At 41.4% G+C, this 66,107-nt stretch overlaps 1 protein-coding gene across 1 annotated transcript; it reads right to left on the reverse strand.

Moving 5' to 3' along the window:
• Positions 1-4,028: 4,028 nt before the first annotated feature.
• LOC137298027 (alkylglycerol monooxygenase-like) lies at positions 4,029-40,355 on the reverse strand. Its single transcript, XM_067830062.1, has 10 exons — positions 40,055-40,355; positions 21,760-21,887; positions 20,858-21,009; positions 16,278-16,381; positions 14,721-14,816; positions 11,266-11,398; positions 9,526-9,740; positions 8,556-8,672; positions 6,609-6,691; positions 4,029-5,087 (listed from the first exon to the last, which is right to left on the reverse strand). The coding sequence occupies exons 1-10, from the start codon at positions 40,163-40,165 to the stop codon at positions 4,895-4,897; spliced, it is 1,332 nt and encodes a 443-aa protein (XP_067686163.1). The 5' UTR covers positions 40,166-40,355; the 3' UTR covers positions 4,029-4,894.
• Positions 40,356-66,107: the final 25,752 nt, after the last annotated feature.

A 66,107-nucleotide genomic window follows, 5' to 3' on the forward strand; every position in this document is an offset into this window, starting at 1 on the left:
CCAGTCATGCAGTACACACGCACAGGAGTCTGCTTTAAGTGATTTCAACCGATAAAAGGGGCGTCTGTTTTAGACAGAAGATGTAACAGAAAATTCTGGCAGAAGATGCAGAAATAGGTAAAATAGATGTCTAATACGTTAATCTGATTAAATTCGTTAAAAGATATGATGTCCGAATTGACAGGTATCCGGATTAGTCAGAGACTGGTATGGACAGATTTCATTGTAGATGAATGAAGCTCAGTGTGGGACTACTAGATGATTGTATTTTGTTACAGTGACTAATGTGCCGTGACAAAAGGTATAAGAAATCCCCTCAGAACCAGCAAAATATAACACCAGAGACCATATAATAGATATAATTATATGGTCTCTGATAACACTGAGAAGTCTGAAATTTTCAATAATTTGTATTCAGCAAACAGAACCAAGATGCAAACATTTCACGAGGGAAGTCATGTACAATACAACCGAGTCAAATCTAAAACAATGGGTCACAAAATATAATATCAACTCATCAAAGTCTTCGTTTTCAAGAGAGAGAGAGAAACAGTCTTACTGAATGCAACACAGCGAATGGTGAGGTAGCGGTTATGTAGGTCATGCGTTGACGGAGACAGGCAGATGTATAATACTAAAATTAATTTCTGTGTGTGTGGTCAACACGACAACCACCCTTTATATATACAGTCACCGATTCCTTAATGTTCCAGCGAAGCATGGAAAGTTCACTATGTTTCGCGATCGACACGTCAAAAAAACCCAAAGGGCTAACTCTAAAGTGCAACCTTAAAGTTGGTCATTTGTCAGTCTAAGTATACATTGCCTCAGTGTATGTTCCTTTCGTTTTGCTAATTGGAGCATGAAATGTTGTATTTTTAGGGTGGGATGTGGGATATGGACTTTCGTTTTAGCTACCTATGGCATTGTTTTACTGTTGTTTTAGCACAGTTTCTATTGTCTGTGCTGTAAAATGAAATGTATATCCACTTGTATCGTTCATTACACATTTATGAAATTTCTTCCTCCGACCTTTCAGATGTACAAATCAACACAGAATATATTCAGTTATCTTCTTTAACTGGTGGTTAAAGCATTTGCTTGTCACAGCAACGGTCTGATTCCCTACATGGGCATATAGGGTGAAGCGGCGTAAAACACAATTACCACTCACTGTTCTTTAAAGGACATTGTACTTACAGTTATCTCTTAGTATTAAGCTACAGATTAAAAAAAAGAATTATTTCGTTTAAAAATCTAGATCTATAAAAAAGCAAAGCATGCTTATGTATATGGTATCTATATACACGTGTAGAGCGAGATGACTATTCGCATGTTAGTTCATATGAATAAACTCGTATTCCAGCCAAGGCCTACATCGAGCACACCTTGGTATAGTGCGAAGTCGTCTAGTTACATGCTGGACTATTCGCATGTGGCTCACATGCAAGTCTGTCAACATGCCGTTAGGTGCCAGTTACAAACAAAAGATCAAAAGCAAAGAGATTACGAAAGGAGATGCAGTAGACGTTTGTTTGATGTTTGTTTGTCGGAGACAAACGCCGTAAATGATGCTTGGAGATATATGTTGTTGATGTTTGTGTGATGTTTGTTGATGTTTGTGTGATGTTAGTTTGTCGGTGACAAATGCTGAAGATGTTTGTGTAAAAGGAGATATATTATGACGCTGTGTCAGCATAGCGGTCAGTCCGTTATGCAACTACATGTATGTCAGTACTTATACTGACTTACAGGAATGGCCAACTCTTATTTCAACACGAGATCTTACGTGTGACTTTCAGGACAGCTTATAACGGAGTCTGTACTATGTAGTATTTACTATTTTATTATTGATATGTGCATAGGTGCGAGTTTGGAATTAATTCATGTAAATAAGTACTGGACGTGTTTCTTGATTCTGAATACTTCCATCGTGTATCAGGAGTGCAGCGGTAACACATATGGCCAGTGTACTAGATGGTCTAATGCCTATCCGATAACAACAGTAACTCACTCAATATTCGTCACAGAGATTAGCTATGCATACAATGTTCCATTTGGATGCACCCGTGTGCCATTACACGAATGGTGACATATTCATGTAAAGATTTGGATGCATTTTAACGTACATCATACAAATTTAGTTATGAATTTTATAGTGTGAGACCTTTCAGCCTATGGGCATTAAATTAACGTTTAGTCTGTGAAAATAAGGAATTTTGAAAGAAACAAACAACTCCATTAAACCGAAAGAAGTTTAAAATGAGCAGGTGGATTCAGACGTGGAAATCTACACCTGCTTCATTTTGGGTTACTATTTCGGCGGAAGGGAAAATGCCCGTCATGTGGTTCAGCTATTCCGGGAAAGACAAGGACACTTCCTTACAAAGACGTAGCTCAACACCGATATCACAACTCACACCTCTCAAGTTGCATAACTGACAATGGGCTACCATGAACTGACACAGCTCCAGACAATAAAAAGTGTGTGTGACCTTAGACCATACCTTAGACAATACACATTACGATATAGACACGTTCTGGAATATTGAAGGTTTCAAATATTTGGTTGTGGCGATATCGACACTTCAGGAGTATTGTAAGTTCAGGGTATTAGGTTGTGACAAACATTTTAAGGTGAAGATCTGTCGGAACGACGGCTGCGTCTATAACTATTTCGTTTTATGGTTTAATTGATATAACACAATTAATAACACGGTGCGGAATCAAACGATTTGGTATTCTACCATGCTGGGTCCATTGTTTTCATTATCACGTTTCTTAAACACATTTTATTGTCTCGGGTGAGCACAACCGAGTGAGTTTCGTTGAACGTCGCCTTTAGCACAATTCCACCAGAAATGGGCTTCACACACTGTACCCATGAGGGGAATCGAACCGTGAATTCCACGTGCCTAGTGAACGCTTTAACCATCAGGCTACCACACCGTGTACACAAAGATAAGATGAAAGGGGTCATGTCCATTTTACCTCAGAGTGGCATATTGTGAAGAGTGAAAATATTTAAGTTAATTTAAGCATTGAAACATGCCATGTCCAGTCCGATTAAAGCTTAAGGTGCATTAAAATAATTAAAACATATACACTGTATTTAACAAAAATCAGTGAATCAGGCTGGTTATACAACGATTGGGCACATTTTCCATCGCAGTCCTTATCCAAAACATATTAGCAAAAATGGAGTAGATTTTATTGTCCCTATGAATAACTCTTTGTAGACTTTGCTAAGGCCTTTGATACTCTAGGACACGATGTTCTTCTAACATCACTCCATGAAGCTAATAACAGAAGAAAATTCTTCACACTGTTAACATTTATGCAGATTACTTTATCAAGTAGTTTTTTTGTGTGAAATCGGTCCTCATCAAGGCTGTGCTCTGAGATATAAAGAAATAGGCACATATCAAAATAATTTAGCAAATATCCATCAATTATTATTTTATCATTTTTTCATTTATCTTCCGGTGTAAAATGTTAATACCATCAAGGGTGTATGAATATATGTAAGATAACTGATACCATTGTCACCAGATGTTGTTTTTAACGGTGCACATTAATAACACCTAAACCAGTAAGTTTGGTACTCAGTCAGCAAACCATCTCCATTGTTTCAGTAAATGCCTAACATGAGTGTCCTCCTGTAATAAAAACTTTTGCAGCAGCCAATTTGTCATTTACGACAGTTGCAAGCATAACTACTTTTTAGGCAGTCTGTGTGACGATCAGTCTAAGTAAACTTCATCTCAGTGTATTTCATTACACTCCACCACTGATGTGGAGTGTAACGAAAAGTACTGAGGATAAGTTTACTTAGACCGGTGTGATGATTTAATTTCGTCCGCGAAGACTCTCCCTCAGTCATCAACTTCTCCCTTGAATATCTGATGTTCATGAGTAACCTAATCAAACATGAAAAATTAACTGACTTGAATGAGTTTATGTGTATGTAAATAAACTTCTGTAAATACCTCCAGTCTCAGAACACACCTCCATAATATACAAACAACATGTACATAATATCTGTTTATTAACAGTTCCAAGACAAACATACAAAACATAAACCAAATGAAAGACTGTAGTTTATTATCAATAGACACTGCATTGGAATGTGCATGGCCAGGAGAATCATGAATATCCAGGAATTGTTTTTCAACAATCCATTCTTGTAAGAGGTAAATAACAGTTGGTTGCTGAGGCTTGCTGACTTGGTTGACACACTTTGTTGCATCCCTTTGTTGTATCCCGTATCCCGTTGTATCGTGTAAATCGATGCTCATGATGTTGATCACTGGAATGTTTGGTCCAGGCTTGATTATGTACTGATCACCTACATGTAGCTGGAATATTGCTCAGTGTTAGGTTAAACAACAACAACAAAAAAAACAAGCTTGACTTGGACATTCGAGTATATACATGCACAAGATTGTCAAATCATTCACACAGGTCCACCAGCTGTACCAAGTTTAAAAAACATCACTTTTGACATGTAGAACAGCTACACACACTAACAAGTGAGACAGACATACACACAAGTATAAACTGACATCATTCATAGATGACAATCAGCTATATATAAGAGGATTAAAAATATCTGAGCATTGAAATGACTAAAACTGTGTATTGTGCAGCTATCAGTTGTTAGGAGGGACATCATTATTAACATTTCATGGACAGGTATGGCAGAGATATCTGACAAAGGATATTATGGGATAAAATGCAGTATCGGGAAATTTCTGATTGCACTCCTTGAAATTGTAACAAATCTAAGTATTTTGAGAGAGCAGTTTGTCTTCTTATGAAACTCCCTGGACATGTCCTTAGCTGATTCACAAAGAATGTCAGTACTGTGTAAGGACAATGATAGTTTCATGATTCACTGCACATGTTCCTTGACGGTGAAGCGCCATTGTTGTAATATGAGGCCAGCCCACAGTAGCAATGACCCAAAGTACAAGACATATATAACAGACAGGGGAGACAACTCCAGATACTGTGGCATGTCCAGAACTTCACAAGCTATGATGAATGCTACACATCTGACCAGCTCCATGACTGGTGAGTGCCTCCTGGAACAGAGAAGCACACAGCCTTTACTTTAGCATATGTTATATTTGGGATTACTTTTTGTTAGTAAAGTACAAATGCTAGGACTTTTTTTAACCAAGTCACAAACCTGCACCCTCAGAGTCAGGCATCTAAGGCAGGTTATGGGACTTGATGGGACGCAACCAAAAAAAAAATACTAGAATATGTACTTCAAACAGAAAACGTTATCCCAAATAAAACATATGCTACATTTCACCAGTTTCTAAATGGCATTGTGTAAGCAGAACCTTCAGCAGCATGGAATATACAGGGAGGGGGTGCGTCCTTCTCACTGACTTGATGTTTGTTATCCTATTGCAGTTGCCCATTGTCTTGTCCAGACTCAATTATTAACTGACTACTAACCCACAGCTCTCACATTACTGAGGGCAGCATGTACATACAACCAATAAACAGTAATAGGAAGTCATGAGAGCATGTTATCATAGCACTGCTTTCATACCATGACATTTATAAGGAGTAACAATATGGGGATCTATTTGGGAATCTGTTAAAGTAACCATTATTTGTCATCCTAGATGGCAAGGCAACATTTGGGAATCCTTGTTGGGATAACTAACCATTGACATGTAGGGGTGTGTCATAAAAGTGAAATCCAAGTTAGTAGCTGTGTTATAACAATCATTTCCCCATTTACTGGTGCATGTGGTATAGCACTAAGTTCTCTTTGTATAGGTGGTGTACCCTTTAACATAGTTTCATTATATAGTTATAACACTGAGTTCTCTTTGTATAGGTGATGTACCCTTTAACATAGTTTCATTATATAGTTAAAACACTGAGTTCTCTTTGTATAGGTGATGTACCCTTTAACATAGTTTCATTATATAGTTATAACACTGAGTTCTCTTTGTATAGGTGATGTACCCTTTAACATAGTTTCATTATATAGTTATAACACTGAGTTCTCTTTGTATAGGTGATGTACCCTTTAACATAGTTTTATTATATAGTTATAACACTGAGTTCTCTTTGTATAGGTGATGTACCCTTTAACATAGTTTCATCATATAGTTACAACACTGAGTCCTTTTCAATGGGACATGTGTTACAACAGAGATCCTTCCTATTAGGTGAGTTATTGGTATTCTTTTAGTGGGTGTGTTTTTTGACTGAGTTCCTGTTTACCTGGTCAACTGCTACTTGCAGCAGAGGAGGACGGGGAAACCAGTTTCAATGTAATTCAAGGAGACAGTAGATAAGAACACAACATACAAAGACACAAAGTCATGAAGAAAACAAAATATAAACAGACTGTTGGCAAACAGTAGAGTGTACGGATTGCTGGTTGTGCTCTATGCAGTTATCACAGTAACCTGATACCTCTTATTTGAGTGGCAAGATAAAGTACTGACACACCAGTTGTCACTGCCTTGTTACCTCCCCTGATGGCAGATGAAATACTGGTGTTCCACTTCTTAGAACTTGTCACATCAGTTACCTCCCCTTACTGAGTGTCAACATATTATTCCTCTACTCACCAGTTGTCATACATGAGACCAAAGGTAGACAGTGAGAAGCATATGTACAGCACATTGGTCACCACCAACTCTGTTGTATAGTCCTGGAATACAAGAACCATATCATTGTATCTGGGTAGTAGGTGTGTGTAGTACTCTTGTCAACACAAGAACCATATCATTGTATGTGGGCAGTAGGTGTGTATAGTACTCTTGTCAACACAAGAACCACATCATTGTATGTGGGCAGTAGGTGTGTATAGCACTCTTGTCAACACAAGCACCATATCATTGTATGTGGGCAGTAGGTGTGTATAGCACTCTTGTCAACACAAGCACCATATCATTGTATGTGGGCAGTAGGTGTGTGTAGTACTCTTGTCAACACAAGAACCACATCATTGTATGTGATTAATAGGTGTGTATAGCACTCTTGTCAACACAAGCACCACACCACTGTATGTGGGCAGTAGGTGTGTATAGTACTCTTGTCAACACAAGAACCGTATCATTGTATGTGGGCAGTAGGTGTGTATAGCACTCTTGTCAACACAAGCACCACATCATTGTATGTGGGCAGTAGGTGTGTATAGCACTCTTGTCAACACAAGCACCACATCATTGTATGTGGGCAGTAGGTGTGTATAGTACTCTTGTCAACACAAGCACCACATCACTGTATGTGGGCAGTAGGTGTGTATAGTACTCTTGTCAACACAAGAACCACATCATTGTATGTGATTAATAGGTGTGTATAGCACTCTTGTCAACACAAGCACCACATCATTGTATGTGGGCAGTAGGTGTGTATAGCACTCTTGTCAACACAAGCACCATATCATTTTATGTAGCCAGTAGGTGTGTATAGTACTCTTGTCAACACAAGCACCATCACTGTATATGGTCAGATAGGGGTGTCTACTGCTCTGTTCAACACATTCACTATCACTGTGTATGGGCAAGTAGAGCTCAGCATTTTAGGTCCAGGTGACAGCTGGTACACACAGGGTAGCTGGCTGAGATACGAAGGCAGAGAGAGATAAGATGGTTGTCTGTACATTCCTGAGCCCAGATCTTGGTCGCACATTCTGTATAAAACCCATGAGTGTGTTGCGTGTACAAGTATGCAATGGAATTTTGTCATGGTTTTCACATACATCAATGCTACCTACTAACATTTAAGAAATGTATATTGGATGTATTCATGCAGAAAGCTGACATGCTATACATTTTCAAAACTTTACAATAAGAAGAATTTGTTCATTTCCAAATCCCTTTAAGAGGTCTTTGTAGAGTTTTCCTACAATTCAGTATTCATGCACACTGAGTGTGATATCTGATTCTACCAATACAGGCTAGCAGTCATATTCAAGCAGGGTATCTGACTTCAAAATGAGAAAGAAGTTGGACTCACTGTTTTGAAACTGCTGAATCCATCCACAGCATTAGAGTGAGTTAGTTAGTTAGTTAGTTAGTTAGTTAGTTAGTTAGTTAGTTAGTTAGTTAGTTAGTTAGTTAGTTAGTTTTATGCCGCACTAAGCAATATTCCAGCTATATGTGGCGGTCTGTAAATAATAGAGTTTGGACCAGACAATCCAGTGATCAACAACATGAGCATCGATCACTGGGGGTGTAAGACAGCGTCAACAGCTTTCTCCAGAAAAGCCAGATAAGACAGTTGTGACATGTTAATGAAAAACAGTTTTCAATTTTCCTGGGTTCCAGACTGGGTTTGTTTATTGTCACAGTGCGAGTCGAGCTTGAAGTGGGGTGGGTTGCTAACATGGCCGCCATCTTTAAATGATGATGCCAGCCTTAGCAACAGTTAGTACGCATGCGCAAGTGATGACTCATTACTCTCCTCGCCCTCAGCAGAAGGCAGACTAAAGAGGCTGCCTTGGCCAAATATAAACAGCTGTGAGATGTATAATACACTTGCCTATCCCACAAGGATGAGATTTCACGTACCTGTCTGTGTGTTGACAGGATGAGGTAGCCCACAAGGATGGCAGTGAAGTGGGTCCATATATAGACACTGAGGCTGACTGGCACACTGTGGTCATACTTCCTCACTGGGGATTCCACCTAACCACAGCACAAAGAAGATATCATGCTGATCCTGTCTAACTTGATGTTTGTTTCATTGAGAAAAATGGGCAATGTAAATACTGGGTCTTGCAAATGTAAATGTGCTTCTCAGAACAAAGAATCATTATTCCTTCTTTAAATGGCACTTTGAAGCTGGCATGGTGATGAGGATAATGATTTTCTGAAGGTGAACAATTTTCATGGATGCACTTATTGCAGTAAAGAAGTTGTTCATCCATAAAAAAAAAATGTTCCTCTTTAACACTACAGCAGTATTGAAATAGGCCCATCCGACCACCCGAGATGGGCAAGATTTCTGACAGATAATCTAAGCTTACAGCTAGCCAGTCCAACGGTCTGGTTAAGATATTTGATGTTCCCTTCATCTGGGTAAATTCACCACATCTGGTCTTGTTAAACATTTTGGGCTGGTAACATCTTGAAATTACCAGCCTGGTTGGGTTTTCATCGATTTCCTACACTGATTACACCTATACATGATAATTTCTTCCACCATATGTTTACTTGGTTTGCGTGTGTGATGGTCATGAACACAGGTGTGAATACTTCACAGACATCAATCTTCGCACATCATGGGGTTGTTGCCTTGAAGAAACCGTAGCAATGACACAATTTATACTCCCTACCATTCACCTGATGAAGGAGCAAGCACAGCTCTAAGACTCTGTGTTATTCACAATAAAGAAGTTGACATCCATAAATCTTGCTCTTTTTATGCATTCCACTTCTGATTTGAAACACAGCTGACGTTTAATACTAGTTCTAATGAAACAAACAGCTTTACTTTCTGTGTCATTGGCACTTCCACTAAAGCCATGTTTGAAATTACCTCCAGCAAATCTTCCTTAAATCCCAGGCGGGGCTTGCCAGGTTCCCATCCAGGACCTTTAAAGATGACAGAGAGCTTGTTGCCAACTCCCTCTGTGTTCTTTGCTGATGTAACTATGTGGTTCAGATGACACAACTGTGCTGTTACCGGCTCCCAGGTTGCCAGAGGATGGACAAGGCCATACACAACCCGTGCTTCTTCCTGCTGGAAGGTATCTGGAACATAACAGAACGTACTAGTCACACTAGAACATAGTCACACACTACAACATACAGTCACACACTACAACATACAGTCACACACTACAACATAGTCGCACACTACAACATACAGTCACACACTACAACATACAGTCACACACTACAACATAGTCGCACACTACAACATACAGTCACACACTACAACATACAGTCACACACTACAACATAGTCGCACACTACAACATACAGTCATGTCACATACTACAACATACAGTCACACACTACAACATAGTCGCACACTACAACATACAGTCACACTACAACATACAGTCACACACTACAACATAGTCGCACACTACAACATACAGTCACACACTACAACATACAGTCACACACTACAACATAGTCGCACACTACAACATACAGTCACACACTACACCATAGTCGCACACTAAACATACAGTCACGTCACATACTACAACATACAGTCACACACTACAACATAGTCGCACACTACACCATACAGTCTTACACTACGACATAGTCACACACTACAACATACAGTCACACACTACAACATAGTCGCACACTACAACATACAGTCACGTCACATACTACAACATACAGTCACACACTACAACATACAGTCACACACTACAACATACAGTCACACACTACAACATAGTCGCACACTACAACATAGTCACACACTACAACATACAATCGCACACTACAACATACAGTCACACACTACAACATAGTCACACACTACAACATACAGTCACACACTACAACATAGTCGCACACTACAACATACAGTCATGTCACATACTACAACATACAGTCACACACTACAACATAGTCACACACTACAACATACAGTCACACACTACAACATAGTCGCACACTACAACATACAGTCATGTCACATACTACAACATACAGTCACACACAACATAGTCACACACTACAACATACAGTCACGTCACATACTACAACATACAGTCACACACTACAACATAGTCACACACTACAACATACAGTCACGTCACATACTACAACATACAGTCACACACTACAACATACAGTCACACACTACAACATACAGTCATGTCACATACTACAACATAGTCACACACTACAACATAGTCACACACTACAACATTCAGTCACACACTACAACATACAGTCACGTCACATACTACAACATACAGTCACACACTACAACATACAGTCACACACTACACAGACACAGACCAGTGCCATCATTACATTGTTACACAATACAGTCACAGTCTAGGGCCATCATTACATTGTTACACAATACAGTCACAGACTAGGGCCATCATTACATTGCTACACAATACAGTTACAGACTAAGGCCATCATTACATTGTTACACAATACAGTTACAGACTAAGGCCATCATTACATTGTTACACAATACAGTCATTGACAACTCATTACCCCACTGTTCCACATATTTGTGAACACTGCCCTTTTGTGAACAGCATGTTATCACCAACAAAAGCTTCCTCACCAAACAGTATGTCCCAGATAATGAGAGTGCCACCAAAGTTCTTGTCGATGCAATAGGGGTTGCGGCCATGATGGACACGATGGTGGCTCGGGGTGTTGATAATATACTCTAAGGGGCCAAGCTTCTCTATTGTCTGGTAAAGCATGTCAAATAACGTTTCAAACAAACATTTTGTCAAACACTATGTCAGACAACATATAAAAGTAGCATCCTTTTGAATAAATAAAGCATGAAACAAACATTTTAATAAACAAACATCTGTTCAAATAAATAATAACACAAACAATATGTCAAACATCTTGCACTGATGACATTTTAAGAATTTGAGCATATAAGCCCCATGCATTGTTTGACAGTTTTATTTATAGGATATTAAACAAGCTTCCCCTTTCATATCAAGTTTATGTCCCTCGTGAAATAATTTTGGTTTGTCACGACACAAACTTGATATGAAATATAAAGCTCGTGACAAACCAAAATTATTTCACGAGGGACATAAACTTGATATGAAAGGGGAATGAGTTTTGTATCCTATTTATTTCCCACGTTCTAAAAAGTGAAAATATCGTTAAAATAATGCAATCTTTTGCTTTCCTATATAGAACCATGTAGCGCAGATTAATACATCACATTGGTGATTGGAATGTCAAGCGCTTCACTCCAGGAAAAAGTATGCTGCGTAGAGGCAATGTATTTCCTATACGGCGCCAAATTACGAGAAAATAAACAAATTAAGACACATTCAAGTCATAATGAGAATTCAATTCTTTTCAGTTGAGGATTTGTTTTCAAAAGCAATAATGTAATTCATCGAAACACTTGTGAAGTGTAAATATTTTGAACTTGACTACGTGACCTAAATTTTGCCTGAATGTCAGTCGGCCATCACTGTCGGGCTAGTCGTCATGTTGAGAAGTGTTCCCTAAGAAGAAGATTCTAGGGAGCATTTAATTAGGAGCGGCAAACTCAACAGCAAAGATGTATGTGAATAACAAGGAACTGTTTGTCTCAAATAGTTGAGCTTAATGTTCTTCATCGAAGGACGAGTTACTGTAAATAATTCGGCGACACTTTGCACAGGATGCCAGTGACGCCTTCTCATCTCGGCTTGGAATTCCCACTTGTCGAGATATGATGTTTATGTTGAAGACTACAACCTCGAACGAAGACAATTTCTAGCCTATTGTGTTCAGAGTCTGGGAAGTGCTTTTGACCCCTACATAAGAAACCACGGAGACATGGCAGTGACAATATATGTTTGTGCGGAGGATGCGACTGACAGTGACAGTGACAGTGATAGAGATACAAGAGCGCCGCTCGTCTTTTGATGTTGTGTGTTACTGTGCACTCCTGACAACTACTCGCAGAAGGTATTCAATCTCTTGATAACATTCACAACTCTTCCAACCAACTGTCCGTCAATTTTGACAAAATCAATAACTTTTATGGTTGACGCCATATTTGTTTACACTCATGAGAGGCCTACTAGACGTATTTGTTTACACTCATGAGAGGCCTACTAGACGTATTTGTTTACACTCATGAGAGGCCTACTAGACATATTTGTTTACACTCATGAAAGGCCTACTAGACATATTTGTTTACACTCATGAGAGGCCTACTAGACGTATTTGTTTACACTCATGAGAGGCCTACTAGACATATTTGTTTACACTCATGAGAGGCCTACTAGACATATTTGTTTACACTCATGAGAGGCCTACTAGACGTATTTGTTTACACTCATGAGAGGCCTACTAGACATATCTGTTTACACTCATGAGAGGCCTACTAGACGTATCTGTTTACACTCATGAGAGGCCTACTAGACGTATTTGTTTACACTCATGAGAGGCCTACTAGACATATTTGTTTACACTCATGAGAGGCCTACTAGACATATTTGTTTACACTCATGAGAGGCCTACTAGACGTATTTGTTTACACTCATGAGAGGCCTACTAGACGTATTTGTTTACACTCATGAGAGGCCTACTAGACATATTTGTTTACACTCATGAGAGGCCTACTAGACATATTTGTTTACACTCATGAGAGGCCTACTAGACGTATTTGTTTACACTCATGAGAGGCCTACTAGACATATTTGTTTACACTCATGAGAGGCCTACTAGACATATTTGTTTACACTCATGAGAGGCCTACTAGACATATTTGTTTACACTCATGAGAGGCCTACTAGACATATCTGTTTACACATTTTTATAGATTGTTTTATTTTCGTTTTTATTACAGAAACTTGAGTTATCATAGAATTGAAAATAATGCTAGTAACCACAATACATGAAATAAATTTTATTTAATTCCATAGAAGTGTTTTCGTTTCACGTGGTCTCAGGTGTGAAAACGTGAATGAAAATCATGAATGGAATGTGTGATGAAAGTAGTACCAGTAATGTCAAAGTTCACACATTAGCCAATCAAATCACTCGAAGGTGTTATGAAACACCTTTACTAAGTACCACGTGGGTAATAAAATGCATTACTAGCTACAGCATGTATCCAAGGTGATATTTGTCTACCTCAAGCTGACATAAGAAAAGTCTAAAAGATCAGTCAAATAATAAAGTTTGCTCTACTCCCACGTGCAACATATTAAAGAGAAAGTTCTGATCTGAATTACAGTCAATGGAGGTGGATGTTTGCAGGGTGTGAGATATGGCTGAAAACATCATCCTTATTTCCACATCACAATATTCAAATAATGTTTCGAAAAACTATTTCACTCATCAAAATAATTTAGTTTGATGTTTGCACTAGCATGACAACATTGAAAACATGTTGGTGGCAACGAATATGCAATATCACGGCAAAGGTAAACTGAAGTCATGTTAGCCCACAATGAAGAAATGCCATCCCCAAAGTGCTGGAAAGATTAGTTTCAAGGATCAAAAAAGGGTAGTTTTACCATAAAATTAGTAGTTAACTAAACAGATAAAAGCATGATGGATTCTGAAAAAGGTAATATTACACAAACTAAGACTGAAGCTTTAATTTCACATATCTCCCACGGCAGACTTCCAAATTATCTGCATTACATTTTTTCTTGTCGCTTTCTTTTTGGAGAAAAATATTTTTTCTGTCTGTATATCTGAACTGCAATGAATTTTTTTCAATGTTTTTAAAAACATTTCTAGTGCAATCTTATTGGCAAATTTTGAGGCTGAAATGGTAGAAATTTGCATCTCTACATAACGACATAACTAAATTGTACTTGTTGCAGGACAAGTAATATCAGCACATTTTATCCTTCAGCAATGCACCTTAAAATTCCTTGCACATGGCATGATATTATCACTCATCATCCACTTCTGAACAACAACACATACATGCCTCAGTGGTCAGCTTCTGACAACCTCCATCAAAATGGAAAACAATTCATTCATGTCTCTTAAAGTACCACTACACCTGCCAAACAACTTTTCAGGACTTACCTCTGTGTGTATCCAGAACTGGTAAAGGAGGTTGAACTGGTTGTGGACGCAGAAGATGGAGGGTGGAACACACAATGCCATTGGCATGTAGAAGACCTGGGGACAGAGTATGCCTGATAAAAGAGAGACACCATTAACATGTAACAGACCTGGGACAGAACATGATTGAAGAAAGGATGATGGCATGGGCATGCAGAAGACAGAACAAGGCTGACAAAAGGGTGATACCATTGGCATGTGGACGACCTGGGGACACAATATGCCTGATAAAAGAGAGACACCATTAACATGTAAAAGACTTGAGAAAGAACATGACTGATAAAAGGGTGATACCATTGGCATTAGAAGACCTGGAGACAGAACATGGATGAAAATTGTGATACCATTGTAATGTAGAAGACCTGGGGACAGAACATAGCTGGTAAATAGTCAGGTTGCACATTGAATGAAACACGGGATGACTGGCTGGATGCATCTTCAAAGAATGAAATGTGAGTGAGTGTGATCATATTCACACAAGGAGGGCAGCTGTGAGAGAATTAACGTGAAAATGTGAGATGGACACACTTGGACTCTTAACACACATCATTGGTAAAGTGGTTTAGATGAATTATTTTGCTGCGTAACCCCATTCAAGGAATGCATTGGAAGAGATACTGTTGACAGTAAAACTGCAGTTTTTGATAAACTGTACAAGGCATTAAAACCGAACAGTCTTTAATGTATGTAGGTTGTCATACTGCTATGCTGCACTGCGCTCATACCGCATGTGTAGTGAGTAGGTCTGCGGAGCCTGAAACAGTAAGCCTTCCTGGAGTATGAGGTCATGAGCAGTAATCTAATCTTGGTTGTGTACACAAACAAGTAAATAATCTATTTGTTACATAAAAGATATGTTGATGATGATAAGCAGACTCTGTCATAAAGAAAACTCAATGTCTGGTTTATTGACACCAATATGTCTGCCTGCCTGTCTGCTAATGAAAATATGCCATGCACAACTTCAATCACTGACCACATGTAAGTTGAAATAAACACCCATCAGGCTTATAAGCCATAAACAAAGAGCCGGTTAAGCATATCAGCAAATGAACCAGTGGCCAATGACGAGGCATCATTACACTTGAGTGCATACCCACCGGCTCTGACTGGGTTTGGTATCGCTGCTGCTTCATTTCAAGGGTGGTAAACCCAAGGTACAAAATACTGCACTTTTGGTTTGTGATTATATGCTTATGATTTTGTTTATTTGTTTTTTTTTCAATCACCAATGCATTTTATATGTCATGAACAAGTGATAACTGTGTTTTAATTATGCTTGATTTTTTGGTTGCATGTGAAAGTTGAAAATGCAACATATTTTTATAACTTAATCTATTATACCTGCAGGACCTCTTAAAAATGATGCTGAATGTTTATGCCTATGCTTCAGAAACCTAAAGTTCTGAGAACAGGCCAACATGGTTACCATGGTTCCACATGCTGTATTTCACAAAAAGCAATCACAACTGCGCAAGCGTACCTTGAGCAACCAATGTACAAGCTCTGTCAACTCACCCACGTGAAATATTTCAATATAGCTGACTGTCGGAGAGCTGTGGTCAAATTATAATCCTCTGAGCTGTGGTGGGCTTGGTGTCCTGCCCATAGCAGGTTGACCTCTAGAAAACAATTTAGAACTATACATACAATTTGTCTGTGAGATAACAAGCCATTTACAGCAACACACTCACTCATCATATAACAGTTACTGGTAACCTAGGCAAACATACACTGTTACTCAATAACAATTAAAATTCGATGGCCAAAATTGTATCCTATCCTAAAACTGGTTTCAATCCAACCAATGCATCCACACAAATCATTGAAGTAAAACTGTCAAGTTCCAGCATTCCCTGTCGTCAACGTGGGAAAGGCAGCATGTGAATAGACACCATAATTTACTGTTCACGTCCAGTCCTGGAGAATTGCCTGTTTTGCAATGTAGGCATGCATAACAAGACCAGAGTTATGTTCGGTGATACATAGGTATGTTTTATACAGATAGTCTTTAGGAAATGATTCCTTGAAATACATGTTGCATTCTTCAGGATCAAGTCCACCTGTCACCACATGTAAAAACCTTGGTGTCGACTTTGTGTGCAGACTCATTCAATTTTGTCACAACCCCTAGTGTACAGAACACGACCCTGTGTACTTAAAAGAACCCAGAAATCTGTTGGTGTATGACCAGATGGTGACTACAAGAATACTTATGTAATATGTAATTCCCCATTACATATGTATTCGTACCATAGGCCTGTGGCCTCTTCAGTATGAAATAACGCTTGATAGATTGGTGTAAAAAGGATGGGAAAGCCGCAGTACCTCGTGTGCGCCCAGTGGCTGCAAGAGTTGTATCCCAGCTAACATCACGTAACTGGACCAGTATTGCACGGCATTCCAGAACTGGGCCTGTACTATTTTGCACAAGATTGACCGTTCAACTAAAAGCAGGCAGGGGTAGTGGAGGCGAAGAATGATCTGAATACCACGAGTGGCACTTAAAATGTTGAATAAAACATGTTTCACATCAGTAATTATTAAATTTTTGGTAGGAAATCTGAGAGCACTACCAAATGAGGAAATGGGAGTGTACCTTTGATGGTGGTGACACTTTATTTTGAGATGAAAAATATTTTTCGATTAAAAGGGAAAGTACCTTGACAAGCTTTGATCACTTCGCTCGCATATATAAAGACTGGTCATTTTCACCATGTGCGCAACCCCATTTGCGCTACAGTTTGCCTGTGGTTGAACTGACCCAGTACTGGCAGAGAACTCTGGCCCAGTACACAGCCATAACTATTGCCTAATTGGCCCTTTACAGTTTGACCGCCACTTGCCTGGTTATAAGTTTAATACCGTTTCTACAGTTTACAACAAGCTGATACTACACAAAAATAATCTGAAGAAGAAAAACAAAACAAAACACAAGTTTACCCATATGAGTTAAATTCCCCCTGAATTGAATTGAACTAAAGACATGGCATATATGATAAATTGTTTAACATTTTCAAAATGCTCTTGTATCAGTAAAATTTGTACTGCATGTTATTATTCCAAATTTAGCTAAACACTTAATTTGTGTAGCAAATATGGTCTCTACAAGTTATTCAAAACAAAGATTGCTACTATTTAAAGTCATATTACATCAGTTTACACTCAGAAATATGGAAAGTGTCAACCTCTACCTTTTGGCCATCCCTCTAGAGCAGACGACATGGATAATCTCCAACAATTCCCCAAACAGGAAGTGCACTGCCTGTACTGGGCCAGTACAGCATTGTGGTGTATGATCCCCAGGGAGCTGAGATTGACAATACGATGTTACCACTGAGACTGATATCCAATGATCGAGGGACAAAATACACGTATTATGTACCAGTTGCGTGGGTATGTGTGCTATGTAAATATCCAGTAATAATAACATGTGAGACATACCCTGTCATAGTCCACACAACCTGCCGACAGTGATGCATCAATTGTGGATAATATCTACTCGCCATGCCGACAGTGATGCACCCAGTAACAGATGAATCTACACACCACAGCGGAGGATCCTTAAGTCTACTCACCATGCCGACAGTGATGCACCCAGTAACAGATGAATCTACACGCCACAGCGGAGGATCCTTAAGTCTACTCACCATGCCGACAGTGATGCACCCAGTAACAGATGAATCTACACGCCACAGCGGAGGATCCTTAAGTCTACTCACCATGCCGACAGTGATGCACCCAGTAACAGATGAATCTACACGCCACAGCGGAGGATCCTTAAGTCTACTCACCATGCCTACAGTGATGCACCCAGTAACAGATGAATCTACACGCCACAGCGGAGGATCCTTAAGTCTACTCACCATGCCGACAGTGATGCACCCAGTAACAGATGAATCTACACGCCACAGCGGAGGATCCTTAAGTCTACTCACCATGCCGACAGTGATGCACCCAGTAACAGATGAATTTACACGCCACAGCGGAGGATCCATAAGTCTACTCACCATGCCGACAGTGATGCACCCAGTAACAGATGAATTTACACGCCACAGCGGAGGATCCTTAAGTCTACTCACCATGCCGACAGTGATGCACCCAGTAACAGATGAATCTACACGCCACAGCGGAGGATCCTTAAGTCTACTCACCATGCCGACAGTGATGCACCCAGTAACAGATGAATCTACACGCCACAGCGGAGGATCCTTAAGTCTACTCACCATGCCGACAGTGATGCACCCAGTAACAGATGAATCTACACGCCACAGCGGAGGATCCATAAGTCTACTCACCATGCCGACAGTGATGCACCCAGTAACAGATGAATCTACACGCCACAGCGGAGGATCCTTAAGTCTACTCACCATGCCGACAGTGATGCACCCAGTAACAGATGAATCTACACGCCACAGCGGAGGATCCTTAAGTCTACTCACCATGCCGACAGTGATGCACCCAGTAACAGATGAATCTACACGCCACAGCGGAGGATCCTTAAGTCTACTCACCATGCCGACAGTGATGCACCCAGTAACAGATGAATCTACACGCCACAGCGGAGGATCCTTAAGTCTACTCACCATGCCGACAGTGATGCACCCAGTAACAGATGAATCTACACGCCACAGCGGAGGATCCTTAAGTCTACTCACCATGCCGACAGTGATGCACCCAGTAACAGATGAATCTACACGCCACAGCGGAGGATCCTTAAGTCTACTCACCATGCCGACAGTGATGCACCCAGTAACAGATGAATCTACACGCCACAGCGGAGGATCCTTAAGTCTACTCACCATGCCGACAGTGATGCACCCAGTAACAGATGAATCTACACGCCACAGCGGAGGATCCTTAAGTCTACTCACCATGCCGACAGTGATGCACCCAGTAACAGATGAATCTACACGCCACAGCGGAGGATCCTTAAGTCTACTCACCATGCCGACAGTGATGCACCCAGTAACAGATGAATCTACACGCCACAGCGGAGGATCCTTAAGTCTACTCACCATGCCGACAGTGATGCACCCAGTAACAGATGAATCTACACGCCACAGCGGAGGATCCTTAAGTCTACTCACCATGCCTACAGTGATGCACCCAGTAACAGATGAATCTACACGCCACAGCGGAGGATCCATAAGTCTACTCACCATGCCGACAGTGATGCACCCAGTAACAGATGAATCTACACGCCACAGTGGAGGATCCTTAAGTCTACTCACCATGCCGACAGTGATGCACCCAGTAACAGATGAATCTACACGCCACAGCGGAGGATCCTTAAGTCTACTCACCATGCCGACAGTGATGCACCCAGTAACAGATGAATCTACACGCCACAGCGGAGGATCCTTAAGTCTACTCACCATGCCGACAGTGATGCACCCAGTAACAGATGAATCTACACGCCACAGCGGAGGATCCTTAAGTCTACTCACCATGCCGACAGTGATGCACCCAGTAACAGATGAATCTACACGCCACAGTGGAGGATCCTTAAGTCTACTCACCATGCCGACAGTGATGCACCCAGTAACAGATGAATCTACACGCCACAGCGGAGGATCCATAAGTCTACTCACCATGCCGACAGTGATGCACCCAGTAACAGATGAATCTACACGCCACAGCGGAGGATCCATAAGTCTACTCACCATGCCGACAGTGATGCACCCAGTAACAGATGAATCTACACGCCACAGCGGAGGATCCATAAGTCTACTCACCATGCCGACAGTGATGCACCCAGTAACAGATGAATCTACACGCCACAGCGGAGGATCCATAAGTCTACTCACCATGCCGACAGTGATGCACCCAGTAACAGATGAATCTACACGCCACAGCGGAGGATCCATAAGTCTACTCACCATGCCGACAGTGATGCACCCAGTAACAGATGAATCTACACACCTCAGCGGAGGATCCATAAGTCTACTCACCATGCCGACAGTGATGCACCCAGTAACAGATGAATCTACACGCCACAGCGGAGGATCCTTAAGTCTACTCACCATGCCGACAGTGATGCAACCAGTAACAGATGAATCTACACGCCACAGCGGAGGATCCATAAGTCTACTCACCATGCCCACAACGATGTACCCAGTAGTAAGTGAAATCAACTCCAAGGAAGCCAAGAAGCCATGTCAATGAACAGTCCCAAGGCAGGGTGATGAAAGAGAAGTGTTCATACACCCAGATATAGCATGCCAACTCCACCGCTCGGAACAACAACCTGCAGCATAAAACATGCCATCAACATTACATTTTATTCTTCAGTTGAAAGCAGTTACAATAACTTGAACACCAGACAAGCTGTTTACTGTGTCCATTATAAGGTAGATAATATGCAAGAGTAGCATTTCTTGGTTTACTAAGCGAACATATGAATGGGAGCCATGCCCACGTTCGCAACTCAAGAAATTGTAGGAATGAGATTTGCAGTGACATCCAGAAATTGCATCCATATGCTAATGTTGTTTGTTTATTGTTTAATGCTGCACTCAGCAAAATCCCAGCTATATGGTGGCAGTCTGAAATTAATGGAGTCTAGACCAGACAATCAACAGCCTGAGCATCGATCTATTCAATGGTGTAAACTGACGTGGCAACCAAGTCAGCAAATCTTGCCACCCGATCCTGTTTGTCAGTTTTAATGATAAGTTCTTATAATCCCAGATCTTCACTGTTTACAAGCTTTGTGATATGTGGGGAAATAGGGTTTTCTGTGAAGGTGTCACAAACAAATCGATACCCATCATGCACAGGTACCAATACCAACATCAATATCTATTCTTGGTTCAGGTACAAGGTATTTCTAATAATGTTACTCTGTGTTAAGAGTTGTACAGTAAAACACTGATGTAGCAAACTAACCAACTTAACTACAGAAAAATAACTCAGCACAGTTGTCAAGTTCCAGCAATGAAATACAGAAATATTTCTTCCTGTATGTAACCATGGTAATACAATACTGATAACTCACCCATGAAGTAGTGACAGCAACCCTGCACTTATAGAGCTGAATGCATCATTGGCACGGGGGAGTTGCTTCCCTTGGGCTGACAGCACCACCACCTCCAGTCCCATCAAGAGCAGGAAGTAGGGAATAGCCTGGCAAAGCACAATAATACAACCACCTGTAAACCTACTGACCATGTGTCATGTTTCAGCTGAACCTTTTGTCAAGTACTGTAAAGAACAAAACAGCAGATAGGAGATGAGACTGGGTTAACAATGTATTCAAGGACAGCTAGTGCACCAATACTGTGAATCAAATGTAGGAAAGAAAGTCACAGGAAAAATATCACGGATAAAAGGTCACAGTTACAAAGTAACACTACAGTTATACGAATGCTGGTGATATTCTACATACAAGTGTAAAAGGCATCACTTGTTACAACAGCTTCTGTTGCTGACATGACAATATAATTAATGGAGTAACTGGGGTGTGAAACAAGGAGTGGAAGAAGTCTCTAATCATGCTAATCAGTCCCTCTGTTAATCAAGTAATGAGAGTTGTCTACTGTGAAAACCATGAGGTTGTGTACTTACTGTTAATCTTCATAGTTTATTACCGGTGGACTGCCATGTAGCTAGAATTTTACTGAGTGTGCTGTAAAACTAAACTTGCTTGCTATTACTGGAGGAGTATTTAAATGAAGTGTATATATTTCTGTTTCCTTCTCAAACTAACGTAAGGAAGAACCTTGATTCTCTGTGGTGAACTGTGATTAGTGACTGTGATTCATGATTGATTCTGTGATTAGTGACTGTGATTCATAATTGATTCTGTTATTAAACCTGTGATTTATGATTATAATTAAACACTTAAAACATATAATAAACATATACTGTGACATTTTTCCTCACCAAAATTGTGACTTTTTATCCATGACTTTTTCAGGGGTTCACCTGTGTCAGGGGTTCAACAAATTTATTAAAAGCAACTTGACTTGAAGAAAGTGACCTGTCCTCACTATTACTACTACTTTTCCACTTGCCCTGATATCATGACACAATGTTTGATGTTAATGTTTACTGGACTAATTATCAAAGAGTGCTAAATTTCAAAGAACGATAGCTCTAAATTACTAAACGTAATAGCTACATTATGAGCAGATAAATAAAATCCAAGTTTATTTGCAGTTTGAAACCATAAGTGGAAATCACCTAGTTGTCCACAGATAAGTATGATACCATTATGCAATTGCCCAAAATGAAAACTGACTTGTCCCTGGTGTCGGAAGATGGGATTTTTGAACCCATGTGTTTGTTGTTGTTAGCAATTATGGTGATAAGTCAGTGTTAAAGTGCTGGGTCCCAATCCACAAAGTATTTGTGACGTTCTGCTTTAAAGGTATTGCTTTATTGAGTTTTTTTAACCTGTTTACACAAGGGTTACTAAGCAATGTTGTGGTACATATATGAAATGAAACATGGGATTGCCTACAAGCCATTAAATTCCATTCAGTACATTTCCCTGTACTCTTATATTGCAAAAATAAGGCGAACGTCCTCTTAATGTTGAAAAGTATCTGAAGCCTTGCAGTTAATACTGTGTTTTTTCAGGGACTGTCCTGGGTGATGAAACAATGACATTCAAAAATACATCTTTGCTAAACAAATGTCAAATACATTTAAATGAAATCATGTCAGTTCTTTTCTCTAGATTGGTAGTTTGTTTTTTGTGGCAAATTACTATCAATTTCATCAAAGACTTTCGCTAATCATCCATTCTAGATTACCAGTACAAACAATGTTTAACCAGGGAGCCTATATAGAGAGGGAGAAGAAACTCCTTGAAAAGCCGTTGAATGTATGTCTCGCCTCATCACGCGACCAGTGTAGACAATATGGCGGCAGCTTAGTATTTAAGATTGAGTCTGGTTTATTTTCAACAGCTGAGTGTTGTAACAACTGAAAACCTATACGTAGAAGATAAGTTACCTATTTTGTCACTTCAGTTTAAGTCAAATAATTGTTAATAGTGTCAGTATTGGGACAGTAGATGTGTAGTTAAGTTTCAAGTTGGTATGTTATAGCTTACTGGCTTCCATTCTCGATTCACCACGGAGACAGACTAAATAAGAACAAACTTCTTTCACACATTTCTTTAACTTTTAGAAGGGTAACATAGCTTTAGTTTGAAGGTATTTTCAAGTACTAGCTATAGTTTTATGACTTAAAAAAAAGTAGTATAGAGAATGATAGTCCGAAAACACTTTTCAAAAACCCCTCTAAAAAGCCTCATTTACTAAATGAGGCTTTGGTGGGACCATTAGCTCTTGCTATTATTGCCCCTACTACAAAGCCACGCCATCACGTTTACCGTGACTTGGCAGGCGGTAACACTGTGCCGTACGGTACGATCAATAATTCTTCTCTTACAAACCCCCTACCAGGCCCACCCCTCAAGTAGTACAAGTTAGGTTCGTCGGCTTTCATATCCACTTTATCTATGTTGTAAGTTTTGACCGACCATATAGGATCGGTGGCTCGCTTACGGCTATCGCCCTCGTGTTCCCCCGGCTGGTATAGATACCTCACTAGGGCCCTATCCGGTATCTGTTTCTCCTTCCCACGCAATGGAGCGGCCGACTCTGCAACTATTGATTTTAGTTTGATAGCGTCTGCCGGTTTCTTACCAGTGAGCCGGGTTACTTCATGGTTGATTGCCGACACCACCTCGGGTAACCTCGCTACCCATTCGGTCGATCGTTTTCCAGTGGTTGTCATTTCCCTAGCATATTGATGACCGAACAAGCGCTCAGCCAAAGTCCTATTAAATCTCTCAACTATAGCTTGGCTGCGATGGGCTCCGGCCGTGCCACGTCTGACCTTTGTATCGTGTTTGGCTAGCAGTTGTGAAACGGCACCCATGAACTCCCGTCCGGGATCAACTTGCAGCTCTGTTGGCCAAGTCAGCGGGCTGCGTTTGTATATACGTTCTAATCCTTTGGCTACTTTGGCCGAATCTTTCGTGGTCAAGGGTTCGGCTTCCTTGTAACGACTGGCTACGTCCACTACGGTTAAGGTATACTTGTACCTCTTATCATGAGGTAGGAACAGTAGGTCTGCCTGGTGAATGCTATTAGGTATGTTAATTCCGAAACTCCTTCTAGGTACGTAGCGTGGCGCCGGCAAATAGATCTGCCACAGGGCTTGTTTTTCAAGCCACGCTTTGGCTTTCTCTGGTGATACTCGCGCCATTTTAGCTAGCTTATCTACTGCGCTAGCTCCTTTCCAATATCCACGCGGGCTGTAATAAATAGCCTCAAATTTTTTCATGTCCATACGCGTATGTGTTTATACCATCAATAGCTATCCAACGTTTCGTGTCCATAGGCGATAGGGACGTCTTGTTTATAGTCAGTCCGTATATCTTATGTCCATCACTTCTAAGCGTGTTCATCTTATGCCTAAAGGTACGGGTTTTGAACAGGGCCTCCTTGAATCTGGCGTGTTTGATGTGTTGTTTCACCACATACTTCTTAACCCCTTTAGCTTTTCGGATCTCACTATTGTCGGCTTTCAATATGGAATACATCTTAGGTCTCAAACCTATGTACTCAGCTATTGGTGTGCCAGCACACTCGTCCTTCATCTTACCTAGGACCTTTTTATTTACCGTGCTGTGTATAGTATGGGTCTTAGGATAGTCGCTGGTGTCGTATAAATCGATGTGTTTTTTCATGTCCTCGTACACATCCTCGGTTCGAATCTCCATCAGCAGGGAATCAGTGTCAGTGTACAACACTTCGCACCTGTCGCCGTACTGTTTCTTGAGCTCGTTGTAGTAAAAGTCGTACATCAGGTGTTTGGATAAATCGAGGATACTCATCCCAACGTAAACAGGTCGGTTGAATTTTATGTGACTTTTCTTCATGTGTATGGCAACTAGGTCGTCTGTGAATATTTTATTACGGTTGAATGCCGGACTGGCTATCAATTTCCTGAGCTTGTCTTCCTCACTAGATCTAACCAGTTTCACGGTTACGCGTTTCCTCAGGTTTTCCATAGTCTTACCAAACACCGAGTTGTTCATGAGCTTGTAGAGATTTTTCTCAAAATCACTGGTGGCTTTTTTTCGTAGGTCTGTGTTCATTCTGATGTAGGGCTCCATCCATGGGCTCTGGTCGAACATGAGCACCCTGTGTATTTTGGTCAGCCTCATACCCAATGATAGGTACAGCTGTAGGTTGCGATAGTGAACTATGTACTTGGTCTTATTCATTAAGTTAGGCACGAGTTTCTCAACGTCCGCCACACGACCACCTGACAAGTTATGTTGGTACTCAGACATCCAGTCTGTGTTAACCTTCATACGTTCGGGCGCAAGGGGATAGCTGTTGTGCGATGTGTGTAATTCCTTGGGATACTCTAAGTCAACTTCGAGGATATACCCTTTGTTAGAATCTGATGCAATGCTCATAACATCAACGTTTGGTACCCATTCGAATCCTCCTGTAGGTAGATACTGGCTCATGGCCCAGCCGTACAGGTTATTTGCGTCGAGGTAGAGAATGTGATTGGTTGGTTTGTTAGGATCGTAACCTTTCACGTATTGATTATTTGCTTTAGCGTATCGTTTGGATGCCATGGAAATCCCACCTCGCAAGCCTTTCTCAATGAATAGGTGCATGTCGTAATCTGTAAGCAATTCTAAATTAACTCCTGTCTTTTTAAGCAAGGCGTCCCACGACAGACCTGGGCTGGTGTAATACCATGCGGGGTCGAGTTTATACTGCTTGAAACATGTTTGCCGAAACGTCTCGAACACGTCGGCTAACAGCAGTACATCTGTCCTCAAGTACAGATCGTGATAATCGCCAAGGTTCTTACAACCCAGTTTATTCCATACGTTAATCGCGTGCGAGTAATCGTCTCGTGAGACGGACGCCTCATTCAGCTTGCTATAAAAGCAGTCGATAGGAGGTAGTCTGGTCTCTGTGAACTTAGCCCAACTATCCATGTACTCATATGGGTATACGCCCTTCCTCATGAGCAGGTGTCTAGTCTCGGCGTCTGTGTATCGATCGGTGATAGGGAAGGTATTGTTGGCCTTGACCAGACTGTCGAGTGACGACAGGAGGAATTGAAACGAGTCAATGAACCTAAGTCCGTTTAAGCTGAAGGAGATGTATCTCTCCATGTTGTTGGGGATGCACGTTATATTACCATCGATTTTCGCGATGGCCTGCATGATCAAGTGAGAGTCGTATCCTCTCAAGTTGTGAAAGACAACGGGAATGTTTATTGTCTTAGGATTGATTTTAAGCTTGAGGTTGCACGCGTTGTGAGCGGCGCCTCTATACTTACCAGTTATGTGGCAGTGATCTCTCACCGAATCACCGTTAAGTGGCGAGTCGCACACATGACAGTTAGTGCTACTGGTGTGAGCTATCTTGTCGGCTCTGGTCATACGCATTGGAGCGATTTTATACAATGCATTCCTAATAATTTTTTCTTCCTCCTGCAAGCACTTTAGAAACCTTTCAGCCGCGTCAGGACCCCTATACACTACCGGAGCTTTCGTTTCCCCGTCACAACGGACGACAATGTATCCAAACGAACAGGCTTTATGCTCTTGTGTTTTGTGTGTGAAACTCCCACTAGTGGATGATTCCCCTACAATTAAGGCTTCGAAGTCGGCGTATATGATATAAGGCACAGACATTTGATTCTTGTGATTGTCGAATTTTAGGATATTTTCACCTTCCTTAGGCATGTCGACTCGTATGGCCGTCTGCCCAACACCTTGGCAATCCTCCAGGTGGGATTCTAATAAATCAGCCCGACTGAAACAGTGTAGGCATCGTACACAAAAGTGTTTTTCCCCAACGTGTTTCGACTGGTCGTGCAACAACCGGCTGAGATGTTTTATCCACGTGTAGTGATACGTTTCACCTTTTTGAATCATGAATAAATTAATAACTTGACAATCCTTCACCGGGCTGACCCTGTGTATTATTGTTGTATTACCTTCGTGTCCAAAGACATTTATAGCCAGATTATTCTGTTTTTCTACTTTAGTGATCTGGGATATTGGGGTGGGTTCATCTATACCATCCCAGTTGAGCCCATCGTCCTGTGGATAATTAGAAGGCCTGTTCGGATTAGTGGCAGCTGGAAATAAGGCTGACCTGATAGATAACCTCAAGCAATCGTTTCCTCTATTCTTAACGTTTACTATGGCTTGTTTGTTCTTATAGTAGGGAGGCAAGGCTAGGTATGACCCACCTCTGAACGGCACGTATTTAGCTATATCTAGATAGACATTATCGATTTTATCTACAGCCCACCCGGACCCCATGTGTGTGTAGCGTTCTAGGTATTCTCGTATCTGCTGAAAACTATTATCGATTGATGTGTCAATGGTCTCTGCATGTGTGACGACCTCTTGTTTACCTCGGAAGTAAGGTTGAACATACTCAGTGGTACTCCCAACCTGCTTATCGAGCGACATTTTCACTGTGATCTGAAACTTGATACTTCCTAGGTTATTTAGTTCCTGGTTGACCTTATCAGCTATCAGAGGCTTGATATCTATAATGTCTATGTTTCTATCAATGTGCATGCGCCAACCTCTCAAATAATTGCCTACGGCGTGCTCAGTGCGCACGAACTGTAGGTCAATAGCTCTATTCTGTCGTAATAATTCTAAAAGCTGTGGTTTTCTCATACGAGAATACCCGCCTAAACCCAAATCGTGTGCCTCGGCTTTCAGTTGTTTTACAGTTGGACGTGCTACTGGGGCATGTGATAACAATGTGGTTAACCCGGCTTTCCCCAGTTTTGAATAACCCGTGTATCCAAGCTGTTTCGCTTGAGCTTTTAACTGTTTTACCGTAGGAGGGACTTCTAAACCTAGTAATCTCAACAATGCTGGCTTCCGCATTCTAGAATACCCGATAACACCTCTCTGCTTTGCGGCCCGCTTGAGCTCGCGCACAGTAGCCATAGTGTTTACACCTAAGAGAATCAATGTCTAATTGGTCGGCAGTAAAGGGGAGGTAACTCTTAAAAAATATTTTCTGGTGGCCGGGTACAATTCTAGACATTCTGTCAAATCGTCCCACGTACCTGGTAAAATATATAGTGTGGCTGTTTCAATCCAGTACTCGCCTTGGGTATAGTATTCCTTGTATTCACTTATACTCGAAAAACGTTCTATATGGTATTGAGACGCGATATCCCGCTCCCATTCGAAGGGGTGAGTATACTTAACACCCTCTTTAATCCATACCACGTCCACTATTATCTTAAATCTGAAGCTGTCCCATAAGGCCAGTTCATATTTGAATATGTTTTCCACAGACATAGCTATACGTAGGTGTGTATAATCTCTAATTGGAGTCTATCTTGAGCAGTCGCCTACGTTCTTTTATGTAGCCTTTTTTATTCTCGTATATGAGTTGATGTCTGACTACGTTCGCTCCGTGAGCTTTACATAAACAGTAGTGTCCTTTAACCCCGATACCACACACAGAACACGTGTAGTTAGGACTTCCCATATGGAAACAACAGAACCCCTGATTCCTGCATTTCCTACCACAGGCCTCGGTCTTCCCCATAAGTATATATTCACATCGGTATGGAGCGGGTCTCATGTTTACTTATATAGGTATTTTAGTTTAATTGCTTCGCAACCAACGCAGTAGCTGCTATACCCAACACTATGAAGCCCAGTTCACGATTCATTTGTCCCTTGGATGGTGTGTAGTACTGAGCGAGTGTGGGTTTATTGAGCGGTTCCAATTGTTTACCAGTTAGTAGATAGTATTCTTTCATTGCTTCATCAACATCGTTGAATGTTTGAACGGCATGGTTTTCACGCTGGAGTTGTTCGTTAATAAAATCGATCCTCTGGAGGCGTTTTTTAGCGTACTCGGCCTGTGCTCTTTGTAATTTCTCAGTAGCGAGATCGTGTCGCTTCCTTTCTTCCTGTATTTCAGCCGCGTGATCATCTCGTAGTTTCGAGAAGAGGTAATTACTCCCGGAAAATGCCAGGGCATTCACTAACGCCCCACCGACCATCATAGCTATCGTGGCCATCCTTATATTTATTTCATTATATTATCAGGTATGATCCCTTGTTTTACTAGGATGTCTTTTGTGGCCATCGCCATACCAAGGTTCATTATAAGCATACCCATATCCTGCAGGTTGAAATCTAGCTTGATAGTTGGTTGTTTAAGCACCATTTTAGTTAACCGAGCGTACCCTACTGCTAAACTAGCTACCACTGTGGCGTGGTATGCGTCGTTGACGAACGTTTTCCCCTCAGACATTATGTATATGATATAAAATATTAAAATTATAACATGATATGCGGATCAATAGTGGGGCCTGCCGGCGGCTTGGGGGTTACCTCACTGTTGGGTTGTGGCTCACTGTGGGAGGGTACCCCCACGTATAACCACGAGATAGCCAAGGCAGCAGTTACGCCTACAGCCAACAACAGTCGGGTTGGGTTGGTCACTTTATGTTGGTTACACCACCGTTTTTTACCGGCAGCTACTCTCTTAGGATTCTTCTGCCTGGTTACTGTTGGGGGTACCACCACTGGGGTCTCCACCGTCACTGGTTCCTGTGAATCCACTGGGGTTTCCTGTGCAGCATCCATCTATACTATTATTATTATTCTTTCTCTCAAATTGGCAATGTTTTGCCGTGATAATCGCCGCCGTCACTGGAGCCAACAACATACCATATTTGTGGTACAGCCCGCAGCTGATAGAGCTCACGGCGTGTTCGATAAAAGGGTCTTTATCTAGGTCCTCCCACAGGTAAAGTCGGCGCTCTGGTGGAATGGGAAGGAATTGTGATACAATACCGGTGTATATCTGGGTCATAGCCGATCCTATTGTCTTTGTCATTTCTGCTCCGAGCCGGGACTCGTATCTAGCGTACAGCTTATCGATTTCTTCGGCTGACATTTTGTGAATTTTATCCGGAGTGTAGTCTCCAAAGTAATGTTTGGCTTTGCCGCCAACAGCCAACGCCACCAGTTTCTCTCGCTTGGGGGAATCCCCAGTTGGGGAACCCTCCACAGACAATTGTTCGAGCAATTCCTCACACTCCATCTTATAATATAACAAATAAGATTTAGTTTTAACTATATAATACCCGATGCAGACAAAACACAGAGAAATGAAAGTTAAGTTGCACACGACAAATACTTCAAATATCATAGCTATGCTTAGCATTTGCTTAGCTTTGCTTAGCTTTGCTTAGCTTTTGCTTAGCTTTAGTATACTATATATGCTACTGGTTGGTTGGTCTTTAGAACGAGCTTAGCGTGTTTAGTTTCAGCGAGCTGTTTCTTCACCCGTTCCCGTTCTAATTTACTCATCACATCGTTCTCTCTCAAACACTCCTCGAACGAATCCCTGTCCTTGCAGTGAAATAAGGCCACCCATCGCGTCTGCTCCCTGAGGTCTTTCAACACCGAGTTGAACTTCTGCGTTAGCACCCAGACGCTGTGATTTGCATGCCGGCCGGAGAAGGCCAGGTACGATAGCATGTCTCTCTTTTTTGTTATCTCGCGATTAGCGCTGCAGTCGTCCAGTATAAACAGCGTCGGTTCCCCTTTAAATTTCTCGTGAAGAGCTTTCAACCAGTCCTGCAGGCGTGTTCCAGGGTCGATTTTGTGTACGTCCGGGTCCGTCATCACCCAAGGTCGCGCGTACGTTTTATTCATGCCTAGAGTAGGGCACATGATAACGATGTTATCGAACACATCCTTGTAGTAACCCTCCAACATATCCAACACGAAAACGGTCTTCCCACAACCAGTCTGCCCGCATATGATAGCGCAGTGTGGGTCAGTGGGTAACCCCAGGGGGTCTCCCCCACTAGTAGATGGCTTGCACGAATCTCCCATTGTCTATATTAAGTTGCGCGTCCATAATTACGTACAGATATAATTTCAACTTACCAGCGGTTTGAGCCTTCTTAGTAATCTGGATGGTTATCCCTTCGCTGCCGTTATCTATACGGCGCCCGCTACCGTGCAGTTTATCATCATCCGTGGATCGCATGTCCAACCATAAGGCGTACTTGGTGGTCAGGTATTCACCGATCTGCACGGAGCCTAGGTCCAGGTCCTTTGTTATGTAGTCCCCCACTGGTAGCTTTTTTATCTCATCCCACTGCTGGTGTGGTCTCATACCATGACTGAACAGCTGGTTGGGCACGCCCTCGATGGTAACTTCCACCTTTTCAATCTCGGGGTTGAAAAACTTCTCGCTGTCCCTCCGGAATGGATCGTAATCCTCCACGGGGACGACCAGGATACCTTTCATCGATCGCGCCGGCACGTTCAGGTTGATATTCCACACAGTGTCGCTCTTGTCTCGCACGACTGATCTATGCCTCAGTACGCGATCGTATAGGATAGCCATCTTCCCAGAGTACTGGCTTCGAACCTGCCTGGCCAGCTCCGGGCTAGTGACCATGTCGAACTCCAGAGAGATGTTGTCTATGGCATAACTGGCCTCATCACCGTTCGGCGTACGCACTACTTTGCTATAGTCGTTAAACGTGAGCTCGTATTCTAGCCTATCACCCAGTGCGGCCTGGTAAAACGGCGCGTGTCCCGTGAGCAACTCGAAGTCGAGCGGCACGCAGAATCGATTCCCGTATGCTAGAGCGATAGCCTTTTCACCGTCCGATAGCTTGTCTTGCTGGTCTGCCGTGAAGACGTATCCTATGCGCGCCCGGGTTGATTTGCTGATACCCTGGTACACATCATTGACTCGTTCTCTCTCGCTTTTCCAGAGATCCTTGTAGCAGTGAAACACGTCGCTGTCGTCGATGCTCAGCACCTCGTTACCGCTGATCTTGACGGTCGTTTTCTTGATGATAGCTCGCCCCACGTTCCGCACTAGCTCGCGTTTGTCGTTGTCGGAGGTCAACGTGATATTGAACGCCAGTCGAACAGTGCCTGGTACAATGAGGTCATTCTCACCAAGGTTTGGAAATCTAACCAGCAGAGTTTGGTTCTGGTCTATCTTACTGGGATTATTGGTGATGGTCACCGACTGTCGCACGGCTCTGGCACCTAATGGCTCTCTCAATTTTCTGAAAGGATCTAATTTTCTACCGTACATTGTTATATATAAATAAAATATATTTAAATACTAATGGATGAAGACATACCTATGGATGATATGCGGGGCGCTAGTGCCCAGGCATCTGATGAGCAGGAGACCTCATTTACTAGTTTGCCATTGAGCCAACAACTTTTAGAAACAACGGTAAATGATTATTACGAAAGTTTAAAAAGTGATAAAAACTACGTTGAACCAAATGGTATATACCATAAGAATTTTTTTGTTGATACAAAGGGTGTTCTACGTCTTAAGTCTGCCCCAGGGGTTGACCTCTTTAACAAGATCACTAAAAAACCACTGGCCTTGTCAACTCTAGCCAGCCGCAATGGTGGTGCTAAATTTATCATTGAACATCTAAACATGCCTGATTACGGTGGTGCAATACCTAAGACCGTTAAAGAAGATCTGCAAGCTACCAGATCCCACCTCACCACTATAGATGAAATGACGCCAGAGCGTGCTACAGAAGCCTCGGACAGCATAGAAAAACTGTTGAGCACCTACTGGGACAAACCGTTACCGGGGTTTGACTTTCCGGTAAGGGAACTGTACGGCTTAGACGAAGCCGTGAAACGCGTGCGTGGAGAACTCGTGAACAACATGGGGAAACTGAACGAAATCGACGAGCACATCGCTAGGGAAAAAACCAAACTCACCGAAACTGACGACGATGATATGAAGAATCGTATCAATGAACGACTACGCGATTTAGAAGACGAGAGACGTACACGATTGGAAGCCGCTTCCTCGAATCGTGAACATCTTCGATCCCAGATCAGTCGCATTCGGGAAACAATCGATAGAATACTGAACGAAGATACAACTTTAGCCAACAGGATTCGGATATTATTCCGGGAGCAAGGGATCACCATCGCCAGCATTCTGACTGCATTGGGTTTAATCATATCAACCCTGGTGGTGTCACTGGTGGGAGGAACCCCTGTGGGGCCTGCCGGCGGCGGTGGAACTCCAGGCGGTGGTGGTGGTGTTAAAGACTGGATCAAAAAACTCGGGGAAGGCCTAGCTAAACTGGCTGGTAAAGCCGCCGAAGCCCTTCCCGGCATACTGGGTAGCATCGTCTCGTGGTTGTTGAGCGCTCTGTCTAAAACTGCCATGTGGCTCAGTCAAAACCTGTGGGCAGCCATCGTCGCCGTGGCGGGTCTGGTGTACGTAGCGGCTAAGAAATCTTTAACCAAATAAGTCCCAAAGTTACCCCACCAATCACTAAGGCTGTTTTATTATCAATATGCTGTTGATAGGTGGTGGAAACCCCCACACCCCCAGGGGGTACCTCCACATGAATTTTAGGCTCCGGAGGTGGCGCCACTATACCCTTTTCACGTGGTGGGATGTGTGGGATATGTGGGGTGTTAATATCGGGGTTGATACCCAATTTTTGGTCCGCCGTGGCTATAACTATTTTGTTGTTATAACCCACCACTTTTTTTATTCTCAGTTGCATATCACTCGGAGCCATGTACAACCCCACGCCGAACACGTAATTGACTTTCGATCTGGCGTATTCTAACACGTTTTGGTAACGGTCGATGGCCCTCGGGAGATCAACTGGAGAATTGATAGCATCCTCAACGTTGGAAACGAATTGTGTCTGAGCGTCGTAAGCAGTTCCCTTACCGAGGATGTTAGAACGCGTCATCGACTGCGCACCCAACAGCGCCCACACGTACGTTCGAATCGAATCGTTCAAGCGTATTGTACCAGCACGAGTGAATCCTTTCGATGTTTTTGAGATCATTTTAGTCCAGGCTGTGGCTGCATCAGGACTGGTTTGCTTTATACAGCTGACATGGATCTTTTCATTCGTTGTGGGGCCTGTAAATGTATGCCGGTTTGGGTTGTATGAACCATCTTTAGAACCGGCATAATATTTTCCGGACCTGTAGAAGTACACGAGAACTATACCGAGACCATGGTTCACACCAGGAAGGCGAAAGTCTTTATTCGTTGGAATCTCAAACTCCCCACAAATACGTTCATAAGCGCGTCTATCATAGGGGTTATTCGTCATACTCCACGCTTTATCTTGGGGAAGAGGAGCACTTATTTCCTTCAATATTCGTCTCGTTTGATAATAAATATGAAACAAAATAACCGCCTTACTCAGTTCGTCTATACCATAGTCTGGTTTCACACCCGACCCTGTTGTCACACACCACACAGCAAAGTTGAGTTGGTTCTGCCAAAACTGCATTGGGTTTTGATTCCAGTTTACCACCGCCTGCGCGTTATTAACGGACACGACATACTTTTCAAAGATATCAATAAAGGTTGTTTTAAACCCCGTACCATCTGCATTCACCACGATTTTCAAGTGTGCTAAATCCATATTATATTATATAATTTATATATTATAATATGTACATAACACTTCCAGGAATAACTAGCGGTGAGGCCGTTCAGCTGACGCACGCGATCGATAACACGTCAGGTCAACTCGAAGTCGCACTCTGCGATATCACCTACCTACCGCAATGGACTAATATTAATATCAGCAACAATAAGCTGTTCGTCAGTGGAACTCGCAGTCAAATAACTGACGGCTACTACAGCGTGTGCTCGCTAAACGACGAGGTCTTCAAACCCCTTGGAGCCGAACTCAAGATGAACGACTCAAACGGCACAGTGGTGTTAATCAACAACGGAAGAACCTCCTTGAGGCTCGGCCGACCATTAGCGAGGATACTCGGTATGTCTCCTGACGAGATAAAACCAACAACAACCGTCACAGGCACGAAGTTACCCGAACTAGTACCGTACCGAGAGCTATACATTCATCTCAGTCAGGTGAGCACAACGTATAACATTCAAGGAGGCCACCCTTCCACTATACTGAGAGCAGTGCCGGTGAAAACTGAGAAATTCAACGACGGTAGAACCGAGTCATTTTCACCACGGCAGTATAAGAGATTAACCCAGGGTAACATACCTGAGCTGACAATATCGGTGTTAGATATAAATCATAATCCTGTAAATATAGGATACCTCAGCTTAACGCTTCACGTAACATGACCAGCGCACAAGGGCCCGGAGTGAAAAAATGCGTCAATATCGGGATCTCCGACCTCGGAGACACACGCGGTTTCGACGCTCCCGGAGTAGATGGTAAATCGTATGCCTTGCAACTGAAAAACAACATTTACAAACGCGTTGAAATCCCCTCCGGTGGAGCCCTAAGTGATATGATAGATACCACAGGAGCAACAGCCAACACTAAGTACGCCCTCGTCAACACCGGTGATGACAACTGGAGAATATACCCATCATTCGGAGGTAAACTGTTCGACTTAGACGATGTTGAGAGCACTACCGTCATCAAAAACAAACCATATATGCTCGTCTTCACCGAAGATGACAAGTGGGTGTTGTTACCTGATAACAAATGGTTTCTCAATATTAGACTCGTCTCCCCTTACGTGTTCACGGATAACAAAGACAACCACCTAAACAAAGTCGTAAACAATGGAACCCTGCTCGTGGCTTACGTCCCAACTCAGAGACGTAGCATAGTCGTCAGCCCAGTCAACACTATAGCAGCCCACATGCTATCGAGTAAACCAGCCATACAAAACGTGAAATTGCAGTTGGTGTCTGAATTCGAAGGCGTGGTCAAGATACTAGAGAGTCTACCGGCAAACTCAACACTATTCATCAAAGTCTACCTAGGGGAACCATCGGTGAATGATGTCGAGATCGTGAAGGGGATCAAACTCGGGTGGGTGAAACGACACCAGTATCAAGTTTGCAACGTTTACGTGCGGGTGGGTGTCGACTCCAAGACCAGTCTGCAGGGGGTCAACGTGATCGTAGAAAACAAGATATCACTAATCAATATCTTCCTGCCTGACAACATACACTTCATGGGTATTAAGTTAACCCCTGAATTATTATCAGAAAACCAGTTGGAAATTATATCATAATAGTATAATAATGACCAGTCATCATCCCAATACTACACTTAACGACCTGGGAGATACAGAGGGGTTCGATCAGCCTGGTGAGGAAGATGAATTATACATCCTGCACTTCAAAGACAACGTGTACAGACCGGTGCCGTTACCAGATTTTAAAAAACCTAAATGGCTGATCAACTTAACACCCACCTCACCTTATATCACAATAGACGAAAATAATTGGGTCACTAAGATTAGGAACAACGGTATCTGGGCCGGGGATTTCATTCCGGAGAGGGGATTATCACACAGACAATCTGATGGTTACGACAAAAAAGGGTTATCAACTTACTTCGAAAATAAATTAACATTTAGTAATCCTGAAATAATAACCCCCCCTTTCACACTCATCATAGAAGTCTTCTTTACGGATTCATTCGATGAAGACCCCCCAATAGTACACCAAATTTTACCCGGGGTGTCAATACGCTGGTCTTACAGAGACCAATATTGTCGTATTGTTATACAACAGGATACCACGGGTCCTATAAACCACTTAATAAACCCCAGTGGGGTTTTTATTAGAATAGGATATTTTATTAGCCTCTCACCTATTACCCTGACTAGTAGTCTAGAACTTATAGGCTTCAAATACATTGATAGATTTTTAACTGAACCCCAATTAAAATATCTTTCAAAATATATATTATAGGATGGGTCTGTACCCAGTCGTAGAGGAAGTAGCTAAGACGTTAGAAACCGTAGATGGGTTCCGCTTGAGGCAGTTATGTGATGTAAAACGTCAACTAGAACAAGACCGTGACACGCGGAAAGCACTATGTAAAAAATATAATAGAGCTTTCAATATCGTGGATGGGGCTGACACTACCCTTATGGCAACCAGTATGGGACTAGGGGCGGCAGGCGTTGGATTGTTAACCACCATCGTGGCTGCACCTATAGTGCTAGGTATTGAAATAACGGCTGGGGTGACAGGGTTGGTAGGGTTGGCGCTTAAGTTAGTATCACGCAGACTTAATCGTAAGGCATTGAAACACGACGAGATCAGGGTTCTGGCCGAAGCAAAGCTGAACACAGTGTGTGAGCGAATTTCCACGGCACTCTCTGACAGTAAGATCTCCGAAGAGGAGTTTAGTTCAATCCTCTCTGAACTCAAAAAATATAACGGAATGAAACAAGATATTCGATCCAAGTCTCGTAAGTCTGCTCTCAGCGAGGATGAGAAAAAAAAGTACATAGCACAGGGAATACAAAAAGCCCAGCAAGCCTTTATTATGAACACCAAAGAGATCGTAGGCGGTTCACATTAAACTGTTTCATTGATATAAACATAACATAGCCGTAAGCGAGCCACCGATCCTATATGGTCAGTCAAAACTTACAACATAGATAAAGTGGATATGAAAGCCGGCGAACCTAACTTGTACTACTTGAAGGATGGGCCTGGTAGGGGTTTTGTAAGAGAAGAATTATTGATCGTACCGTACGACACAGTGTTACCGCCTGCCAAGTCACGGTAAACGTGATGGCGTGGCTTTGTAGTAGGGGCAATAATAGCAAGAGCTAATAGTCCCACCAAAGCCTCATTTAGTAAATGAGGCTTTTTAGAGGGGTTTTTGAAAAGTGTTTTCGGACTATCATTCTCTATACTACTAAAAAATGGTTACGGTGTATTTGATGTGTGTGAAAAATATGACATATCGCCGATCTGTTCTGATCCGCCATTGAATTACTACACAACGTTGTCTGAGTGTTCCTAGTCATTGCTTCAAAAACATTTTTCACATACACTTATAATTCCTATGAGGGGAATATACTATCAGGTGAAATGTGTTTGCAAGTAATAGTGATAGTTTCATCAGCTAAAAAATATATGTTATCGTGTATTTGAGGTGTGTGAAAAATCAGTGATTTGATCTCATCAGCCATTGAAAGGTAATTCATTAGTTCGCTTATGCGTTGTTCTTAGTTATTGCTTCAAAAACATTTTTCACATACACCTTTCATTCTTATGAGGGGAATATACTATTAGGTGAAATGTGTTTGCAAGTTTTATCATCTAAAAAATCATATTAGGGTGTATTTGAGGTGTGTGAAAAATGTGACATATCGCTGATTTGATATGATCAGCCATGGAAATACTATACTGCATTGTTTAAGTGTTTCATACACTTTCACATACACCTTTAATTTTTATGAGGGGAATATACCATAGGGTGAAAGGTGTTTGCAAGTAATAGTGATAGTTTTATGGTTTTAGAAAAATTGTTTGGGTGTATGTGATGTGTGTGAAAAACATGACGATCTAATCTGATCTGCCATTGATGCTGGTGATGCTTGAGGGTTTTAGTTTTGTAACTTCTTTCTTTGTTGTTAATCTTAATATTTTTTGTTGATCTTATTATATGACAAAACTTGCAAGGTGTTTGTAATGCTTTGTGATAATTTTAAACTTTCTGTTTTTGAGTGGTGTGTGACAGTGTCAGTTACCATTTTGTCAATGTCCATGCCATTCCCCACATGCAGTAAAATATCTGAATTAATTATTAATGTAAACAAAAAATGTCTCAAAGTAGATTTTTTAAATAGGACAGCTGATGTTAACATGTGTAACTTTTGAAATACTTTTCTTGCATTCTTAAACATGTTTTGGAAGGAATGGCCGTAGCGTATCATTTATTCTTTCATTCATTCACATATGTACTTTTTTCTCTCTATTTCTTTCATTCATTTACTGATAATTCTTGTTTTTAATTCTTAGTATAATTCATTAATTCATTGTAAAATTCCGACTGATACAATAAAGTGGCTGAAGTTCTGAAGCTGAAGTTGCGGTGGGAACGAGCAACGTCACTGTGACACACGTTAATTAGTACAAATTACAGGGGCTTGTATTGCTGAAAATAATACGTCCTGGGTCCAACAAGCATACGCTGATATCCATACACATATAAACTCTTTCTTTATATGTGTATGGATATCAGTGTAGGCTTGTTGGACCCAGGACGTATTAATTTCAGCAATACCAGTAATACTAGTAATTTCACGAACGCAACTGGGCATTTCTCAAAATAGCAGTACTAGATAGCATCTTGATATGCTATGCTAGCAGTCTTCCAAAAGGACTTCCAAATAACAATACCGTGTCAGTAAAGTCATGGTCAGCTGACAATATAGCATGTCATCACATCATGTCACAGTCCGTGTCTAACTCGACCAGCCTACCTACCTCTGTCACATATTCGGGCACTTCTGCCACCGTCTCATAAGATGTCTCATTCGGCGTGCTGAGATACAACAGTCTCCTCGATCTCTCTGTGATCTTCAGTGCGAACTCCATGTTACCAAACTACAGGTGTGAATGTACACATTAAACAGTCCAAAGTGCAGCAGTCCTAAACAACAACAAATACACGTGACATCACCGGATATGTCAAAGGCTTCGATGACGCATGCGCAAAAAGGTGCTGTAAAGTTGACTGGGCTCCCGTATATTCCAGCGATAAATTTGCATCGCCATCGACAGAAAACTGAAACCAAACGGTTTATCATTTTCACAGATCTCCGGAATAGAAATTAGGAGTGCATGATAGGGCCTATTTTCCTTTGTTATTGCTTTAGCAGACAACTGTCTACGACAATAAATAATCCCGTTATATAGTTAATTACTTCGTTATTCTACTTCACTAAAGAAAAGAAGCGAGCTCATGAACTACCTTCATACGTTAGTACCTAATTTATAATATATCATCCAGTGAGATCAATGTTAAATTAACGAAATCACCACCTGTATGAATTTGTTTTATTCCTTAACCAACGAAGAGACAACTGCGAAAGTTTCACCTAGGTTATAAGTATAACATTTCCATTTGTTAACAATAACGGTTCTATCCTGCGTTATATGTAGGATTACACTGTCTTGGTAAAGTACAAGTTCTAGTACCTTAAATTTGGAGTGGAGTCCCATCAGTGATTCGAACGCACACTCTCAGAGTCAGGCACCTAACCCGCTCAGCCACCCCGACTTCCACAAAAATGAAACAGGACAACTAGTAGCTTTGAGTACCCCTCTGATAAGTATCAAACGGCACGGCTCCCCGGCCGAGAGCTGTGATTACACAATGACATTTAGGAAGTGGTCAGATGTAATATATGCTCTATCTGGGATGACGGGTTTGTCCACAGGAACTTATTACATATTGCTCAGTTAATGAAACGGTATGCGGAAAGTGGTATACAATATTACTGACCAAAATCGAGTTCCTGTTTTTCAAATGTGGTGTATTGGTTTCCTCGAGATTTGATGTATTCCGATATTACGACGCTCGATCCATGTCCTCGATCCAAATGTGTCGTAGCTCCAAACGGGGCCTTTGCTCCAGTGACAAAACGGCGAAACCGTGCAGAGATGGCCAACACCTAGTCTCTGAAAGAAACATATTTTACTGAACAAATTGTTTCTGAAATAATCTTAATAAAGCATAATGCAAATAACGGCAGATACTTTCGTCACATTCAAAATTTTTGATAATCTAAATTTGCTACACACAGAGTAGTCTTGCACTGGGTATATTTGTTATGTATATGACAGACTATGTTAAGAGTATCCTAGCTCGGGGGTAGCTTAGCACATGACTCTCTTTGTTTAACACTTTCCAGTGATTTAAGGAGACACACAACCTAAAAAAACCCTCAACATACTTTAATCTTTGCATGCTCCCACACATCTTACGTTTTACGGATATTTTCCACAGAATAGATATCAAGGAAACTGCGAAAACGATTTACGTGTGTATGTGCGTGTATATTTACCTACTTACTAATACGTGAAACGAAACAATCCCAACATGGCATCGAATGGCTGAACATCCGTTGAGACGCTTAAGAGACACTTACATGCGCTTCGCCCATTCTCTCCTGGTGTTCATAAAGCGATCGTAGTAGACCTAGCCAAGTACAGAACCGTTGGTGGAGTTGTACATACAACCTACATTATTGAAAGTCGAGTTGTCTACCCAAGATAACGTTGTTAATATGATGGAATGTAACGCATTGTAAGTCAACTACATGGACAACGCTTATCATCTTGCACTTGTGACAGTGTCTCATCTCAACACCACACACACACACACACACACACACACACACGTTACAGTCATGTGCCCATGCGTTAGAACAGATTGTTAAAACTGATCGATGTGCTCGTAAAATCCCCACTACCTGGAGCTTTGATTGTTGACCGACGAAGAAATTATGCTCGTCTAACCTTTTGAATTAGGTTGACAGAATTCCTTTGAAGTTATAGATTGTCTTATCTTTCAAAGAAGACATAAGCTACTGTTCATCCGGAATGGGACCCTGTTTTCTTCATTACTTGAACAATTTAGCATATGTTTCCGTTAAACATACACAGGCCTGTATACGTTGTTGCTCATGCTGAGTGTTACTAACTCCGGGGTTGTCCTGCTAATGCAGAAGGTACGGTGCAAAGATAATTTTGTCATTAATGAGGTTAGGTTCAAAAGAATGTTCTTTACTGACCATGCTATTCTTGCCATTTATAGACCTGTATTTTCATTGTTCGCTACAATATTCATATTAAACAAGCTATCTCCTCTCTGATATACGTGTTTACGGTAAATCAATACAAACAGCATCAACTAATCAACCAAATGTGTTCACAGTCCTTTTAAGTTCCCGTCTGATCATCAACTGTCGAAATACTGTAAATTTAAGGTGCAAACCACAACTGTGATGACTATATGAAATTTCAGTACCATCGAACAACTATCAAACATTACTACAGTTCACAACACAATGTACTACTCACCACTCAGGACTACAGTTCAAACACAAACAGCCTTCCTGTCAAACACTGCTACAGATCGCCCACACACTGCAATGCCCTCTCATCACACACCACTACAGTTCATCCACATACTAAAGTGCCTTCTCGTCACACATTACTACAGTTCATCCCCATGCTAAAGTGCTTTCTTAGAACACATTACTACAGTTCATCCACATGCTAAAGTGCTTTCTTATCACACATTACTACATTTCACAAACACGCTACAGTGCCTTCTTATCATACAATACCACATTTCAACCAAGAAACTACGGTGTCTTCTTATCACACATTACAACAGTTCACCCACACACCACAATACCTTTTCCATCACAAATTATCACCACTGCATTAACTTCCCATCACACTTTACTAGTTTGCCCCCACACTGCAATATCTTTCTATCACAAATTACTACAGTTCGTCCGCAAAAGGCAATTCATTCCCATTACTCATTACTACAATTCAAACACACTGCAACAGCCCTCAGCACATTGCTACTGTTACCCAAACACTGCAGTACCTTCTTATCACACATTACCACAGTGAACCCACAAACTTCAATACACTCCAATCACACAATAATACAGTTCACGCACAAACTGTAATGCCTTCTTATCGCACATTACTACAGGTGAAACGCACTGTGATACCTGCCTATCACTCGTTACCACAGTTCACCCAAACATTGTGCAATACCATCCTATCACACATTAACAGAATTCACCCTCAGTCTGCAATACCATCATTTCAGACATTGCTACAGTTCACCCACATATTGATATATATTCCTATTGTAAATTACTACAGTTCATCCACACATGCCATCGCCTACTTATCACACGTTACTACAGTTCACAAACACACTAGAACACCTTCTCATAACTCACAGTTCAGTCACACTGCAATAGTCTCCAAAAATCTGAAAGATCTTGTCCTTTATGCAATTCTTCAGTTGAAGATGAAGTACATTTCACCCTCGACTTAAGATTTACGTTACAAGTATATCCCAGAATATTATCTATCGAAACCATCACTGATGTCTTCTACTAGTATACTAGCCACTAATAATGAATCCACCCTTTGTAACCTAGCTCTCTCAGTTAAATATTCATTTATTCGTCGTAACGGGCACTTCCAATTAATCATGTCGTAATGTATATCCCTACGACATGTACCCGTGAAGGTCCCGGGGTAGAATAGGCCTTCAGCAACCCATGCTTGCCATAAAAGGTGACTATGCTTGTCGTAAGAGGCGACTAACGGGATCGGGTGGTCAGACTAGCTGACTTGGTTGACACATGTCATCGGTTCCCCATTGAGCAGATCGATGCTCATGTTGTTGATCACTGGATTGTCTGGTCCAGACTCGATTATTTACAGACCGTCGCCATATAGCTGGAATATTGCTAAGTGCGAAGTAAAACTAAACTCACTCACTCACTCACTCCCTACAACATGTATCACAACCCTGTATGTAACGCTCTTGTAAAGGGCCAGTGGCCTAAAATAAAATAAACGATTGTCTTTTCTTGTCACAGATTACTGCATTTCACCCAAACACTGCAGTGCCTTCGTATCACACATTACTGCAGTTCAAGTCCACACGGCAATGCCTTTTCCATCACACATTACTAAAGTTTGCCCACAAACTGCAGTAAGGCCCCATCATACATTACTACAGTTCTCCCAAACGTCGCAATACTTTCCCATCACACATTACATCACACCCCTACACTTCAAATGTCTTAACGTCACGCATTACTACAGTTCGCCCACATACTGCAATATCTTCCCAATATTTATTAGTGTAGTACACCTACACACTTTTATACCTTCTCCATCACAAATTACATGTACTAGAGTTCGCAAAAAAGCACTGCAATACCTTCCTATCACACATTGCTACAGTTCACCCCCACTCTCCAATATCTTCCTGACACACACTAGTGCGGTTCACGCAAATACTAAAATACTTTTCCATCACTCATTACTACAGTTCACCCAAACACTGCAATGCCTTCTTACCACACATTACGACAGTTCGATAAAGCAATGCACTGTACTACTCATCAGATTGCTTCAGTTCACCCTTTCAAGGGATACTTAAATTGTCAGAGGTGTCAGGAGAACCCCCGCAGGACCTATAGCGGGTAGGTTGACAATACTAGTACATCAATGGGTAGGGTGAGAATGCAGGAACAGTAACGGGTAGTCTAACAATCGAGGAACAGTAACAGGTAGGCTGACAATAATGGTACAGTATCAAGTACAGTAGCGGGTAGACTGGCAGCACGGATATAGTAGCGCGTAGGCCGTTAAGAACGATTACATTGGGGAGTGGTCCGATCTGATGGGTGTAGGAAGACAGGCATATAGATAGACGGTGTTTCTGTTAAACATGCAAAGTTTTTAGGCGGTCATTAAATGTGTACTCATAGCTGAAGAGGCTAACCCAGACTGACAGGGAAAAGGTGTCATCCACTGGATCCATTGATACGGAATATTAAGACAGACACGGTTTGCAATTAACAATCATAGTTTTTAGCTACACAGTTTGTGAGGCATATCCAGCTTTGGATTTTGCAAGAAATACTGAACGTATATGCGAGGGTCGGTGAGGTAGTATAATGGGTAAAGCGTTCGCTCGTCACACCGAAGGTCCAGGTTCGATTCCTACAATGTATAACGTCCTTTCTTGCGCTCCCCAGCTGTGATTTGCTTGAATATTGCTAAAAGCGGCGTGAAGCCATACTCATTCACCAATGTATGCGAGAAACGTGAGCTAAATGCAGATACTTAAACAGGATACAGAGTTTAGGGAAGGGTATTTCACCTGAGTCTTAAACATCTACGGCAGCATGTCCATGACGATTATACACAGGCCCTCGTACATAACCCACATTACTATCGCCAGTGGGTTAAACACTTTATCTGTCACCCGACACCATACAGGGTAAGTCTTATCTTCGTAGCACAATTAGCTCAAATGCATATCAATGACGACTCGAGAATTTTCATCTTCCTCCATTTTCCTTCCTGAGAAACAAAATATGACATTAGCTGGCCAGAGTACGTCATCAGACAATGTTAGTTTCCGATAACACGACCTGATGGTCAATCCCGCCCTGCCGAGTAACGCAGTCAGATCATGTTCTCAGTGTAACAGCATTAAGCAGTGTTTCCTACAAATATTAACCACTAAGCGCATATGGGCTTTTAAACTAATTTGATAAATGCACCGAAGGCCGGATGATATTGCCTTTACTAAAACATTTATAAAGATAGCTGTTCCCTTTATTGGCTATTCTTGGTTTAATTGACACTGACAAACTCCGGTCGGTCTCCGTGATTCCAGCGTATCAGTTGGAGAAATTGGTTATACTGGCAATAAAAAGCTAGGGACATCCCTATTATGGCGCTATAACATCTTTAAGTGTTTGTCACAAATTCTCATTTACAAAGAGCACGTGTTGTTCGCCTAGCGACACCTATTAGGAATTTAGATAATTTATTTTGTCAGATGCTTGAAAACACTGACAGTCTGACAGAAGGCCAGAGCTGGATGTCAAGCAGGGTTCATATTCCACAAAAGAGCAGTTTGCTCCACTTGACCACTGTTTTGCTCTCTTAATAAACTACCATTTCGCACAAGTGTCCGGAGACAGCATTTTTTCAAATAACGGGCCCGTAGGGCACTAACTGCAAACACTCTCCATTAATAAGTCAGCGCTCATTCAGGGAGAATGTATCCACGTGTCTGACGTCATCAGTTTATACGAGACGCAAGGAATCAGCTTATGAGAGCGGCGTACTCAAAGGAGTGAGTAATATTGTACAAGCTTTTGGTCACAGAATGATGTTGGATGACATGGCATCAGTCAGGAAATGAGTCCATCTCCACAAGGCATAAATTGATGTGAATATTGACTTTTATATCTAGTGCACTTCTGGCAGACAGAAACAGATTATATGTATGATCATGCCTGTTACATCAATTACTGATTTGGCATTTCTTTTCTCTATTTGTAACGTGAGATGGGTCATGTATTCATGTGAGGTTTGCTATTCCGAACGTTGTTAACACATTTAACAGTTTCGTTTTTCTCTGATTCATTGCCGGTAACAGACTCCATACGGCGTTGGCATGCGATTGCAGCAGTGAAGACTTAAGCGTGGTCTTGGCTTCAAGACAACAGGTAAGAGTGGGGACGTTTGATCAACTCGCACACCTGAGGATGTGGACGGCTTATCAAGACGTGTCGAGCAGACTGAACAGAAGGAAAAACACTGACATTGCACAGTGGATATTAATCATGGTTTAAGAGCACGACTTTAATAAGATCTTATCTCACTGATAGGCAAACGGAGAAATAATTGCAAAGCGTTGCCAACGGGTGGATTGTAATTACCCACAGCTTAACAAATTGGTCTTGAAAAGGACTTTAATTGTTGGGAAATGACCGATAAGTCCCAGTGCGTTTGATAACAGATTTACTCCGACTTGTTGCTCGGATTACACAGAATTTCTTTTCTATTTTCAGACGGTGTTACCGAGTGAGCTACAGTGGACTTCTGCTACTGACGACATGGATTATCGTTCATAAAGAGATTAAATTTCATCATGGTTAATAAACCCACTTTATTAGATATTTACGTGCAATTAGGCGCCATTCGTTACCGATTGCAAAGTAAACTGAAAGCGACTGGCGCCATTACGCTAAATATTAGATCTGAGGACCGGTCGTGCTGATAAAGTACAGAATAATGCCATATTTACCCGCCTGGTAATCGTCAAATGATTAGCTTCTTTCACCTTTTCCTTGATTATAGAAGAATTTCTGTGTGTTTTGTACATTTCTACTCATTAATAATCTCAGTTGTAACGTATTCGGGAAATGTGCACATCTAGTTTCCTTGTTTCCTTTCCTTACATCCACTGTAGCCTGTTGCTCTGATGTAGCTGATATATACCTCTGGCAATAGACAGGCCAGTTCTTGTAGGCACGGCTAATAAAGTTCCTTTACCGGTTATAACATTCACTACACTTGGCTCATAACAATAAACGTAATAGGGAAAGGCGTGTAAGCACTTACCGACTTTCTTTTCGGGTAAACGATGCAGACGTGACCTGCTACACATTTTCTGTTTCATAGCCTACTTTGAGAAACGACATCAAAACTATGCAGGGTGTACATACTGTCATTTGCTGTAACGTAACACTTACGTTACATTTCTGTTCCTACTGGTAGGGTATTCACATATCAACAGTTAACACGTGTCTCCTAATTAATAGGAGGCTCGTGTTTAAGGAGTTTCTCATGATAGGGGGTCACGTGTAAGCAGTTTCCTCATGCCCCTATTGATAGGGGGTCCACGAGTAAGCATTTTTTACATGTCCCTATTAAAAGGACGTTCATAGGCAAGGAGTTTTTTACATGTCGCTATTAATAGGTGGTTCACATGTAAGAAGTTTTCATATGTCCCTATGAATAGTAGGTTGACATGTAAGCAGTATTTTAAATGTCCTCATTAATAGAAGGTTCACAAGTAAGTACTTTTATATATCCCTTTTAATATGTGGTTCACGTGACAGCAGTTTGGGTATGTCCCTATTAATAGGAGGTTCACGTGTGAGCAGCTTTTCACATGTCCCTACAAATAGGAGGTCCGTGTATAAGCATTTTTTCACATTTCTCTATTTATAGGAGATGCACAAGTAAGCAGTATTTTACATGTCCCTATTAACAAGAGTTTCACGTGTAAACAGTATTGTACATATCCTTATTAACAGGAGGTTCAAATGTAAGCCTTTTATACGTCCTTATTAATAGGTGGTTCACGTGTAAGCAGTTTTCAAATGTCCCCTGTTAGTATGAAGTAATAATTCATTCGTCTATCCTTTGTACTACTGAACGTCTTATTCTCCTTTTGATCTTTTTATCCCTTTACATAAATAATAGTTTGTTTCACTTTTGTATGTAAACACTAAGTAGGATAGAGTTTCACTGAGTTATAATAACTTGTACCCAATCCATTATATAGGAAATATAGGAAATTCACATGTAAGCATTTTCCTCATGTCCTTACTAATAGCTGGTTCACATGCCAACAGTTTTCATATATCGCGCAAAATAATAGGAAGTTCTCGTGTAAGCAGTCTTCACGTATCCCCAGTAATAGGAGGGTCACAAATAAGCAACTGTACGCCCCTACTGAAGAGATCCAACATACAACACATATTTTCATAATATAGTGCAAGTGAAATAAATAAAATATAAAGTACTTTCTCCTTTATTCACAATGTATCGACTGTCTTTTGCTTTAAATTACCATCTACATTCACACTACTACACAGTGTGCCAACTGTGTTTTGTTTTAGATTGCCATCTATAATAAATATTTTACAATTCCACACAATGTGTCAACTGTGTTTTGTTTTAGATTTTACTATTTACATTTACAATACTACACAATGTGTCAACTGTGTTTGGCTTTAACGTCACCATCTATTGTAACGTCATTACAAAATGACTTCTCGTCTCTACATTATCTTCACTGTACCGTCATATGGTATGTCAGTTACACAGCTCTGCATTATGGTGACATATATCCGGGTATGTTCTAATGTAACCACTCGCCACTTGAGATGCGTGAGACTAATATTTCTACTATTGGTCTAAATACATCCGGTTGGAATACAATTGTGTTACAGGCCCATGAATGTGTTAGGTCTGAGCAAAAACAGCAATACCCTTTCCAGAGAAAACGTTATACTCTTGTGCTTTAGAGAGGCTGCATAAGAATTGCGTGTGTGGGCAAAGACGATCTATCATTTTCATCCACGAACCATTAAATTCTCAACCGACGTCTAAATACAATGTGTACAAACTGTTATCTGATTGCACGTAATAACTGTAACATAAAATTTTAATCATGCTTTGAAATAAATTGATACTAACCTTTCCTCACATGGAGATTAGTATTGAGAACACAGCGTTCACCCCAGTATTATGTCAGATGACCCCTCAAGCTGGTACAATTACGCTTGGGTGTGCGTCTGGACCGACGTTAGACTCGATACACTGCAACGTTACGGCTCTCCCTACTCAGGGATTCTTCCCCCTTCACCCGCTTCAATGGACTGACTTGCAGGTCGCATGCGGCACAATAGACGGGAGTCTCTCTATTACTCCATAAAGTTTAATTCAATTACCAATTTTCTGGTGAATATTTTTCACAAGTAGGACTCACGACTTAACGTTAGTAAGACGTTCCTCTCAACGGCAGTTATCTCCCTTGTGTCTACATATCAAGACGTAGGTGTTTTGTTGACTAGCGATGACCCACACGCTGCGTGTCATTTCTTCATTTCTTCATTCTTTCCTTCATTTATTATTGTAGCACTAACTGACATTACATTTTAGATGTGTAAGACTGACTAGTGATGCTAAGTCTATTCATAATGAGACTAACTTGTAATGCGTCATGTTTGAAACAGCTGATACGTCTGTGCTGGGACAATTTAAATGACATTTTGTCCCCCAAGAAACTTTAACACTACATTCTATATTTTCGCGACATCCAAAACTTTCAGATTTCACAATCAACTCACTTTTGTGTGTATATTACACAACTTCGACATACATTATCCAAGCTATGTTGGGCCAGATGGCTTGAAAGAATGTTCTGCTCATCAGAAATTCATTACTTTGAATCTTTTGTATCCGTGCGCGTTGTGGTCTGGTCCCCTCTCTCGGCCGCCTCACCGATCTAGTGTCTAACGGGCCGTGTCCCTCGGCGAGCCGACAAATAGTGCTCCGCGCTTAAGTCTCCTCACAAAGAAAACCGGCAAGATGAATTAAAACAGCACGGCTCATTGGGACCAACACGTGAGGAGACGGTAATTAAACAAGATGATACTTTGTGGAAGGCACCAATTAATAACCCCTGATTGTGTTAAACTCAAGACGAGAAGCTTGGTGCGAGTGGAAACCTCTTTGATTTAAAATATGATGGAAGATTGGTGTTCTTTGGCTCTGTCCCTTGTGATAGGATTCCTAAATGTGATCGCTTGACCTTTCTCTCGCCCATTTGGCCGCCGGTTTCCTGGATGCAGGGGTTACACGAGTCATTTTAGAAATGAACGCAAAGGGAACAATATGAAACAGTTTTACACTTTGATGAGTCCGCAAGCGGTATTCTCTCCTAATATCCACTGCACAGCATATGATACTTCCAATCTTCCAAAGCATGTCATTAAACATTGCATTACTGTACTTATTCAACTTTAAAACTGGGTCTGAATAACATTATGCACCTGACAGTCTGTGCAAACTTGCAAATAACAGTTTCAGCCACGATACATTCAATGAACAACCGCTTCAATTATACTCACAGTGAATCAACACGTAACACACGCTTCAACTATGACGTAGTTTCAACTACCGGTACATCACGGTGAATCAATACGTACCACTCGCTTCAACGATGTCACAGTTAAACAACACGTAAGGCTTGCTTCAACCATGTCACAGTGAGTCAACACATAACACTCGCTTCAGCTATATTACAGTGAATCAATATGTACCACGAGCTTCACGACGTAACACTCGCTTCAACTACGTCACAGTGATTCACCACGTAACACTCGCTTCAACTACGTCACAGTGATTCACCTCGTAACACTCGCTTAGGCTTTCACAGCCTATCCAGCCGGGGCCGAATGTGTTCTTTAGCACACACCTCAAATGAATTCCTTTGCCACAGCTTATACTACAAACCCCGAACACAACACAACATTGTTCAGTGACAGCGTGGTCTTAAACATGCGCGAAACAAAGTACCATGCACAGCAACGAAGAAAGAGCGTTGGTCACACAGATTAAACGATATTAGTTATTCAAATGCCCTGTTTTTCTCGCTCTAAAATGGAAACATATATTTTGATCTGTGCCTGATTGCCATTGGAGTTTGTATCAAGCACGAGATATTTGAAACTGGAAACTATTTGTACACAGGAACAGAAGAAACTTTGGGTTTGGTTTTCATCAGGTCACCATTCCAAATGTTATTTGGAAACAACGTTGTTCAAACAATACATGAGCGTTTAGGTCAGGAAAGGAAATCTTTTGTAAGTATGTTTTGAATGAATGAGTGAGTGAATTTGTTTGAAGCCTATATGACATATTGTTTAGTCATGTCATGGCGCGGTATATGGGTGTGGGCGGTAAGACAGAACTGAAGCAGGCTAAAAACACTTACCACTTTGACGGAACCGGTTACAAACTAAAAACATAATCGGGGTGCACTGGGAGTCATATTGTATAATTATGTATCCGGTGTGCAAAAGGACGCATCTCCACACATCGGTTTTGACGACTGGTCTATGTGACAAAATACAAAATACATTCCTGTAAAATTGTGGATACATCTATTGATGTAGAAAGCCAATATCATTTTACATTTTGTCATTTTTTACAGTTATACTCATTTCTGTGTTCTATTTACAACAGAAATATTGTTTTTATTGGGCTTTTACTTTTCTTCCTTTTTGCAGAACTGTATTTGGGAGTATAGAAGAATGGATTGCCCACATACGTATTTACTTACTAGCTATTATGAGAGTCGTTATGAGGGTTTTACGAAGATCTGTTTACAAAATGTCACCCCCATTGAGTCCCTACAGATGCAGTGACTTAACCAGATACAGTGGACTTTGATATTTTGTAAAACTATTATTAGGTACGACATACATAAATAAGAAATGTTGGGGTAACTGTTTGTTTATGTATATGTTTAGGTAGTACTCGTCGGCTGGGGGTATTTCACCACTGTCATTAGTGGAGAGCAGCATGGAAAGGCGGTTATAAACCTGTCCACAACATTTCAAGTAACGATCTATCTTTCATCGAAACGACATTTACTAAAGCGGTGTTTGCATTATCCCGGCAGCCAGTAGTCGCCAGACGTGCCGAAACCAAGATCCTCCAACCATAAGTTTACAATTTCGACCATTAATCGTCCGCCATCTTGATCCTGTGTGTGCAGACGACAGGACAAGCAGTCGATGAACGTGATGAAAACAAAGATGGCCACAACTTTCGCTCTGCTCTTCTAACTATACAACATGATCGCGCCAGTAATTCCAGCAAATTGTTTACTGACACTTCTTTTACAACACAGTTTACAAATCAATTATTATTTCTGAACAGCGGTAAAGCCTCGTGTCTCTATCAAGTGGCGCTTCAACTAACCGGAAGTGGAGTAGAGCACGTGACATGAGCACGCTCAGTGCGCACTGAGCCATGATATCACGTTCAAGACACAATCCTTACCGTTTTGAAACCCTGGAGGGTTTATGTTCGAGGCGGATTTGAGAACGATAATGTTCTTATGTGGCAAAAGCCATGTACCCAAGTTTCGAAGCATGTTGAAGTATGAACGAGAATCGAAGACAATCTCCAGCGATATTTATAGCGCCATTGAAGTCCCTCATATATTTTCGCATCTACTTCTGATTGTACCCATTTAACCTTTAGGTATGTTCAATTCAGTTGCTTCAAGACAATCTTTTCATACCATGTGCATGTAAGAATTGTTATAGGTAGTCAGATCACGAGTATATTTATTCGTTCCTTGGATTCTGGCCATACGATCAAATCCCACAGTCTATGGCCTCAAGTGTGATTAGCCGTTGGTGCGCAGCGCGCCTGTGTTCTTGGCTTCCACCACAAGGTGTTACATGTCTACGTTACCTGTCGCTTTCACGCCACTATTATCCTGACCAACAGGGACGCGAATAAAACATGTTCTAGGTGTCAGCAAAATCACTCAATGACGAAACGTACTTTTATGTGAGTATTAACACCGCTGCCGTAAATAGTGTAATAGTTGAAAAGGACATGTGAGGACAGGCTGAAGTGATGCCGGTCTCAAGTGATTTTTTGGTAAAGACCTTTTAGCAACCCAGGTCTTTGAATACTACATGCATGTACGTCCATCCAAGTCCAAACCTTTTACTCACTTTTCTCCCTTTGTAATACCCGTTGCCTAACAGGGCCAGTTGTCCCAATGTGCCACATGTCAAAGGGAGTATGCCTGCTTCAAGCCTATGCTGATGGTCAGTTGTTGGTCTGTGCTATCAGTCACTGCATGACATATAGAAGAGCAGTTTACCTGTGGTTACACTTGTACTGATCAGCCAGCTAATACCTGTGTCGGCGTCTGTGATGTAGATGTCGGTGTGGGTGGTGTAGCTGCTGCTGTTTTAATGTCTAAGCCTCCCATGTCGCCATGCTGTAGGGTTAGTGATGAAGGATTACAATAAACATCCCCGATTCAAACTCTTCTTCATCTTAACTAGAGGGTTTGTAACTGACGCCTTGGAAAACATCAACTCTTTACTTCTTATCTTGTTTACATAAACATGGTGTGGAATTACAAGGGAAGATTATATAACACCTGGTCATTCCATAACAGAGGATTAATTTGTGATTCGTAATGAAACAACGCCTAACATTGTATGTTATGTAATAATATTTTAATAACAATATATGGATTGTTCCTAAGCTCATGTTCATTTGATAACAGAAAACTTAAACAGAATATCAAGCATGCCCATTCAGCGTTCGAAATGTCTTAGGTCCGAAGCCGAATGAAAACCTTTCGCACCCACAGGTTTTGCTTTCTGCAAGTCGTTATGTCCGACAGTTGTGTTATCCCCAATAACTAAGAGTGTCAGTTCCATGTTGAAATATAGGGTCTACCGATTCTGATCAGGACCCACAACCTTACATGATGCTGAATCCTTAGGATGCAGCGTTTCAAGAATAAGGACAAACACTGCCCATCATTTCTCAGTCTGAAGAAAATTCAATGATCTTTTCAAGTTTCTTTAGGATGTTCGCTACAGTTGTCTGTGTGAAAATATAACAGTAGCGATATCGGTAGTTTAGCGGTAATAACATAACCATAATGCCCCTATCAGAAACATTATCGGAAATACTGGAAACACGCTCGGCTCCGTTCCATGATTTGTCGGTTGCGTCCGGAAAGTCACATATCAAAACATGGCGTCACTGGAAGGAGTACCCGTCTCAATGAGTTTTGTTTTTAGTTCCTACTATTTCATTTTTATAATTATCCATCTTGGACTTCCAGTGACACCATGTTTTGATATGTGAGTTTCCGTACGCGACCTACAAATCACGAAACGGAGCCGAGAAATCTCCGAAGATAGCCGAGCGTGTTTCCAGTATTACCGACAATGTTTCCGATAGGGGCGTTGTGTTTATGTTATAACTGCTAAACTACCTATATCGTTGCCGCATTTTGTGGAACGTTTTGATGCCCTCAGTGATCACACTGGTGCGATATGTCGAAATATCGTTTCAAGTCTGTTCTAACCCAGAAAGTGTTAATTCATTTGGTTACACAAATCTATGATAATTTACTTTAAATAAAAATGCCGAAAATAATTTATTGCAACAAATAACATGTAGATATTCACTTTTTGTGTCTGAAAATATGAGCTAAAGGCAGGAATATGAAATTTCTATGGAGGAAATCAGAATTTTTATCCAGAAGATTAAATATTAAAATGAGATTTTCGTGTTATTTGACAGCCTCCGCGTCATACATTGCTATAACAACACGATTGACGACTGTTCGGTATGCTGTAATCTGGGACGACTACAATTTCAAGGTTTGACATGTGTGCGAGCTGATTTAGATATGGACTGAGCTTCAAGCCAGAACAGCGACATTTTTCATTGCGGATGATCCAAAACTTCATGACTGGTTACCAAATATTTTAGATGATGATCTCTTGTCAAACAATTGGAAAGTAAATCATACCATACACACATTGCTCCTCGGTTCTGTTTTCAGGGAGGCAGCAGGGTAGCCTGGAGGTAAAAGCGATCACTGAAGGCTCGGATTCGATTTTCCACATGGGTAAAACGTGTGAAACCCATTTCCAGCGTCAACCGCCGTGATTGTGCTGGAAGATTGATGAAATAGTGCTCACTCTATACTTTCAGGTTGCTCCCGAACGATTCCTAGTACAGACAGTATATGGGAAAAAAGACATGAAGATTTCCATGTACGTGTACAATTACATACACGCCTGTGCACAGGGTTTGCAGAAACATGCACATTTTCAACGAGATTAGATGTTTCTCTATCATGACGATGTAAAACTGATGTATGATAGTTGGGTGTTGAGGTTTCTTTTGCATGCTTGTGTTTGTTTTGACTTTTGGCTGATGTTCTGTGGAAGGGGTGGGGTGGTAGGCGAACGGCATTGTTGTATACAGAGTGGATATACCTTACAGCGAAAGGTTCGTGAGTTACAGTAACCTTCCACGAGGATACCTGAAGTTCCACTGTGGTTATAACTACATTCAATCTAGCAAAACGGCCTCCTGCTTTATGTGGCCAATAAAGGGAAACCGGAAAGTATCCATAATATTATTAAGAATATAAAGAGAATTTCACTTTACCAAATGTGCCTGAATACCTAAAGGCAGAGCGGGGGCTCTAGGACCAATTTAGACCATTAAACTATCTCACCTTAAAACACCCAGCTATAACTTTAATACTAAACATTGAGGCAGTGCTAACAATAGAGAGAGTGCAGACTTGTGCTCAAGCATGCGAGTTGTATCTGCATTAAACATGTCAAAGTTTTATATTTGTCAAGCAATATTTTTGCACATCGACCCTTCCAATTCAATTATATTATCTTTTTATGTCTTTAGAAAGCTACCAAGCCGTTGCAATCTTTCTTAATGACGTCATAAAGGAAATAGAGGGCGCTGTGAGCCATGTTGGGATGCGTCTCTCCTAGTGGAGCTCTGAGCAGGGTATGTTCGCAGCTAGCTGGGTGACGTGATGTATGGAGCTCGACATGAGTGATGGGCAGACGCGGCTCGGCAGAACTACTCACTTATTACTAATTTGGCCATCAGCAAAACATAACAGCCCGTCCAAAGCCACGATTGAGCTGACACCGTCCCGAGTCAATACGGGGATCCAACCGAGCTAAAAGCGCGCCGTTTTTGGCCGGTTAGTCGACGCCATATCAATTTAGGGCCATTTTGTAAAATTTACACCATTCATGTGAAGAAAATTAATCAGGAAAATGCACATCAAGTCTTCGCCCTATCGTGTTCTGTCGGCAATGATGAAGTGGTACACTTTGGTCCGCACAAGGAAATAGGGATATGGCTATTTTCTATGGCCGACTTTGTGTAGACATATCCAATTATCGACTATCAAAACTACATGGTTAGGAATTGCTGCATTAAAGGAGATGGGTTTGCGAGGAGGGTGCTGAGGCGGGACCCCCTTTCTCTGACCAGTCTGATAATGGTTAACCTTCCATCTCAGACGGCATCACTCTGACATGAGATCCGCTAGCACCACCGGCTCCAACTTTCAGACACAAATATTTCCACAAAGTATACCAGACAATGGGAATTATCTTGAAAAAAGCTTGTCCTTTTAGCATTATAGTATATATCTTGCAAATATCCGACTGAACTGAAACTTGAAGGATCCCGCTTAGCACGTATAAATAATAGATATAGGATATGTTGGAATGTAGATGTTCTGCTCAATACTGATGATTGAATCAACATTCCTTAAGTACATCAATGGAATTGCACTACCGCAAGGTTGGAGATTAGGTTGTGTCGCTCGATTTCACAATAAATCACAGTGCTGACTTATGTCTTTGTTGGCTGTTTTACCGCCACATTCCGGGTAAGTTGCGTATTCGTAACCCATGTGGAATACCATGGATATACCTAGGAATTCTTTCCTGGCATTTGATATGCATCAAATGACATCTACCTGTTCAAGTCTTTGTATTTTGTGAATGGGGTGGGTTGGGTTGGGGTGGTACTGTTGAAAGCGACCTTTGTGACAAACGTACACAGTCTTGGTTTGTAAGTCATCAACTGAGTGAGTATGGCAGATGCAATTTAGCACGTTGTAAAAGATGTGTGAGGAGCAAATACAGCAAGCACTAGGCTATCCCTTGTCATTTGATACAGACGGCAACAGTAACCACACAGGTGCTGTAGATGTTTGAGTGTAGGCAACCCATGGTCGCCACCATGCGGGGGGTAAGCCCTGTCATACATTCTCCCACCTAGGGCATGAGGAGTTCTGTTGTCAACAGACTGGAAATAATGTAGTCAGAGAAAAAACCCAGAGAATGAGAGTGTGTCGGTGATACGCAGTGAACCAAGCCATCTGGTCTGACCACCAATCGCCGATGTCGGTTACATGTACAGGTTGTAGGTTACAGTATTAGATTGCTACAGACATGCATAGGTTCCTGTCTTGGACATGCATGGATGCCTGTGCAATGCAAATTGCTGGTTAACATCGTAGCTACAGATTGTTGGAGACATGTTATGTCTTGTACAGATGTTCCTGCAGACATGAACAAGCTGATGTTACATCCCGGAACAGTGCAAGTTATTGTAAGATGTTGTTACATCCCGGAACAGTGTAAGTTATTGTAAGATGGTGTTACATCCAGGACCAATGTAAATTATTGTAAGAACAGTTGTATGATGGTGTTACATCGTGGACCAGTGTAGGTTATTGTAAAATGGTGTTACACTACGGACCAGTGTAGGGTATTGTAAGATGGTGTTACATCCAGGACCAGTGCAGTCTAAGTAAACTTAGTCTCAGTGTATATCGTTACACTCCACCGCTGAGTCTAACAAAACCTAGTAGAAGGTCGTGTCAGGTAACCTTTGAGCTACTTGTAACCGTCCAATCAAACGCGAGACGGTTAAATAGATTTAACCAATCAAACAACGGCTACTATTTAGGGATCGGAGGGACTTTCAAAGAATTTAGGTCACTGACACAGAACTCTCCACAAACAAAAATCCGCATATAACACGATTATTTGGCCTGCAGTATATACGCTTTGGGGTTTCTGTTGACATGGTTACCATTAGCTAATATTTCCGCAAGATGACATCCTTGAATATTGCCAAAAACACCATTTTCAGCGACTGTTTACTCACCGTTGTCATGGTTGTAGTAAGCCGTGTGCATCACCCGGAAGCTAAATACCATTCGGAATCGTTCGTGTACCAACCATTTCGAGATAAAAATTTCAAAAGGTATATGCAAATGTCCACTTTCGCGATTTGGTAAGCTGTGTTCTGATTGGTCAGTCTCAAAGGTTACCTGACGCGACCTCCCATAAGGTTTTGTTAGACTCAGTAGTGGAGTGTAACGAAAAGTACTGAGATTAAGTCTACTTAGACTGAGGACCAGTGCAGGTTATTGTAACATGGTTTTACATCCAGGACCAGTGTAAGTTATTGTAAGATGGTGTTACATTCTGGACCAGTGCAAGTTATTGTAAGATGTTGTTACATCCTGGACCAGTGTAAGTTATTGTATGATGTTGTTACATCCTGGACCAGTGTAAGTTATTGTAAGATGTTGTTACATTCTGGACCAGTGTAAGTTATTGTAAGATGTTGTTGCATATTGGACAGTGTAAGTTATTGTAAGATGTTGTTACATTCTGGACCAGTGTAAGTTATTGTAAGATGTTGTTACATTCTGGACCAGTGCAAGTTATTGTAAGATGTTGTTACATCTCGGAACAGTGCAAATTATTGAAAGAAGGTGTTACATCCTGGAACAGTGCAAGTTATTGTAAGATGTTGTTACATCCTGGACCAGTGTAAGTTATTGTAAGATGTTGTTACATCCTGGACCAGTGTAAGTTATTGTAAGATGTTGTTACATTCTGGACCAGTGTAAGTTATTGTAAGATGTTGTTACATTCTGGACCAGTGCAAGTTATTGTAAGATGTTGTTACATCTCGGAACAGTGCAAATTATTGAAAGAAGGTGTTACATCCCGGAACAGTGCAAGTTATTGTAAGATGTTGTTACATCCTGGACCAGTGCAAGTTATTGTAAGATGTTGTTACATCCTGGACCAGTGTAAGTTATTGTAAGATGTTGTTACATTCTGGACCAGTGTAAGTTATTGTAAGATGTTGTTACATCCTGGACCAGTGTAAGTTACTGTAAGATGTTGTTACATCCTGGACCAGTGTAAGTTATTGTAAGGAGGTGTTATATCCCGGAACAGTGCAAGTTATTGTAAGATGTTGTTACATTCTGGACCAGTGTAAGTTATTGTAAGATGTTGTTACATCCCGGACCAGTGTAAGTTATTGTAAGAAGGTGTTACATCCTGGAACAGTGCAAATTATTGAAAGAAGGTGTTACATCCCGGAACAGTGCAAGTTATTGTAAGATGTTGTTACATACTGGACCAGTGTAAGTTATTGTAAGATGTTGTTACATCGCGGACCAGTGTAAGTTATTCTAAGATGTTGTTACATACTGGACCAGTGTAAGTTATTGTAAGATGTTGTTACATTCTGGACCAGTGTAAGTTATTGTAAGATGTTGTTGCATACTGGACCAGTGTAAGTTATTGTAGGAAGGTGTTACATCCTGGACCAGTGTAAGTTATTGTAAGATGTTGTTACATCCCGGACCAGTGTAAGTTATTGTAAGATGTTGTTACATCCTGGACCAGTGCAAGTTATTGTAAGATGTTGTTACATCCCGGATCAGTGCAAGTTATTGTAAGATGTTGTTACATCCTGGACCAGTGCAAGTTATTGTAAGAAGATGTTACATCCTGGACCAATGCAAGTTATTGTGAGAAGGTGTTACATCCCGGAACAGTGCAAGTTATTGTAAGAAGGTGTTACATCCCGTACCAGTTCCAGTTATTGTAAGATGTTGTTACATCCCGGAACAGTGTAAGTTATTGTAAGAAGGTGTTACATCCCGGACCAGTGTAAGTTATTGTAAGATGTTGTTACATACTGGACCAGTGTAAGTTATTGTAAGATGTTGTTACATCCCGGACCAGTGCAAGTTATTGTAAGATGTTGTTACATACTGGACCAGTGTAAGTTATTGTAAGATGTTGTTGCATACTGGACCAGTGCAAGTTATTGTAGGAAGGTGTTACATCCTGGACCAGTGTAAGTTATTGTAAGATGTTGTTACATCCCGGACCAGTGTAAGTTATTGTAAGATGTTGTTGCATCCTGGACCAGTGCAAGTTATTGTAAGATGGTGTTACATCCCGGACCAGTGCAAGTTATTGTAAGATGTTGTTACATCCTGGACCAGTGCAAGTTATTGTAAGAAGGTGTTACATCCTGGACCAATGCAAGTTATTGTAAGAAGGTGTTACATCCCGGAACAGTGCAAGTTGTTGTAGGATGTTGTTACATCCCGTACCAGTTCCAGTTTTTGTAAGATGTTGTTACATCCCGGAACAGTGTAAGTTATTGTAAGAAGGTGTTACATCCCGGACCAGTGTAAGTTATTGTAAGATGTTGTTACATACTGGACCAGTGTAAGTTATTGTAAGATGGTGTTACATCCTGGACCAGTGTAAGTTATTGTAAGATGTTATTACATCCCGGACCAGTGCAAGTTATTGTAAGATGTTGTTACATACTGGACCAGTGTAAGTTATTGTAAGATGTTGTTACATCGCGGACCAGTGTAAGTTATTCTAAGATGTTGTTACATCCTGGACCAGTGCAAGTTATTGTAAGATGGTTTTACATACTGGACCAGTGTAAGTTATTGGAAGATGTTGTTACATTCTGGACCAGTGTAAGTTATTGTAAGATGTTGTTACATCCTGGACCAGTGCAAGTTATTGTAAGAAGGTGTTACATCCTGGACCAGTGTAAGTTATTGTAAGATGTTGTTACATGCAGGACCAGTGTAAATTATTGTAAGATGTTGTTACATACCGGACCAGTGTAAATTGTTGTAAGATAGTGTTACATCCTGTACCAGTTCCAGTTATTGTAAGATGTTGTTACATACCGGACCAGTGTAAGTTATTGTAAGATGGTGTTACATTCTGGAGCATCGTCAGTTATTGTAAGACAGTGTTATAATTACATGACATTGTTTCTGTTGTATAAAGGGCAATTCTGTTACAATATTTAGACTGATATGTGGGCACGAATAGGTTTCCATGGGATTTGTTGCTAGGGTCATGAATAGGCTTTGGAATGCACAGATAGTTTGCTTGAGACTTAAACAGGCTGCTGGTTTCTCCAAACCAAAATCCCTTACAGAATTATGTCACTTGCCAGGTGAGTGCATACCACTTGCCAGGTGAGTGCGTACCACTTACCAGGTGAGTACATACCACTTGCTAGGTGAGTACATACCCAAGGCAGCGACTCAACATGGCCATGTAGATGCTTGTGTCCAGTGTGCACTGTAAAGGAGAATCCCTGGCGACTTTTGATATCAAATATACCACAGCCAATCGACAAAAGTTGAAAGCTCTGATGTTTATATGATACACGGCCATTCAGACTCATTCTTTCAACTCTTTTCAGGTTTATAAACACTTATAAACAGTGCCTTGGTTTTAAAGTTGACCAGCATTGGTGGCAGTGGCTGTCATGGTTACTGATGGTGCCAGGATTGTCAGCAGGACATTTGGATGTCTAGTTTCAGTGATGTCACCAAAGCGATTGTATTGTATCTATATATACTTATTGGGTAAATGTTAATGCTGCCAATGTTAATGAGAAAATCAAAAAGGTTTTATGGTAAAATGCCAAAAGCTGACACACGTTGATTACTAAATATGTAACGTTTTGTAATATCGTCTTTGTTCGTCTAAACTGTGATTTACATATCCTTTGTTCTGTGGGGATAATGAATGGGAGATAGAAGTGGTCAATATGCCAGTGACTGTTCGCAACTTGTACAAGGGATGGTGAAGACGGGCGGTAACAATAAACTGGGTACGACGACATCAACGACTTAATCACCACGAAAACTGCCAATCGACTAAACCCCCTTGGAACAATCTTCATTCATAAGTGCACGCACGAACGCCTCTGGATAATAGACACAAATATCCTCCTAAAATAAACCGTCTGATAATGATATTGCCAAATACGAGGACAGATTTCCATGTCTAGTTTAAATCCACAATAGTACAGGATGGCGAGGGAGCAATCTCCAGGCATGGCGCAGGCTAGCTCGTGCAGGGTGTCAGCGTGCCGGACTCGATTTTTGGCACGTTTCAACTTTCGAATCATTATTATGGGATGTTCGTCGTTAGCCCGACTAATCCCCAAGCCTTCCGATGCGAGTTGCAGCTAATCTCTTGTCGGCCTCATTATTAATTAATCTGTGAGAGTGGGGTACGGATCCGCCAAGCATGCGCTTGGAACATCAGCGATAATTGTGCAATTACCTTTGTATGAACGCGCAATAGTAGAGCACAGAGTGTTGACTCGAGTGTTAAGGTACTAGCCATCAGTGATTAAAGCGAGGGAAGCGAAATGGATTGAGTATTTAGCCCCAGCTAGAGATCAGTCTGTGGGCCTCGTTATAGGAAGACACGGATGCTGGAAGTGGTGTTGTTACTTTTCTCCAGAACAGGATATTCAATTTAAATTGTTTTCGTATAGACTTTAATGTTCATATACAAGCCGACGTTTGTTGCGTGCTCAGGGTATATCCTCAAAACTGAAGTCACGAAATTACAGTCTAGGCATCTCTGGTCACCAAGACCACACCCGTCTGCCGAGTCAAGTTGACATTCCTGTTCAAACAGGCAATAGTCATTAAACAGAAAGTAACATACAGCCGACTACATGTTCACCATGACTTATTTTGTCACTAAGCTGAGCTCAAAGTTCTTCAAACCGAATACAAATAAGATCTGCATAGGTTTTCATTTAATCCAAATATTTTTAAAATACTGTATGCATGCACTTGTGTGATACAGACAAACGAATGTTGACGGAAGGAGATTTGACCTGAATGAGGTTACTGGCTGTTCCATGTCCGCCTGTTTAGTGTTACAGTATGACAACGTTTTCCAGACCTCTCCCTATACGTCCTCAGACCTTGCACTTGGTCTATGTTTTTTACATATCATCATGTTTTATCTTGTTTAATGTTCTTTATGTCCGCAGTGTTCCATTGTATGGGTGTATATATACTTTTGACATCGTATTTCTCATTTCAACAACTGGATGTGATGACGTCATCCGGACCATGACGTCATAATATTAAGCCAGGTCATTGTAGTCACGTCATAATATTCTAAAGCCACGTCATAGCAGTGACTGTAACTGATAAAGTAGAAAACATGTCACTGTGCACTGAATGGTCAGAAGCGCTGTGCTCACAAGAAGTGCTCCCAGACGCCCACACCAGGCTCCGTGTCTGGCCTACAGCGTGGACATCGCGTAGTATCGAGGTCGCTGCGTAGACATTTCGAGGTGCTGATGGTGCGTAATGACGCTGTAATGGTCCTGAAAAATTCGGGCTTCAATTCAACTAAATTAAACGTCGTCTGGCCGCGTGTCCCATTCCACAAGCCGGAGCCATTGCAAGATTTATAGTAGCCAGGGATCACAGCGGCACGAGGAAACTGCTATCAATCAAAGATGGAGGACCCGTTAAGTCATCGTTTGTTACTTTCTCTCCTGCTTCTCGACAGAGAAGGGCAATTTGTTTGTTTGCTGGGATATGTTGGACGAAATAGGTCCCTACTTAGCTAATTGAGATCTCGGGGATGAATGTCTTCTCTATTTACATTCATTTTATGAGTAATATATTCTTTTTACTGCATGACAGAGACCGAAATGTTCAACCGTTAACAGAGATTACTTTTTCTCCAAAGGCCAAGTCGGAAGCCAGTGTTTAAACTGGAAACAGCTGCCCTGGACGTGTATGATTCCACGTACTTATGCTGGTAGTACAGAGAGACCAGGGGCTCTCATTTCTGTCACTTATTAAAGCGGATATGTACTTTCAATTTGAAAATGGATCTCGTTTATTGGAGAAATTTCCAATAATGTTAACGCTTGAATTGAACTCTGATTATTGTCGAGGTCACAGACGGGCATACTTGGTTCGCTGGCACCGTCGGTTCCATATAAATGTTATGCTATAGAAAGCAACGACATTTGTAGCGGAAGTACAATGCACTTATGGGATTATGCATTAGCAAATGTGATGACATGGGTGATTCAATATAGATTAAACATTAGCACCATTCATTCCTTGAGTGTTGAAATGTTTCTGTACCGGAGAATGTGTGTTAGATTGCTTGTCGGTGTATCAATAGATATATCATAACAGTAATTGTCCGTGACTGAAGTGGGAAAGAGAGCGTAACAAAGACAGAAATGTGGGGAGGGGAAGAGGGACGGGACAGAAGTTGGTCGCTGGGTGAATGAGTGAGTTTAGCTTAAGGCCGCACTCAGCAATATTCCAACCATATGGCGGCGGTCTGTAAACAATCGAGTCTGGGCCAGACAATCAAGTGATTAACAGCATGAGCATTGATGTGCGCAACTGGGCACCGATGACACGTGACAGCCAAGCCAACTAGTCTGACCACCCGACCCCGTTTGTCGCCTCTTACGACAAGTATAGTCGCCTTTTGTGGCAAGCATGGGTTTCTGAAGGCCTGTTTTACCGCGGATCGTCACGGGCTAGGATGGTTGGGAGTCAGGTAAGAACAACTGACTGGAGAAAGACCAGTTCCATTGTAAACAAATCTCGTTATTAAGGCATTGCAGAGAGAGTATTCAACACGGCATGATGGAGTGTTCACCTGCGAGCACCTGTGTATGTTTGGAGACATCGAACACGGGAACACTTCAACCCAGTCAGGACGATATGCCTGAAACTTCACATCTTACCCAATCTAAATATTACTTGTTATTGCCATCAACGCGCAATGTCTGGGGACTGGCATTGCAAGACAAGTACGTACTTGGAGTCTTAAACATACATACATGTCAGTAAAACTGTCATGTTCTGAGGTCGAGTATATGGATAACGTGATGACCTCTCGGGATATGGACCAATTCTTTGACACCCCAAGATTGCATTGATGCACCATTAGTAACGTAGTGATCGGAAGTGGCCTATGAACTCCATCTGAAAAGGGCTTTGAAAAATATTTGCTTGCATGAATAACGGGACGCATATCTGGCGATGTTCATTGCTCGGCGGCCTGAGCTTCCCCGAGCTGAGGGTAGCGCGTCCTAATGGAGTGAGAGTCAGATTTACTGCTCCGTACTTAACTCACTTTGTGGCAGTAATTCCAACAGAATGGAAATACTTTAGGAGAACCATTCCTTGTTTTGTGTCCGTTTTATCAGAGCGACCCACCACACATGCAATTGGCCGTGTATTTGTTTTGCTAAGAGCCAAATTGAAACAATTTGATTATCAAGCGTTTCATTACAGTCTCGTTCAATGTAGAGCATGTCTCTTGTATTCACGCGTTTGATAAATTAATCCACTCGCTGTCACCACATGCATTAACTCTAATTT

This window comes from Haliotis asinina, chromosome 10 (assembly GCF_037392515.1).
Source record: "Haliotis asinina isolate JCU_RB_2024 chromosome 10, JCU_Hal_asi_v2, whole genome shotgun sequence".
Lineage (NCBI taxonomy): Eukaryota > Metazoa > Mollusca > Gastropoda > Lepetellida > Haliotidae > Haliotis > Haliotis asinina.

Bases quoted from the DNA above. Each gene is read 5' to 3' on its own strand.
- LOC137298027 (XM_067830062.1), bottom strand. From the start codon at position 40,165: ATGGAGTTCGCACTGAAGATCACAGAGAGATCGAGGAGACTGTTGTAT. The intron at 16,382-20,857 runs GTGAGTAGACTT...ATTGTTTTCTAG, and splicing joins GGTACATCGTTGTGGGCATG to AGGTCAACCTGCTATGGGCA. The intron at 6,692-8,555 runs GTACGTGAAATC...CTTGTATTCCAG, and splicing joins TCCTGTCAACACACAGACAG to GACTATACAACAGAGTTGGT.